Source organism: Chlorocebus sabaeus, chromosome 20 (assembly GCF_047675955.1).
Source record: "Chlorocebus sabaeus isolate Y175 chromosome 20, mChlSab1.0.hap1, whole genome shotgun sequence".
NCBI classification, from domain to species: Eukaryota; Metazoa; Chordata; class Mammalia; order Primates; family Cercopithecidae; genus Chlorocebus; species Chlorocebus sabaeus.
The window spans coordinates 35,843,716-35,915,804 of NC_132923.1; the positions used below are offsets into that span (position 1 = coordinate 35,843,716).

At 36.7% G+C, this 72,089-nt stretch overlaps 1 protein-coding gene across 1 annotated transcript; it reads right to left on the reverse strand.

Annotated features, from left to right (window-relative positions):
* Window positions 1-26,093: 26,093 nt before the first annotated feature.
* VCAM1 (vascular cell adhesion molecule 1) lies at window positions 26,094-45,464 on the reverse strand. Its single transcript, XM_007977812.3, has 9 exons — window positions 45,122-45,464; window positions 44,283-44,558; window positions 41,692-42,012; window positions 40,133-40,399; window positions 35,615-35,890; window positions 33,462-33,782; window positions 32,300-32,566; window positions 30,199-30,465; window positions 26,094-27,017 (listed from the first exon to the last, which is right to left on the reverse strand). Exons 1-9 carry the CDS (start codon window positions 45,183-45,185, stop codon window positions 26,857-26,859), a joined length of 2,220 nt encoding a protein of 739 aa, XP_007976003.1. The 5' UTR covers window positions 45,186-45,464; the 3' UTR covers window positions 26,094-26,856.
* Between the last annotated feature and the right edge of the window lie 26,625 nt (window positions 45,465-72,089).

Below are 72,089 nucleotides of genomic sequence, written 5' to 3' on the forward strand. Positions count from 1 at the left end.
ATGAGATTTTGTAATTTTCCTTTTAAATCTTATTGGCGAATTTATCCCTAATTATTTTGTAGTGTTTCTCATTATTGGGAAAAAGATACTTTTCTCATTTCCATTTCCTGGCACTTATTACTATCATAAAGAAAAGCTATTGATGTTTCAAGGTTTTACTTGTATCGAACTATTTTACTATTACTGCTTTTTGTTGTTGTTATCAGATTTGTTGGTTTTACAGATTTTCAGTCATACCAAGAAAGCAAAAGGAGATAACTTGATTCATCTTTTTTTCAAAAGTTTTTTCATGTTCTGTGTCCTTGTTGTTTTGCCTTCTCTAGAATTTCTAAGGAAATATTTACTAATAATGATGACAATGCATATGCTTGCTTAGTCATTTAATGTGACTTAAGGATGTTATTAAGTGCCTTTTCCACAACTATTTCATCATAATTTTTTTCTCCTTCAAAACATTTGTGTAATAGATTATATTGATAGATTTCCTGACTTTGAGCCACCGATCAATTCTCAAATTCTTGGGATACATCATATTTTGTTATGAAGTATTCCTTTCATTTTTTGCTGAATTCTACATGCCATTTTACTTAGACATTTTACATTTTAATAAATGAGATTAGTTTATAATTTTCTTTTCTGTAGTAATTATTAAGTTTTGTTATGAAACCACCTTTATTAGCTTTATAAAATGAATTAGAGGAGCCTTCTGTATTTTTTTTTTATAACCTGGAACAATTTAAATTGTGGTTCATGAACTTAGTTTTACACTAGAAAGACAGGAGAGATTTAACAACACACACGTATTTCTGAGTTTCTATTAGAGTTTAGCCTCGGTTAGAGCTTGGGAGTTGAGTCACTTAAACATTTCACAGGTGATTCTCACTTGCAGCCAACTTGAGAACAACTGATTTAAATAACATCAGAATTAACTGTTTTTTACAAGTCCTTTGAACTCAGCCAAGAGCCCACCTGATGCTAGTGGCTTTCAGTTTTAGATCTTGAATCACATATTTCACAGGTGATTCTCACTTGCAGCCAACTTGAGAACAACTGATTTAAATAACATCAGAATTAACTGTTTTTTACAAGTCCTTTGAACTCAGCCAAGAGCCCACCTGATGCTAGTGACTTTCAGTTTTAGATCTTGAATCACATTTTCAATCTTGTCTTCTTGAGTCAAATTTATAATTTATGTTTTGATACAAAATCATGTATTTCCTTCAGGTTTTAAGATTGTTTGCCTGCAATATTCTTTTTAAATGACTTTAACCTTTTCTATTATTATGCTGAAATCTTCATTCTTAATCTTTTATACTTTTGCAGTATCTCTTTTCTCCTTAATCAGGCTCACAAGGGACTTCTCTATTTTAATTGTTCTTTATAAATAAACAGCTTTCTACATTTTTGTTTGCTCTTGCATAAATTTAAGCTTTTAAAAATTAATTTCATCTTCTTAATTATTTTCCCTTAAATGTTTAACATGTATATTAAATTCTTGATTTTCTCTCTGGTTTCTTTAATAATAGAGACATTTAAGACATTTTCCCCTGACTACAGTGTTTGCTGTGCCCTATGGGTTTTGGTAGAATGTCTCTCTAGGTAGGTATTCTTTTCATTTTTGATTTCTCTTTGATCCAAGAATTAGCTAAGAGCAGCATCCTTAATTTGTGAGTAACTCCAAATTTTTGTTCATATTTTAATATTTATTTCTAATTCATTGGATTATGTTCAGAGATTGTGGCCTATAAATCTGAAATTAAGATTTTTCCTTGTGGCAAAATATACAGTCAATTTAGTAACTATTCTACTAAATACGTCCTCTCTGAGGTATTCTAAGTTTATTTCTTTTTCAACAAAATTATTCAATTTCTCTATTATGTTACAGATAACCAATTCTGAGAGTGGTATATTAATGTTTTCCACTCTAATTGTATTTTTATAGGGCTCATTTTGCATTTCTAGTTTAGCAGAGGTTGTAGTAGTAGCACAGGCCTGGAAACACGACAGAATGGAGCGAATTGAAGGGTTATCGTTGTGTCATGGTTGAAGATGATAAGAAAATAGAAGGACAGAGGGTTTGGTAGGTTATTGGGAAGAGTTGGGACTTTTTAAGTAACATGTATCCAACAAAGGTTTTGGTAGAAACACTTATAAATGTGAAGCCAGGCAAAACGTGTGGGACACACTCCAGTTAGCATGGAAGGAATGGGGAGAATAACCAAGGAGACTCAGCTGTTTGAAGTCACTCAAGTGTGAAGGATGAGGACCAGCAGAGACAGAGTGGGAAGGAAAGCTGCTCAGGAAGGCAGGAAGAGTAGGTAGTTCTGAGGGATAAACTAGATATTAGGGTGAGGAATAAAATGATTAGAGGAGGTATTTTTTTGCATTGTGAATCCTTAGAATTCTCTGAATTATATGTATTACATTAGTTTCCTATAGTTGCTTTAGCAAATTATCACAAACTGAGTGGCTTAAAATATATCTATTTATTATCTTTCAGTTCTGGAGGTAAGAAGTATAAAATGAGTTTTATGAGGCTTAGGTCAAGGGCTGCGTTGCTTCTGGGGATTCCAAAGGAGATTTCATTTTCCTGCTATTTTCAGCTTCCAGAGGCCACTTGCATTCCTTAACTCGCCTCCTGCCTCCACCTTTAAAACGTGTCACTTTGCTTCTGCTGTCAAATCTCCTTTTCTGACTATCCCTCCCAACTTCCTCTAATAAAGGACCTTTTTGATTACATTGAACCCACTTCAGTAATGCAATATAACCTCCTCATCTCAAGATTCTTAACTTGATCACATTTGCAAAGTCAGTTTTACCACATAAATTAACATAGCCCCAGGTTCCGGGGATAATTCTTTGAGGGGCCATTATTCAGCCTACCATGCCTAAAGTTTGAATGATCCTTCTCTTTTCTAAAGTGATCAGTTTCAGCTAAGTTTTCTTTACTATCCTATGGTCTTCTCTCTTTGTTTAGTGTTGATACCACTGATTTGGTGTCAGGCTGTGTCTATTTGGGCAGCTTTATTTTTTTTTTCTTTCTCTCACAAGTACGGAATACCACAAAACACTTGTTTTGCCTTTTAAGACAATCCCTTTTTTTTTTTTTTTTCCATTTTCGTTCTGACTTCGCTTTTTACCTCTTTCTTTCAAATTTTCCAAATTGAAAAAGTACAAATACACACAAAGATCAAACATGGGTTGTACTTTAGGTCCCAAACAATTTCCTCAAGAATTCACTCATGATGGCAGATGGCTGTTTAAACAAAGTAACTCATATGTTTCTTTTAATTCAACAGATACAAGATAAGTGTCCAGTGCACAGTCCTGGATGTTTAGCATAAGTACTCTGGGATTCGTATGCTCTTCAGGCAAACACGCAGCAAAAACTTATCTGAGCAATATTATCAGCCCTTTTTCCTTCCCATAACAAACTGAGGCCTTAAGATAAATTTCTTTTTTAGGACTACTTACCATCTGTCCTTCAAAGATGTCTAAGCCTGTGGAAGTCTATTTCATGTATATGAATTAAAGATAGCACAGCATAGAGAATAATAGTGCAGGCTTTGAAATCACACAAACTGTGGTCAGCCATAGCTCTATCATGTCCCAGTTTTGGAAAAATTACTTAAGAGCTCGAGTTTAGTTTTCCTATCAGTCAGATAAAAAAAAAAAAATTCATGCAAAGCACTTAATCCAGGATAACTATGTAGTAAATTCTTAATAAATACCAGCTAACAGTTCTTTGTATCAAAACCATTAAAACTGTTCCAGATACATCAAACAGAGATTTTCATTCCTCAGCTTTGGTCAGTCCAAAGAACAATTACAACAGAGACAACCCCGGAGCAATGGGATCACTGAACGAAAGACAACTTTCAAGGCCCTTATTCTCCCCACCTCTTTCATTACGTTGGTCTCAACCTCATCCGTTGATTAAAAAGAAACAAGTTGGCTTATGTTTTCATTATGCTAGCATGCTGAGGATATCTTTCTTCAAGAGGAAACAGGAAAAAGAAAGATCTAATTCTCTAGAATTCCCTTGCTGCTGTTAGTCACATTTCTCCTTTCTTTTTCTGGGAAAGCTCTAAAAATACCTGTAAAAGCCTTCTAAAGTTTCTTGACTTGGTTTGGAGAATTTGAAAAACTAGGACTCCAGTTGTCCAGCTAAGCCATAGAAGAGCCCACGTTCCCTTGGCATGGCAGAAAGAAGGGTCAAAAAGCAGACCTGGATTAGGAAGAGTAAATCTGGGAGAGACAGATAGGAGGACAATTTTCTCATGTCAAAGACATAGACAAAATTTCAGAGCTACTTGATTGAAAATTTCTGAGCAAATCAATGAATTAATAAATCTCATTTTTCACATATGATGATTTAGAATAATGATATGACACTTTTTCTCCTTTCCCTGGATTTCCATAAGTCTTCCTTAATCTGCTTGTGTCTAAGCAGATTCCCATAGTATAATAATATACTATACAAGACTGGAAAAGAGGGAACAAAAGATGCTTGAGGGATAAAAATCAAAATTTGCATAAGGTACCATTTCGAGGCTGGATAGCTGGTGAAATGATTGTGCCTGGCAGTTTCAACCTCCATATTTCCCTTCAGTGTAACATTTTTACCAAACAGTTATGGCTGGGTCTGCCCAACTGCAAGCCTTATGAGAGTGTGGAGTGATGGTGTGCAGGCTCCTCGTGTTATCTTCCCTCCACTCAAGGCTTTATTTAGAAATTCAGAGGCAGCTTGGTGGTGAAAGATTATTCAAGTACTTTCCTCTCCTTTCTATACTCTTTGGAGCAAACATTCAAATACTGCATCAGAGCAGCTGCCTCACCCCATGTCTGGATCTCAAAGCCCTGAATATTTATGGGTCTTTGAGGATTCCAATTCCCAAGTTCAGGTGTGATGCTATTTTTACCTGGTTTCTGTCTGAAGACTGACTTGCTGTGATTAACGCAAAAAAAAAAAAAAAAAAAAAGAAAGAAACCTTTTCTGACTATAACTGTAATATATTCTAATGTGGCAAATGGAGAATGATACAAATACAAAATTGATATACCCATAATGCCACTATCAATTTTAACACTTTGATTTCTTCTTCTCTATGTATGTACATGAAGTTTCTCGACTTCAGATTTTTATGATGCCTTCAAATTATATATATAATTTTATTCTACTTTTTTTTTTTTTTTTTTTCCTGAGCCTGAGTTTCGCTCTTGTTGCCCAGGCTGGAGTTCAATGGCACAATCTCGGCTCACTGGCAACCTCTGCCTTCCAAGTTCAAGCAATTCTCCTGCCTCAGCCTCCCGAGTAGCTGGGATTACAGGCATGCACCACCACGCCCGGCTAATTTGTTGCCTTTTTAGTAGAGACAGGGTCTCTCCACGCTGGTCAGGCTGGTCTCAAACTCCCGACCTCAGGTGATCCACCTGCCTCAGTCTCCCAAAGTGTTTGGATTATAGGCATGAGCCACCACACCAGGCCTTTTCTGCTTTTATTAATTTATTAACACAGGCATTTCCTGATGTCCATAAATAATTTTGGAGAATGTCATTTAATAGTTATATAATATCCTGTTGTATACATGTATAACATAAGAAAAGTGGTTCTCCTGTTTCTCCGTGATGAAGCAACCCTGGCATTAAATAACAAAAAGGTAATTAATTACCAGTAGAGGGAGGAACCTGGGAGGAGAGTCTGTGGGAACAGTCAGGGAGTAGAGGTATGGACAGAAAATACAAGCCCAACATGAGGCACCAGCCTCCTTAAGCCTTGTCCTGATCTTGTTAGTCCCGTTCAATGACTTTCACTGCTGAACAAAGCCCAACTCTGAAGTCTGCCATTCAAGGCCTTCTTCAGTTCTTTACAATTCAGTTTTCCAACCTTGGTTCTCACTGTACTCTTCTACACACCCTCATGTTTCTGCCAAATGGACCAATATGCGCTTCTCTACATAGACATCCGAGACTTTTACTACCTTCATACCTATGCTCAATCTTTCCCCTTTACTTTGAATGTCTCTGCCATTCCTCATATTAACTTGTCTAAATCTTATCCCTTGATTCATGACACAGATCAAATACCACCTCCTCCATGGACCCATGCTTGATCACTTCCGTACCTCCTGGCCAGAGCTAGTGTTTTCCCCCCTCTCAGTTTTTATCTCTACCTATTAATCAGTCTTTACTCAAATTGTGGCAATCTTATCACTCCACTTAGATTATGAATCAATAATGTTTTTGGACATTTTCATGTAACAGTACTCTTTTGAGTATTATAATTTGTATTAGCACACACCAAGGAATAAATAGCATCCACAATTATACTATTTACTTGTCACATTGTGTCTTTGTTTGAATAGAACTGCCCTGACTCATCTCTCTGACATTCATCAAAGAAATGTTTTTGTGGTACCTGGCCAAAAAACATGGTTCCCAATAATTCCTTTTCAATCTGTAGATGCATGCTCCCACACACACCAAGATGTGGAGCTACCTTCAGCCCCCAACACTCAGAATTCACTGGCCCTGTGAACTGGCTTTGACAAGTAGAATGCAGTGAAAATAATAATCTGGAACTCCTAAGCCTAGGCCATGTTGTGAGAAACCCACACCACAAAGAGAAGAATCTAGGCTTTCTGTTTGACAGCCAAGTAGAATACAGTGAAAATAATAGTCTGGAACTCCTAAGCCCAGGCCATGTTGTGAGAAACCCATACCACAAAGAGAAGAATCTAGGCTTTCTGTTTGATAGCCACAGCTGAGCTCTCAGCAGACAGCCAGCACTACTTATCAACCATATGGAGGAATTATCTTGAACATTCCAGTCCAGTCAAGCCCCTAGGCAACTGACCCTCAGGCAATGGTACCCAAGCAGAAGAACTCAAACCCATGCAACTGACCTTAGCCCAAGAATCGTTAGACATGGTAAACCATCTGTTGTTGAAGTCGCTGAATTTTGGGGTGGTTTGTTGCACAGCAGGTGACCCTAACACTAACATACAAGTCAAACTATGTGAATTACTGATATTGGACAGTTTCTGCCTGGCAATTTCATGTAGTTCCTCCCAATGCAAACAATGCCTTGATATTACTTTATCTTTCTAAGCTCTTATTCCAAGCAAGTTCTAACCTTCTTGTCTTAGAACCCACTCAGCAAAAAGTGGTTGAAAGTCATCACTGTAACAGTAAGTAATAATAACAAATAAAAATAAAGAAATGTTATGTGTCGATCAAAATTTAGCAGTCCAACAAAGGAGAACCACTCTTAAGTTCAGCTTTTCCAAACTTCACTTCTTTACATACACCCTCATGACTTGGGGCACATCTTTTTTTTTTTTTTTTTTTTTTTTTTTTGAGATGGAGTCTAGCTCTGTCGCCCAGGCTGGAGTGCAGTGGTGTGATCTCAGCTCACTGAAAGCTCCACTTCGACTCGGGGCACACCTTCATACACACTGCATGAGTATCTACATTGTTGTTTTTACTCAAACAAATTCATTCTAATAAAACACTTTATCTCTCTCCTAAATGGAAAGCCAGTGTACCTACCAAAAATATAAGGTAAAAGAAAATATCTAGCTATTGACATTAAAATTTTTTTTTCTATGTCCACATTTTGAATGCCAGTTTGGAGATCTTGACTTATGTTTTTAATTTCCTGAGTCCAGATCAGTCGAGATTCTATCCACTTTTAATTCTCCACTGCATCTACAAAGGTGCCTTAAATATAGAGGAATTACATAATTACAAATTATTAAACGCTAGAAGAGATGTCAACAGTCATCAGCAAGAACTTGAATCCAGGACTCTGACTTTTAGCATGGTGTATTTTCAACTACTCTATGCCATATCATTTTCTAGCTATGTGAGCTTGTGCCGGCTACTTGGCTTCTCTGTACTTTAATTCCTTATCTGTGAAATGGAAACAATAACGGTATGTACATAATAATGTTAGGAGAATTAAATTAGAAAATGCTTAGAACAGTCCTCAAATGTTGGTTATTATCAGAAGATATTGATTCATTATATTTACAGAATGACTCTTTATGAGAAACCTGATGTCAGTCTGATGTCTATATGATTTTTCTTTCCCCATATAGATAATTTTGGGTTTGTCTTTGGTAATAGTGAAGATTTTCCTCTCTATTAAGATATTCAAAATTTTGCTACAATATATCTAGATGTGGGATTTTATAATGTTTATCCTTATTGATACTGGTATTTCCTTCCATCTTCTGCAGCATCATTATAAACATTCTAGATTACAGAGTCATTGTGTTTTTCATCCTTCATAAGCCTCCCAGAATTCTTAACCTGTTAATTATTAACCTTTATGTTTTTTATTGAAACTACGCATGTATTTGCAAACTTAATGTTTTTAACATTTCTGGGGATTTGTAGCATGAGGGAAGATATAGTACCAAACAACTAAAAATGGATATTTACTCTATTTTTTTTGACCTATCCCGTATTAACATTTTAGAGAAAGAACCTATTTAAATTTTTAGTACAGTTCTGTTCAAAGTAAAAGAATGTTCTTGGCCCTCTTTGGAGTTTATATATTAAGCTAGACACATTTATATATGCTCATATTCTAGTTAGACTGTCAGACATAGAGGCATCATAGCATGTGTGATCCCACACAAAAGATCAGTGTTTTTTCTTGGCAACATTGTGAACTTGACAAAACTTGCCTTCAGCTCCAATTGCTCTTTTTTAGTATACTCAGCTCCCTCCAAACCCCAGTCTGAAGTGCCCAGACCCTCCCACTGGCACACATGATTTTGGTCTGCACTATGACATTTTATCTAGTCCTCTATTCATTGGACAGCACTTAGTCTCTAGAGATTTTTTGTTGTTCTTTTCAACCTCATTTATCTTATTCACCAACTCCCTGGGCCTTCTCTAAGATATAGCAGTGAGCTAATATAAAACTTCATCTAGACTATTTTATTTATGCTTGTATTTCCAAGGTACCATGTAAGTACCAAGTATTACATTTGTTGGTTTACTTCTTTGTATTCTGGCCTTTTCGTAAAATGTTTCAAGTAACTAATAAAAATGTTTTTAATAAAATATACACATAAAGAAAAAAACAAATTGAGACAAAAAATGCAAATTCAGACTTGTATACAAATGTAAACAAGGGAGAAATAGTAAACAAACAAAATAGGCCCTAAAATAGTACACAGATGCTACAGTTAAGTTTTAAATTTGGCTAACAATATTTTGGTGATCAATGCAATTCAAAAAACAGTGGAATATTTTCATAGGACTGAAAGGAAAAAAAACTGTCAATCTAGAATATATTTTGATACCAATAAAAGTACCATTCAAAATGAAACACACACACACAAGACTTTCTCATACATAAAACAGTGAAAGAATTAGTGATAAGCAAACATATACTGTAAGAAATGATAATGGAAGGTCTTCAAATGGAAAGAGATAGAAGAGGAAAATTTAAATCCACAGAAAAGAATAATGAGTACTGAAAATGGTAAATATGTGGTTAACTATAAAGTTTTTCTTAATTTTCAAATACCTTTAAGAGACAATTGATTGCCTGAAGTAAAAATGAAAACAATATATTGTTGGGTTGAATACATCCCCAGAATTAAAATGTCCTACAGCACAAAGGCTGAAAGGGAACAGGAAGTGTAAAAAAGTTCTGTTGTAAAGTTCTTCTATGTGAAGTAGCATAATATCCTTTGAAAGTAAATTGTGATAAGTTAAAGGCATGTACAATAACCCCTAAAGCAATTACTAAAAACCAAAACATAAAATAAGAACTATTAAGCTAACAAGATAAAATAGAATTGTAAAAAATATACACAATCTATCCAAACGAAGGCAGAAAAAAGAGGAAATACGGAGTAAAGAACAGATGGGAGTCATCCTACACTGTAAACAAAAATCAACTCAAAATGGATTAAAGACTTAAATGTAAGACTTGAAAGTATAAAACTCCTAGAAGAAAAGATTGGGGAAAAATTCATGGCATTGGTCCTCGCAAGGAATTTATAATTATAACACCAGAAACACAAGCAGAAATAGAAAATAGAAAAGTGGGACTATATCACATGAAAAGTTTTCCACACAGTAAAAGACACAAACAACAAAATGAAAAGGCACCTATGGAATTGGAGAAAATACTTGCAAACCAAATATCTGATAGGAGTTAATTTCCAAAAGATATTAGAAACTTTTATGACTCAATAGCAAAGGAAACTATCAACCCGGTTTAAAAACTAAGCTCTGGACTTGAACAGACATTTTTTCCAAAGAAGACATAGAAATGGACAATGCATATGTAAAAAGATGCTCAATGGCACTAATCATCAGGGAAATACAAATCAAAATCACAATGAGATATTTCCTCACTCCCGTTAGAATATATATGACAATAAGTGTTGGCAAGGATGTGGAGAAACTGGAATGTTTGCATACTGCTGATGAGAATGCAAAATGGTACAGTCATTATGGAAAACAGTATAGCACTTCCTCAAAAAATTAAAAATAGAATTCCCACATGATCCAGCAATTCTACTTCTGGATATTTATTTGGAAGAATTGAAATCAGAATCTCAAGGAAAATTAGCACTCCCATGTTCATTGCAGCACTATTCAAAATAGCCAAGATGTAGAAACAACCTAAATGCCCATTGATGGATGAACGAATAAAGAAAACGTGACACATATATGTAACAGAATATTAGCCTTAAAAAAGAAGAATATCCTGCAAAATGTGACAGCATGGAGGACATTATGCTAAGTGAAAGAAGTCAGTCACAGAGGTACAAATACCACATGACTCCACTTATATAAGTATCTAAAATAATCTGATAGAAGCAAAATAGAGTGGTGATTTTCAGGGGCTGGAGTAAAGGGGAAATGGAGAGTTGCTAATCAATAGTATGATGCTTCAAGAATGCAAAATAAATAAGCTGTAGAGATCTCCTGTACAACATTGTACCTATGGTTAACAATGTTGTATTGTACACTTAAAGATCAATTAAGAAGGTAGATTCATATTAAGCATTCTTGCCACAATCAAATAAGAATAAAACAACAAATGGACACATACAAAACAAATAACATAATGATAGATTTAAACTCAACTAACCATATCAATAACAATAAATACAAATGTCTAAAGATTTCAATTAAAAGGGAAAGATTGTAATGTTAGCAAGAAAAGCAAGATCCAATTATATTATGTCAGCAATAAATTCACTCTAAATATAAATACACCAGTAGGTTGACACTCAATGGATAGAAAATTGTAACATGCTAATACTAATTAAAAGACAGCTTGAGTGACTACATTCATATGACACAAATTAGATTTCAGAGCAAAAATTCTACAAGGAAATAAGAGGTTTATACATAATTATGAAAATCCATCAATTTTCACAATTCATCAAGAGGATATAGAAATCCTAAGCAACTATTTATCTAATAAGAGAACTAGAAGTACATGAAGCAAAATTGATAGAACAGAGAGGAGAAATAAATAAATCTAAAAATATAGTTTGAGATTTCAAGATCTCTCTCTAATTAATTGATATAAAAGTTGGACAGAACTATAAAGATTTCAACAATACTATCAACCAATTTAAGACACATTTATGGGACAATCCACCCAACAGGAGCAGACTACACATTCTTTTCATGCCCATGGAACATTTATTAAGATATGTCATATTCTGGCCATAGAACAAGTCTCAATAAATGTAAAATGATTAAATTCATACATTATATTTTCTCTGACAAAATTGAATTAAATTGGATATCATTAGTAAAAATATATATAGAAAACCACAAAATGCACAATCACTAAGTGATACTTCTAAATAACCCATGAATAAAAAAGCAATTCAAACGGAAATTAGAGAGTACATTGAATTGAATGAAATATCATATCAAAATGTCTGGAATGCAACTAAAATAGTGTTCAGGGAGAACTATTTAGTACTAACATCCTACATAAGAAAAGAAAGGTCTGAAACAAATGACCTCCACTTTAAATTTAAGAAATTTTTTAAAAAAGCAAATCCAAAGAAAACAGGAAAGTAATAAAAGAGCAGAAATCAATAAATGTGGCAACATATAAATAAAAGAGAAAATCAATGAAATCAAAGCTGATTCTTTGGGAGCACCAATAATATTTATAAGTCTCTAGCCAATCTGATCAGGAAAAAAGAAGAAACATCACTATAGACATTACAAACATTAAAATAGTAACAAGGGAATATCAGGAACAACTTAATACCAATAAATTTTTAAACTTAGATGGGATAGACAATTGTCTTGAAAGTCACAACTACCAAAGCTCACTGAAAAAGAAATTGATAGCCTAAATAGCCCTATATATGTTTTTAAAATTAAATTTTTGGTTAATAATCTTCCACCAAAAAACTTTAGACGAAGCTTGTTTACTGATAAATTCTACAAAGCATTTAAGGAGGAAATATTACTAATTCTCCATAAAAGGTTACAGAAAATTGAAAAGGAGAGAACACTTTCCAGCTCATTCTGTGAACAACCAGGGGAACAGTTGGAGACAGATGGAAATGGAGATGCTTATGAGATATCTATGGAGATGACCAATAGATCTCAGGAAGCAGAGAGGCTGAGTCTAGGAATGTGTATTTGAAATTATGACAATTGAAACCATAAGAAAAATGAGGTCATCAGGGGAGAGTATCTAAAATGAGAGGAGAACCAAGTATGGAATCTATGGTACAACATTCAAAGAATACATGAAAGAAGGTTGTGAGGGAAGTAAGAGCCAGAGAAGCAAGAGAAAAACTAGTATAATGTGATATAATAAAAATAGAGAGACTTAAGGATTAAGGAGTGGTCAACTATCAATGCTGAAAAGAGGATGAATAAGAACAGAAAATTGTCTATTGCATTTGGTGGTATGACAGGTTGAAATGTTCACACTACAATTCAGATGTACAAAAAAGACCTTTATTATCTAACATTGATTTGCTCTTGTCATGATTCATCATTTCTGCTGATACTAGAAAAAAGTACTTCAATTAATTAAAAGCAGTTCTTTCACTTTAAAAGCTTTTTTTTTTTTTTTCATATTTACTGATCCTTTCAACATTCCTTTCCTGCCCTCTTTTCCTCCTCCCGGGTGCCATAGGGCTTCTGGAGGCAGTGGGAGTCTTGTGCTCCCCAAGCTGTTGCTGGCCCATTCTGGCCTCTGCTGGATGACCCTTGTCCTGTGCAGTGTTGTCAGTGTAGTTGGTCCTGCCTAATCTTGGTATCACATTATTAACTACTGAGAACTGTAGACCTTGCCATTTTGTCTGGTTGTAATGTTCCCACACTTTATGATTTTCTAATTCCAGTTCCAGGTCACTTCTTGTCCACTAACCTCCTCAGTCCTCTTTTCCAATGCTTCTCTATTGCTCCCACGCTGCATTAGAAAATGCTGAACCCAAGTCTTCTTTGAGAAGCTTCCACTTGTGGGGAAGGGGAGTACTAACTCCAATCAATGCTTCTCCAGTTACCTTGAAAACATTTAAATGATTCTGCTCTCTCGCCCCTCCCATATTTGATCCCAAAGCAGAGAGTGGCAAGGACATTTATGTTTAATATCTTGTCACTTTTTGCTTTCTTGGCTTCTCTTCCCAGCAGTAGAAGAGCTTTCTCCCCATCTGTGTATCAGGGGCCTACTTTACAGTTTTCATCTTCTCTATATTATGGTTTATTACACTATATCTTGAAGCTCTTACTATACTGGAAGAATTTCTGGAATGTAGAAAAGTGTTTTACTTTCTATATAGTCTTCCTTATAAAGCCATTGTCTTCCTGTGGATTTAAATAAATCTGGTTGAAATCTCAAACTGAGAAATGATTCTTTCTCGCCTGGCTTCTCTCTGCCTCCATGAAACAATGAATGGCTGAGTGGAGAAACCGTGGGACAAACAGAAATTAGAGATTATCAGAAATGAAAATAGCTTTGTATTTCAAAATTATCCCCATTTTATTAGTTAAGAGAATATTACTAGTGAACTAGTCTTATAAGGACTGGTAGAGATAGGGGATTGAAGACAGGGAAAAGTGTTTGAATGAGAGACTGTTTCCAGAAAAAGTAAGAAGAGGCAGTTGTAGATTTGAAAGAAAATTTAGAGGCCAGGTGTGGTGGCTCAAGCCTGTAATCCCAGCACTTTGGGAGGCTGAGGTGGGTAGATTACCTGAGGTCAGGAGTTTGAGACCAGCCTGGCCAACACAGTGAAACCCTGTCTCTACAAAAGATGCAAAAAATAGCTGGGTGCGGTGGTGGGCACCTATAGTCCAGGCTACTCAGGAGGCTGAGACAGGAGAATTGCTTGAACCCAGGAGGTGGAGGTTGCAGTGAGCCAGGATCGTACCACTGAACTCCACCCTGGGCAACAGAGTGAGGCTCTGTCTCAAAAAAAAAAAAAAAAAAAAAAAAGTTTAGCCTTAGACAGGAAAGGACTTTTCAAAACTCAAGGTTCAATTAATACCTTCTAGGGTAAATACTTTCTTTTATTAGAACAGTGTTTCCCAAATATAGACATAAAAAATCACTGTGGATATTTTTAAAAATTTCATTTCCAGGCCCCACCTAACAGAGTCTATAACAGTAGGTTTGGAATAGTGCACAAGACTCTGTATTTTTAATGAGTACCCCATGAAATTCTCATGATGACAAGAGTTTGGGAAATACTTCCAGGATGCTAGTAAATGGCCCATAGAATATGCAAGTATGTAACATTAAGGTTTAACTCAAAAATGACTAGACCATTTAAATAAGAGGAACTCAAACAAATAAGAAACAAGGCTTTATGAGATTGTCACAAGGCAAAATAAACTGGCTTTTTCAGTTTTCTGCCTGGGAGCATGAAATTATTATTTTCACAAAAATGTAGAGTGTCCATAAAACTTGGCAAGACAACAACAGAAATCCCAGTGAAAAGCAACTCCTTGAGTCTGCTGCTTTTTAAGAGGGATTCATGTGAATATTTCTAAAGTTCTAAGTACCGAATATGACCCCAAGTCAAAGTAATAATGTTCATTTCTATCATGCATTCAAGGTTCTATATTTAAGAGTCCTTCTTGTTAGATTTAGCATAATAATATTCAATGTCCTGGTAATTGAGTGAATTGTAATTGCATGCAAGCTGGATTAAAGAAAAGTAGTCATAACAGTCTTAATTACAAATTCTTATGTTAAAAATCTTTTTACATAGACTAAAACTTTCATTTGAGAAAGTTAAAATTCGTCACAATACAATTCAATTTAGTGGTGATTCACCATGCCTGCCTTACCCACAAAATCAATGTCGTCTCCTTATTCTTCTTATTTTCTTTTTTTTTCCATTTATTTTATTTTATTTTATTTTTTATTATTATTATACTTTAAGTTCTAGGGTACATGTGCATAATGTGCAGGTTTGTTACATATGTATACTTGTGCCATGTTGCTGTGCTGCACCCGTCAACTCGTCAGCACCCATCAACTCGTCATTTACATCAGGTATAACTCCCAATGCAATCCCTCCCCCCTCCCCCCTCCCCCCTCCCCATGATAGGCCCCAGTGTGTGATGTTCCCCTTCCCGAGTCCAAATGATCTCATTGTTCAGTTCCCACCTATGAGTGAAAACATGTGGTGTTTGGTTTTCTGTTCTTGTGATAGTTTGCTAAGAATGGTGGTTTCCAGCTGCATCCATGTCTCTACAAAGGACACAAACTCATCCTTTTTTATGGCTGCATAGTATTCCATGGTGTATATGTGCCACATTTTCTTAATCCAGTCTGTCACTGATGGACATTTGGGTTGATTCCAAGTCTTTGCTATTGTGAATAGTGCCGCAATAAACATACGTGTGCATGTGTCTTTATAGCAGCATGATTTAAGCAGCAAGGCAAGAAATAACTAAGATCAGAGCAGAACTGAAGGAGATAGAAACACAAAAAACCCTCCAAAAAATCAATGAATCCAGGAATTGGTTTTTTGAAAAGATCAACAAAATTGACAGACCGCTAGCAAGACTAATAAAGAAGAAAAGAGAGAAGAATCAAATAGACACAATAAAAAATGATAAAGGGGATATCACCACCGACCCCACAGAAATACAAACTACCATCAGAGAATAGTATAAACACCTCTATGCAAATAAACTAGAAAATCTAGAAGAAATGGATAATTTCCTGGACACTTACACTCTTCCAAGACTAAACCAGGAAGAAGTTGAATCCCTGAATAGACCAATAGCAGGCTCTGAAATAGAGGCAATAATTAATAGCCTACCAACCAAAAAAAGTCCAGGACCAGATGGATTCACAGCCGAATTCTACCAGAGGTACAAGGAGGAGCTGGTACCATTCCTTCTGAAACTATTCCAATCAATAGAAAAAGAGGGAATCCTCCCTAACTCATTTTATGAGGCCAACATCATCCTGATACCAAAGCCTGGCAGAGACACAACAAAAAAAGAGAATTTTAGACCAATATCCCTGATGAACATCGATGCAAAAATCCTCAATAAAATACTGGCAAACCGGAGTCAGCAGCACATCAAAAAGCTTATCCACCATGATCAAGTGGGCTTCATCCCTGGGATGCAAGGCTGGTTCAACATTCGCAAATCAATAAACATAATCCAGCATAGAAACAGAACCAAAGACAAGAACCACATGATTATCTCAATAGATGCAGAAAAGGTTTTTGACAAAATTCAACAGCCCTTCATGCTAAAAACGCTCAATAAATTCGGTATTGATGGAACGTACCTCAAAATAATAAGAGCTATTTATGACAAACCCACAGCCAATATCATACTGAATGGGCAAAAACTGGAAAAATTCCCTTTGAAAACTGGCACAAGACAGGGATGCCCTCTCTCACCACTCCTATTCAACATAGTGTTGGAAGTTCTGGCTAGGGCAATCAGGCAAGAGAAAGAAATCAAGGGTATTCAGTTAGGAAAAGAAGAAGTCAAATTGTCCCTCTTTGCAGATGACATTATTGTATATTTAGAAAACCCCATTGTCTCAGCCCAAAATCTCCTTAAGCTGATAAGCAACTTCAGCAAAGTCTCAGGATACATAATTAATGTGCAAAAATCACAAGCATTCTTATACACCAGTAACAGACAAACAGAGAGCCAAATCAGGAATGAACTTCCATTCACAATTGCTTCAAAGAGAATAAAATACCTAGGAATCCAACTTACAAGGGATGTAAAGGACCTCTTCAAGGAGAACTACAAACCACTACTCAGTGAAATAAAAGAGGACACAAACAAATGGAAGAACATACCATGCTCTTCTTATTTTCAAGACCGAAACATTTCCTTTGCAATGTTTTACTGCTCCATAATGCCCCCAAAGTCCCTTTCAATGAAAAAAGAACTAAAAACAATAAAATGCTCTCTCCCAATAGCATTGTTCTTCACTAAAAAACGCAGACATTTGGTTCCATTCAATTTGTTTTATTCTTCTCAAGCAAGCCTTGCAGATTAGCCTCTTTTGAGAGAAACCATGCTCTTCAATAGCAGCAAAGCCTGAAAAGCCACGGCACACTTTTTTTTTTTTTTTCCAGAAGTGAAATTTTCACTATCATTGTGACTAAAACAAAAGCTTTTCCCAAAGGCATTACAAATGTCCCTTTTCTCTCTGTGGGGAAGCCTGGTCATTATGAATCCATAGCAGAAACTACTTGTTAGTGTTAAGATTAGTTGAAATATTTGATTTTTCTCCTCAAGACTTCATTGAAGTTGATTAAGCAAAGGATACAAAAAAGATTCCCTAGGCCTCTGTTTGGCTAAATATAAGAAAACATTATCTAAAATAAAGTGGGGGAAAAAGTTACCCAGTGGAAGGGATCTTAAAGTTTATCTGGCCAAAATTCTTAATTTTACACACAAGAAAACTGAAGCTTCTTAATATATAAGATGATTGACCCCAGTTATTACTTTCCCCAGTAATTTTAGTGGTCACTTTGATTGGTACTAGTATATTCCCCAAATCTGCAATTAGCACAGCAAAAGAGGCATTTCTTAGGATTCGATATGGGAATCAGACTTTTAAAAATTTCTTTGTTAGACCATTATTTGAACATGCATCTCCTCAAGAAATGTTCGTGAGCCTGTATAGCTTTTTCTTTATTTGTAAGCAATCTTGATTTCTATCTGATAATTTTCCCTACGTCATTCATCCAGAGCAGAAAAGGTGATGGTAATGGTTACATGATGTGGACGGCCATGAATTTTTTTCAACCTGTTATTTAGTCATGGTTTGACTATCACAAAATCAGAATAAGAGACTGCAAGTTTCCCAGTCTCATAAATTCGGAAAATATTCTAGCAGCTGAGAGCCAATACTACCAAAAGTCTATAGTGATATTTGAGTCCATTTCTAAGAAAACCAGACAATGAAACCTATGAGGGGACTAAAAGTTTACCGATACAATATTATGAAAGTTCTTATGTATCTCCACAAAAATCAACCATTTACTTCCTTCCCAGTAAAATATTGGATAAATAAATGAGATAGTTTCATATTCAGATTTATAGACAATATCAGGGATACCTGCTGCAGAGGGAAAGCCCTGGCAGGTATCTTCTATGCTTCACTTTAATGGCAGTCAGCCAGAGAAGGTTGAGAGTAGCATCCAACATCAATCGCTCCCACTTCAGAGACCAGGAGAGTCAGGGAAAAAAGTTTTCTTCTTCCCCAAAGTTGTCAGTTACCATCCAGGTCTAAGACTTGCCTGTCTTCCTTTAACCATCTCATTTCTGTCACGTCCCTTTAAAGACTTGCTTGCTTTCTTTCTCTTCCTTTCTTTCCTTTCTTTTTCTTGCTTTCTTGCTTTCTTTCTTCTTCCTTTCCTTTTTCTTTCTTTCTAGACAGGGTCTTACTCTGTCACCCAGGCTGAAGTACAGTGGCATGATCACAGCTTACTGCAGCCTCGACTTCCTGGGCTCATGTTGTTCTTCCACCTCCGTCTCTTGGGTAACTGTGACTGCAGGCATGAGCCACCACTCCTTGCTAATTTTTTGGTACTTTTTAGTAGAGATGGGGTTTCGTCACGTTGCCCAGGCTGGTCTCGAACTCCTGGACTCAAGTGATCTGCCTGCCTTGGCCTCCTAAAATGTTGCTGAGATTACAGGTGTGAGCCACTGCACGCAGCCTAAAGGCCCTCCTAACCCAAATCAGCAATAATAAAGAATCTAACCCTATCCTTAAGGGGACTTTATAGCGCACTGGGTGATTGACAAGGACTAGGATTCAGCAGAACTTCAGGTCATGTACAGGCATCTTACTCGAAAATGAAAAGGATTTATAGGCAGCTGTTTACTAAAAATCTGTCTCTAGGCTGGATGAGGACAGCTGACTCGCCTTCCTTGCAGAGGTGTGATGGTTTCTAGTGAAAGGCAAGTATGGTCTCTCTAAATGCCTTGGCTCAGCTTCCAGGAGGCTTCCTCGTGTTTGCCAGTCTCTCTGTGTTGAATTCTCTCTTTCATCTGAGGCCTCTCTATGCCACATTATTCCTCTGAACACAGGTTATACTGTTGCCTATTAAGTCTTATCACATCACTCTCCTTCTCATTACCCAGGATAGATGAAAGGTGGGAGGGAGGTGGGCAAGGTAATTTGCTTCTCTCTTTGCTGTCTTTCCAATGCATACACTCTATTCCCCCCATCCCTCTAGGCCCTTGACTTTCAACAATTTGCTCTATGAAATATAATTTTTTATTAAAAATTCCGCCACCCAGATCAAGCAACAGAACAAACACAGAACCCAAAAGGAGATCTTCTACTCCTTCTAGTCACTGTCACCAAAGGGGTAACTTATATCCTGACTTTTAACACCATGTATACTAATATACATGCCTGTCTTTGAGCTATATACATGTATAAATGAAATTATATAGTATGTTCTCTTTTACCAATTGTTTCTTTTACTTAATATTCTTTTTGTGAGATTCACCCATGTTGTTGTATGTAGTCATAGTTGAAGAAACTACCTTTGAAATCTAAAAAGAGTTCATTAACTGTTTATTTGCATTTTTTATACCAATCTGAAATCTTCCATAGCAATGTGGATATTTGCGGTAAAGAGAGGACAGATTGGAAACATCAAAGAAATAAAAGAACAAAAGTTAACATTTCCAGATCTTATTGTCAAAAATGTGCAATTTTTAAAATACTAGTTTAATGTATTTGGGGATATATCCACAGTATACCTAATTCTATTTTATGTATTAAATGTGTATATATGATGCCATAGATTTTTTTTTTTTTTTTTTTTTTTTTTTTTTTTTTTGAGATAGAGTCTTGCTCTTTCGCCCAGGTTGGAGTGCAGTGGCACGATCTCGGCTCACCGCAAGCTCTGCTTCCCACGTTCACGCCATTCTCCTGCCTCAGCCTCCCAAGTAGCTAGGACTATGAGTGCCAGCCAACATGCCCGGCTAATTTTGGTTTTGTATTTTTAGTAGAGACGGAGTTTCACCGTGTTAGCCAAGATGGTCTCGATCTTCTGACCTCGTGATCCGCCCGCCTTGGACTCCCAAGTGCTGGGATTATAGGCATGAGTCACCGAGCCCGGCGATTCTTTTTAAATATTTTATTTTTTACAGCTTTATAGGGATATGACTGACATGTAATAAACAGCACGTATTAAACTATACGATTTGATGTCTGACATACATGAAATCCATGAAACTATCACCACAATTAGTATTATAAAATATGCATCATTTGAAAATTTTCTTTGTGCTCTTTTGCAATTTATCCCTCCCTACCTCCCCCATCCTGCCCCAAAGCAACCACTGATCTGTGACCTTTTGTTACTCCGGATTAGTTTGTAGGTGGGCTTCATTTAATCAGTTGAAGCCCTGATTTAAAAAAAGGCCCTCGTTTTCCATTTTCAGGAAGAATTTACATAAGATTGGTAATATTTCTTCTTTAAATGTTTGGTAGAATTCACTAATGAAGTCATCTGGGCCTGGAGTTTTCTTTTGAGACCACACATTTAACTTCTTTAATAGATATAGAGCTATTCACATTGTCTATTCCATTTCAGTGAACTTTGGTAATTCGTTTCTTTCAAGGAATCTGTCCATTGTTGTCAAATTTATTGGCATAAACTTGTTTATAATTTTCTTATTTTCCTTCAAATGCCTGTAGGATCTGGAGTGATATGTCCTCTCTCATTCCCAATATCAGTCTGGCTAGAGGTTTATGAATTTTACTATTTTTCTCGAAGAACTAGTTTGGGGTTTTATTGAATCACTACTGTTTGCCTGTTTATTATTTTTAATTTTATCTTTAAATTTTCCTTTGCCATGATTACTTTGAGTTTTATCTCCTTTCTCTAGTTTCCTATGTAGAACTATAGATCATTGATTTGTGACCATATTTACAATGTAGACATTTAGTGCTATATAATACTCTCTAAGCATTGCTTTAGCTGTATAGCACAAATTTTTAATGGGATGTGTTCCCCCTTTCGTTTAGATCAAAATGCTTTGTAAAGATCTTTCAGTTATTAAAGGCATAATAATGTTTTATGTCATAAACAACTTAATGGCAGTAAACCCAACTGAAATGAGATGGATAAATTTCCTGAAAGACACCAGCTACTACAACCTGCTCAACAAGAATAGGAAGCGAAATAGTCAGTGGTCAATTTATTTAAAAATGGTGTTTTTTTTCTTTTTTTTTTTTTGAGACAAAGTCTTGCTCTGTCACCCAGGCTGGAGTGCAGTAGCCTGATCTCGGCTCACTGCAAGTTCCACCTCCTGGGTTCACACCATGCTCCTGCCTCAGCCTCCAGAGTAGCTGGGACTACAGGCGCTCACCACCTCGCCTGACTAAGTTTTTCAGTAGAGACAGGGTTTCACCGCGTTAGCCAGGATGGTCTCAGTCTCTTAATCTCATGATCCACTTGCCTTGGCCTCCCAAAGTGCTGAGATTACAGGTGTGAACCACTGTGCCCGGCCAAATAATTGAATTTATAGCTAAAATCTTCCCCAGGAAGAATACTCTGGGCCCAGATGGCTTCACCAGTGAATCCTAAAAAATGTTTAAGGAAGCAATAAGGCCAATTTTACAGAAATTCTCCCTAAAAATGAAATAGGAGGAACTATTTTCCAACTCATTCTATGAGGCTAGCATTACTTATACCAAAACCAGACAAAAGAAATTACAAGAAAACTGCAGATCAGCTTTCTTCATTAACACAGGCCCAATAATTCTTAATAAAATTTTAACAAATTCAATCCAGCAATATATAAAATGAATAGTACACTATGAGCAAATGAGCTAACCTCAGTAATGAAAAACAGTTCATTTAATATTTAACAGTTAATGCCATTTTCTATATTAACAGGCACAAAAAGAAACAAGAAAAACCACATGATCATCTCAATAGATGTATACAAAGTACCTGACAAAATTCAATATCTATTTATGATAAAATCTCTCAACAACAAAGAATAGATGGAAATTTTCAACCTGATATTGCATCTAAGGTAATTCACAGTTAACATCATAGTTAAAATACATTTTACATCATAACATTTACATAATACATGTAAATGACCTAATGCCTTTTTTTCTAAGGTTAGGACTAAAGCATGAATATCTGCTTTATCTACTTTTATTCAACATATTACTGGAAGTTCTAGCCAGTGCAATAAATAAAGGTAACAGAGTATAAGTTGAAAAGAAAGAAGTAAAACTATCTGTATTCTCAGAAGATACGATCATCTATGTAGAAAATCTTAAGGAATCCACAAAACAACCTACTAGAACTGGAGTAGGGAGTTTAGCAAGATTGAAGAATACCCAGTCAGTATACAAAATTGATTGTATATTCATATATTAGGAACAAACACCTGGAAATTGAAATTTAAAAACCAATATCATTTATAACCACATCAAAAACCAGGATATACTTAAAGATAAATTTCACCAAGAATGTATAAGACTCACACACTGAAAACAATAAAACATTGGTGAAAAAAACTAAAGAAGACCTAAGAAGATGAAATTATACATACATGTGTTGGAAAACTCAGTATTATTCTGATGATAATTCTTCCCAAATTAATGTATAGATTCAATGAATCCTAATCAAAATACCTGCAGGGTTTTTTACAGAAATTGACAAGCAGATTCTAAAATTCATATGGAAAGACAAAGGATCCAGCCAAAACTATTTGAAGAAATTTTCAATTGGAGATCTCACACTATCTGATTTCGAGGTTTGTAATAATGCTATGGTAATCATAACAGTGTCATATTGTGTATGAAGATACATATCAATCTATGGAACACAAAAGAAAGCTCAGAAATAGCCCCACACACATGTGCCTGTAGTCCCAGCTACTCAGGAGGTTGAGGCAGGAGAATTGCTTGAACCCAGGAGGCAGAGGTTGCAGTGAGCCAAGCCACTGCACTCCAGCCTGGTGACAGAGCAAGACTCAACTCCGTCTCAACAAGGAAAAAAAAAAAAAATAGCCCCACACAAATATGGCCAATCAATTCTTTGCAAAAATGTCAAGGTAATTCAGTGAGAGAAAAAGTCCTTTCAACAAATTGTGCTATAATGGTTGAATATATATATGCAAACATGAGTTTTCACTATGGCCTCACATCATACATAAAATTAATTTGGATTGGGTCATAGATATAAATGTAAAACTAAGAGTATGATGCTTCTAGAAAAAAATGAATGAGAAAATCTTTGTTGCCTTGGGATAGGAAAAGTCACGGTTAAAAACAAAATGAAAATGCAAGGCACTGCAATTACTGAAATAAAACATTTGCTAAATGTATATTTGATGAAGACTTTCTATTCAGAATATATAAAAGAACTCTTAGAATTCAATAAGAAGACAAACAACCTGATAAAAATTTGGGTGATGGTTTTTAATAGATACTTCCCCAAAATAAGATACATAAAAATGATAAATACATGAAAAGATACTCAATCTAATTAGTTATCGGGAAATTAAAACTACAGTAAGATACCATGACTCAACACTAGAATGGCAAAAATTTAAAATACAAATGCCAAGTGTTTATGTAGATGTGGAGTAACTGGGACCAAATCCTAGGTCTCTCTCTTTCTCTCTTTCTCTCCCTCTCTCCATATATATATATTCACATATCCACAAAAATATCTGTATTTAAATATTTATACCAGATTTATTAACAATAGCCAAAAATCATAAACAACCTAATTGTCTGCTGATGACTAGGTAAATAAGCTTTACCATAAGCATTCAGTGGTATGCTCTAACAATAAAGATAACAAACCTTGATATACATAATGACATAAATAAACCTCAGGAGAGTCGAGCTAAATGAAGGAAGACAGACATAAAAGACTATATACTGTATAATCTCATTTATATAAAATTCTAGAATAGGCAAGAGTATAGTGACAGAAAACAGATTGATTTTTGCCAAGGGCCAGAGGAGGTGGTGGGTGGGGAGATTCACTGCAATGGAGCCTGATGAAAATCTTAAAGTGATTAAAAAAAAAAAAAAGTTGTATTTCTTGATTGTGGTAGTAATGAGTTTTATTGTATGAAAGTTATACCTCAAATAAATAAATTTTAAAGATACTATGAATAATAGTATAAAAATACAAACTCCCTAGAAATAATTTTTTAAAGGAATAAGGCATTTATGAAATAAAAAAACATTTGTTTATTAAAGATAATCTAAAAATAGTAACTATACTCTGTTCATGGATTAGAAGACTCAATGCTTTAAAAATATCAATTCTATTCAAAGTGATCTAGATATATGTTCAATATAATTTGATTAAAATCTTAATTTTTTGTTCTATATCTTGACAAACTGACTTTAATGTTTAAACTGACTTTAATGTTTGTATAGAAGTTCAAACACTAGAATGATCAAGAGACATTTGTAAAAAGAAATATATATTAATTTATGAATATAAATATATATTCTTCATATATATAATGGGCTTTTCAATAAATGGTATACGGACAATTATTTCATCATCTAAAAATGATGAAATTGTATGCCCACCCTGCGTTCTGTAAATAATCCATTCCAACTATACAGCCATAAAAGAGAACGAGATCATGTTCTTTGCAGAGACATGGATGAAGCTGGAGGCCATTCTCCTTAGCAAACTAACACAGAAAACCAAATGCCGCATGTTCTCACTCATAAGTGGGAGCTAAATGATGAGAACACATGGACACATACAGAGGAACACACACAATGGAGCCTTTTGGAGGGAGGAGGGTGAGAAGTGGGAGAGGATCGAGAAAATCAACTAATGGAGACTAGGCTTAATACTTGGGTAATGAAATAATCTGTACAGTAGACCCCCAGGACACAACTTTACCCATGTAACAAACTAAACTTGTACCCCTTAACTTAAAAGTTTAAAAAAATCCATTCCAAGTGGAGAAAAATGAATGACTTATAACTACACAACAACATAAATGTATTATGAAAAACATAACTTTGAGTGAAAGAATAGTTACAAGGCAAATGTATAATTGGATTGTATTTATATAAATGCAAAATCTGGCAAAACTAAGTAATGTACTACTTAGGGATACATAGACAGGTATAAAACCTCCAAAGGAAGCATGGAAATGATCAATTCAGGGTATTTATGGGTTACTGCTCAGTGAGGGAAGAGCGTTGCCGTCACTATGTGGTATATAAAAGGCTCTGAAGAATAGTTATACCATCTCTTGCTCTTAATGTTCTGTACACAGGTGTTCATTTGTTGTCCATTAACATGTGCATGTTCATCTGCATTACATCTTTTTGTGTATATTTTTCTAAATTAAAAAATTGCAGATTCCAAGGACCAAAAACCAGACATTTCTATTCAATATCTTAGTCTGGCACCAAGAAATCTAAATTTTTATCAAGTTCCTACAGTAATTTTAATAAAAGTAGTCTGAGTGTCACATTTTGAGTATCTGTATTATTTCCATAGTTTGAATATTTTACTTTTATGACTTGGCATTTCAGAAAGAGCTGCAATGTGACTAAAGGAGGCAGTTTATAATAAATAAACATACAACCGTTCTAATTCCAGAAATTATCACTTTACTATTCAAAAAAACCTAAACATTTACAAAAGAAAATAAAAACAAAGTTGCATTTTTAGACCACATTGGGAAAGTTGCACAGGAGTCTGATGAACCAACTTCGTGAAACATCTCCGTACCATGCCAGTACCATACAGAGAAACCCAGTCAACCATTATACCATAGGTTGAGGTATTTAGTACCTGAAAGTCAACCCAGTGCTCTCTTTGCTTATTATTTGTCTATAAAAATATAAAACCCGGCATCTTTACGAAACCTGAAATTACTGTCAATAAACTTTATAGGAGTAAAATTTTGTTAAAGGGAATAAAATAGAAGAAAGATGACAAAGGTCAGCTGTCAGTCAATATTAATGTGAAATTTTCCTAACATGCATTAAATTATAATAGTCCAAGCAACACTAGTTATTTTAATGATCTAAATATAGAGTGTTGCTATTTTAAGCAATCTTGCTATGCTATAATTTTATTTTACATATGTACAAATTATGTTATTGTATATACAGATCAAGGAACTCCTCCAGTTCTCTCATCTTGATGGCAGTTACTGTTTTTCAGGCAGCAAGTTTTCCTTGGACTTCTTGCTCAGAGCAAGGGGCATAGGTGGGCATTTCTTTCCAAGTTCAATACATTCAGGGAAGTCTGCTTCTCAGCTCATTGCTTTTCTCGTGGAATGATGAGCAGTATCAAGGATTTGCATAGAAAAATAGTGTCTCAGGTTGAACATATCAAACATTAGCTACACTTTTGATTTCTGTGCTTCTACAAGACTATACGATCCCTTCATGTTGGCTTTTCTTGCAAAGTAAATTATCATTCCAATGGCGGGTATTATTAAGGAGGATGCACAATAGAGCATGAGAAGCTCAGGAGAAAAATAGTCTTTGTTGTTTTCTCTTCCTGGAAAATAACAAAATGGATGCAATTAACGTCTAGTACAAAAAGATAGCATTTAATAACAACAGTTACATGTTTTATTATAACAGTACAACTAGTTCTCCAAAGAGAAGGAAATCAAAGCAGTGATAAGGACCATCAGGACCCAAGATGCATATTTCTCTGAATTATCCAAATAATCGGTTGGTGGTTGCTATGGTCATGATGGATCTAAAGATGATAGTTGTTGGCTTCTACAAACTTGGATTCAAATAGATTCAGGTTCAGTTGTAAAATGGAAGGGAGGGTACAAGTTTTTAGGGCTCTTTTAACAAAAACAGGAATTGGCGACAGGCACTTGCTTTGGGAAATAAAAATATCTACTAAAGAACTGGGACTCTGATGGCCATGAATTGAAATGACTAACCAGTTCTCTAAGAAAATCCTTATAACATTCAGAGTGTGACCATTATAGCTAAATGCCACACATAAGATGGTAAGAGAAAAAAAAAATCTTGCCAATGGCTTTTTCAGAGATATATGAAAGTTTCTATGTTTTTATGTCAGAAGTAGGGCATATTAATATGTTTTTCCTCTTCAGCATTTATATCATCTTTTGATAAACTGGAGTTCTTTGGACAGCATTATGTTACAGCTTAAATGTCTCTTAGAGGCATTCTGTGATCTATATCTCCCTCATTCTAAATTCAGAACCTCAACATATTCTCAAAACCCACTCATTTTTCCTTCAAAACCTTATCACAGCTTTTAATGAAACATTTATCCACATAATTATTATTTATCCATATAACTTATTAAGTTTAGTTTCCTCCCCTAGGCTATAAATTACATCAAGACATGTATATCTATTTTCTTTTTGGTCTATCACCTGACTCACTGCTTGGCCTAGTTGGCACCAAAAAAGTATTTTTTAAACATTAATAACATTTTTTTCTCTCTACATTTTGCTTTTGCCATTTAGTTGTAAATGGAGCACAGTAGGTACCGCATACAAAAACTTTAAAATTAGTATTCTTTCTAATCTGCTAAAAAATCATCTGACAGCTGCTATACCATTTAACATCTTAACTTTATAAGAACATCTGAAGAAGACAGTCACTGGAGGTAAACCAAGTAAAAAGAATCACTAGCATCAGATGTTGTGTAGTCATTTTTTCAAATTATTGAAGAAAAACAGTTCACCCTAAGCATAATGATAATGGCCCCACTTTTTGACTTTCCCTTGCAAGAGCTGAGCTACTCAAATATAAGCGTAATATTTGAATGGGATGTCCATCAACATGATTATGATTAGACATCAATATTGATGACATGCTGAGAAATAGTATTTCCATTTCTATTGCTTTCTTTTCAATGTAATATATATTATCTTTTGCCTTTCAGTCTTCCCCACAGGCATCAGCAGAAAAACACAAATTTCCTGCCAAGGTAGTTGCCAGGGCAACCTTCAAATACAATTTTCTATTTGTTGTATAAACACTGAATATCTTTAAAAACTCCTGACGATTTCTATTAATGGAATACATTCAAGCCAAGACAAAAGGAAACAAATAAAAAATCCAGCCAAATACAAAAGAAATCTAGTTCAAAATACCCAGAAAAATGTCCTTTTTTTTTTTTTTGGTTTTCATTAAAATTTACCTATTTTAAACTATATTCAGTTTGGGGGCATAAGTTTCTAGCTGAGTGCTTAATATTCTTTGATTTCTCATTTAAATGATGAGTAAAAAGGAGCAATTATATAAGTGGCTAATTTGATAAAGCAATTAGAAAATAAAGCAATGTGTGTGAGAGAGTTAAAAAGTAGTGAAGCACGTTTGATGTGTCTTTAAAAGATAACAATTAATTAACAAAAGAATTACAGAAATGTTAGGGGACCAATTTCCTGGGGACAGGACTAATTAAAGGTGGTCCAGAGGCATTAAGGATTAAAGAAAATAGAGATAAATACATTTCAACTTGCTCATAACTGAGATTGCAATCTGTCCAGAATCATCCCCAACCTCATTGGAAGCACTGATTGCATATACCCCTGTATCATTTGGAGTGATGGGATACAAAGTAAATGTTCCCTACTTTAAACACATAGTAACTGCATTAGCTAGATCAACTCTTTTCAGGATAATCACTGCAGGTGGATGACTAGAAGTTTTACATAGAGTCTGGCTGTTTTTCCCTTCTTTAACATTTCTAGATGGATGTATAGCTATATAGCTATTGGCATGTTTTGAGGAGGTACTGTGAAGGTGGAAAACATATATATGGTAAGGCTTGCCATTTTGAGAAATTTGGGCAGATAAACAAAAACTTTACCTGTTTCTGACATAGGTTCAAATTTTCTCTGCATTGACAAGTGATTGCTCACTCCAATAGCCAAGTGCCAGACCTCTTAAGACTTGGCATTTGTTTGCAGTCCTGTTTGCACTCCACCGCCAAGTATGGCTTCCATTACACAATAGGAGCTAATTGGTGTGCAAGGGGTGTGAGACTGATCAGCCAAGGCTGATGTATTCTACTTCACCAATAAGATCAGCAGATCCTACCTACTGTGCATTCACAAGAAGGCTCAGGAGATTAAGGGGCCTCTGAAGTTTCTCCAGTGAGGATATTGCTCCTCTCTTTCTCTGTTCACCAGAATAGGGAGGGATGGCAAGTGGCTTGAATTTTAATGAGGCTTTTCGATAGTCTAGAGATTTTTTTATGTTGTTCAGGATCAAGTTTACTATTCCCAATTATTATCCTGAAAAGAGTCAATCCAGAAAAATTGCAGTTACTCTATGTTCAGAAAATAGTGTTTCCTTCTGGTAGAAAGGAAGAGGGTCTGGATAGAACCCTTCTTTTTCAACGTGCCAATCCTACTTCTTTCGTTTCCTTATAACCTCTAGGGAAAATGTTGGGAAATATGGTTAAACATTTAGCAACTGCAAAACCTCAGAGACAAATGATACATTGTAAACTGAAAAAAGCAAGCAGGAATTCCTCACTCACGAATGATTAATGTCAACTTCCTGGCTAAACTTTATAGGATAAAGCAGCTGTGCTTGATTATTCCAAGAACCATTAAGAAATAAACCACAGCTCCATTTTGCCAACTCATTCATCAAATATTAGAAACTCTTAGTAATCCATGGAACCTCTGAACTACTACCAACAAAACAAAAACAAAAACTCAAAACAAACTCACCTTGAACATCAAGTGTTAAACTTCTTAATTGTGAGCCAACTTTGTTTTTAGATTCACATTCGTATACCCCCGCATCCTTCAACTGGGCCTTTTGGATGGTATAGGCACCATCTATAGATTTTAGTACTGTGTCTCCTGTCTGTGCTTTTTTCTTCAGGATTATCCATGTTTCTGGAACATTTCCACATGTACAAGAGATGATGACAGTGTCTCCTTCTTTGACACTCTCAGAAGGAAAAGCTGTAAGTTTTATGTCTTTTGGAGTAGCTGTAAAGAGAATTTAAAAGGCATCTCTGATTGAGTGAAATATGAACCAATTCCATATTAATTCAGTGACATCAACGACAGCTTCCATGGAGCTATTTGTGCTAAGTGTTTGCATTAAATGTTAAGAAGAGCCAGTAAAGAAGTCGAGCATTGCTAGAATGTTGGAAATGATCATGTTTTAACTAAGAGAGTACATGGCTTATGCTTCTTTCACGTCCCTTAATATAATTATTTACCCAGCCTAGCACAAAGAATAGGTGTTTGATATGGTTTGGCTCTGTGTCCCCATCCAGGTCTCAACTTGAGTTGTAATCCCCAGGTTTTGAGGGAGGAACCCGGTGAGAGGTGATTGGATCATGGCGGCTGTTTCCCCCTTGCTGTTCTCATGATAGTGAGTGAGTTTTTACGAGAACTTTTGGTTTTAAAGTGTGGCAGTTCCTCACTCTCTCTGGCCTGCCACCATGCTAAGATGTGCCTTGCTTCCCTTTCTCCTCTGCCATGATTGCACATTTTGTGAGGTGTTCCCAGCCATGTGGAACTGTATTAAACCTCTCCTATAAATTGCCAATCTCAAGTAGTATCTTCATAGCAGTGTGAAAATCGACAAATACAGTGTTTAATAAAGAGCTATAGAATTAAGATGTGAAATAGAAAATTAGTTTTTGGTAATACTGTTTTGCAAAAATTTCCTTGAAGTACAAAGGCCTTTACAGGCTTCTGAGTTTTGAGTTGGATCCTTCAATCAAGAAGTTAAGCTGTACAGATGCGGCTTTTTCACTATCCTTAACAACACTACTGCCATTTATTAAGTTCCAGGCACTGAGCTAAGTATTTGACATATAACATGTCTATTAAAGCAACAACTGGTGGATGCAGGTACCATATCACCAATTTTTAATCCATATTAAGGTCTTCTATTTTGTAAGTTGATTTGAAATTCTTTCCCCATTTCCAAGGTCATGACAACCACCCAAAAGGTTTTTTTGTTTGTTTGGTTGGTTGGTTGGTTGTCTGTTTTTTAAGGATGTGCATTGCCTTTCCAAGATTCTTCTTCTAAAATACAAATCTTACTGAGTTGAGATAACAAGAAAGTCACTAATATCTTAGTGGGAATAATGCGAAGGTGTAAGAGAGGAAATGACAGCCCTGACAAAGACAAGAACCCTCATACCCAAAGGGGAAGGGATGGAGGAAATCCACATTGATCACTTGATGATTTTGCTCATAACTCCATATGGCTTCAACCTGAGAACTAGGAATTGTCTTTTTCTCAATCTTGGGTCTCCATCCTAAAGGGAAGGGGCCTAGATCTGTTGACTTAACCTACTTTAGTGGTTCCATGCTGTCAGGCTGATGAACCAGAGGACAGAGTCACGGCTACTAATAATCTCAGAATTTGCAAAAGACTTAAGTGCCAGTTTAGGCTTCTAAGCAAATACTACTGGCCGTCTTGTGAGATTGCCAGAGTTCAATTCAGCCAGATATGGTGGCTTTAATCCTACATAATTCCAAATGAAGATATTCCTCTTCCTATTCTTATCTCAACACCATAACCATTGCCTCATGAGTGTAACTGGAACTTCTGACACAGGTCCTGAAGGCTTGCATTTCACTTGAGTTTAAAAGAATCTCAGGATAAGAAACTTGTAACGATTCATGAGAAAGGATAATTTCAGGAAATTTCTCCATACATTGGAAACATCATAAGCTCTTCAAAACCCTCAACACACTTTTGTAGTAAAAATTTTTTTTTCAAAGAAGACTTTACTCATAATCAGTAACATAACCAAAAAAATTACTAGCAAGGATAACTCATCACTCACACTCTGCTCACCTTGGATAATTAATTCTACTTCTTTTCTGCTTCTTCCAGCCTGGTTAATTCCTTCACATACATAAACTCCAGAATCTTCCATTTTTGTAGAAATTAAGGTGAGAGTTGCATTCTCAGAAACAGGCTGTAGCTCCTCATTAAGTAGCTGCCTGCTCCATAGGATTTTCGGAGCAGGGAGGCCGTGGCTCAAGCATGTCATATTCACAGAACTACCTTCCTCCAGGATGGAGGAAGGGCTGACCAAGACAGTTGTATCTCTGGGGGCAACTGAAAAGGCAGAGAGGCTTGTTAGCTGGACCCCTTATGCCCTGAGTTCCGAAGAGTTTCAATAATGTTGCAAAACTGGGCTATGGGTTCAGCAGACTCAAACAGTTTATAAACCTTGATAATTTAACACAAGAGGTTTTGGTCCTTATTTACTTTAGTTGATATCAAATGATAGAGCAGAACATGGACACGTCATGGTGTTTTCTAATGGAAGTAAGTTCAGTATAACCTCCCTTGTAACCAAAGAATGATGAGGGTCAATGATAGTGTGTACTGCCATTTATGGTAGAGTCAACAAGACTATGAATTATTTGAATCTCCTTCTGTAAAAAGATGTGGTCTATTTTTCCACCCCTTGAAACTCTAGGCTGGCCTCATGACTCACTTTGACCAATAGAATGTGGAAGAAGTAACACTGTAGGACTTCCAAACCCAGGCCTTGAAGTGGCTGCTTTCATTTACACCTTCTTGAAAACTGAGCTCTGGTGAGTAAATCTAGGCTACTGTTCCTCAGGGTGACAATACATAAAGAAAGAGAAGCCAAGTCATCCCAGATATGGCTCCAGACATGTGGGTGAAGTCATCTGAGACCAGCCAGTCCTGCTAACCTTACAGAAAATGCATGAGCAAGCTCAGCTAATACCATATCGAGCAGAATAACTGCCTAGCTGGCCCCTTCCTAAATTGCCAACTCAAAGCATCATAAGTCAGTAAATAGTTACTCTTTTAACTTTAGGGAGGGTGATTTGTTACAATCATTATTATTTTGAAATTTCTTTTCAGTTATGTTTTTTCTCTACAGAGGTTTTAACTATTAACCTTATGTTAACTATTGCCTGGCAAACACGATAAAGAGACAGGTATTAAGCTGTAGATATCTTATATATGTACTTACCATTGACATAAAGTGTCTGTGTACTCTGCCTTTGTTTGGGTTCAAATTCCATTTCATCCATATGTAACTTAGCCTGACAAACAAGAGCTTTTCCAGTATCTTCAGTGGTAGGGATGAAGGTCGCTTCCAAACTTTTGTTCTCTAGAGATTTCATATCTGTATCCTCCAAAAACTCTTTATTCTCCAGAACAGTCTCCCCCTTAAGTAATTCAATCTCCAACCGGTCAAGGGGGTACACGCTAGAAACCTTGCAGCTTACAGTGATGGGGCTGTCACTCACAAGGACACCTCTCATCTCGATTTCTGGATCTCTAGGGAATGCTGCAAAACGCAAGCAAAAATGATTTTTATATGCGATATTCAAGGAAAAATTGAGCTAAGCTTTATTAAATGTAAAGGCCTAAAAATGACAGCTTTAATTGACCTGGGATAGAATGACTGTCAATATATAAGTAACGACAGTATTTATAAATGACATATTCATGATATTATATGTGAATAATGTTAGAAACAAAAACTACTTAGTATATCCAGTCCTTGAGTAATAAATGTTCACTTCCTATTTTTTTTTCTTCTTAATATGCAATCTTGCTGTGTGCCATGGCTTGATCTTTTCTAAGTACACATCAGCTTCCACTATCTTATTTAGTAAGTATATATTTTACGTGTTTTAAAATTTTCCATGTTATGTTGAATACTTAGTATCAACTAGTCCCCTAATATTCATTATCTCAGTCTTCAAAGCAGCTATGTAAAATGGGTATTAGTTATTTTACAGCCAGGAATACTGAAACATATAGAGGCTAAGAGACTTTCCTCATGCATTATACCTAGTTGAAGTCAATGAGATGGGCTGAGAATCCGTATTTCTCTGACCTCAGAGCCCAGCTTTGGTTTTACACAGCTGTGCAGTCTCTCAGTATCAAATAAGACAAACAAGGAAGTTCTCAACTTAGTTTAAATTTTAATGACCAAATTTAGGCAGCAAGTTTTAAATATTTCTCAGATAATACTTGTAATCAAGAAAAGAACTGCCTAACTCTAGTCTTTCTAATACAGCACAAATCAATAAAAATGAGACTAAAATAGCTATCAAGGGCAAGAATAATGCTTAAACATATTTTTCCTTAACAAAAATGTTGTTAAAGTGATACATGCTCAAATATTTCTATGTTGCAATAAGACTCCACTGCTGGTTCTCATTTCTGCTGGGAATGTGCCTATCTCAGCAGATCATGGACTCTGGGTAATATAATAATGCAAATAAAATGTATCCTCCTTTTGAGAGACTCAAATCCATTTACAGGCACACTGTAACCCATTCTGAACAAAATCTTGAAGGATAACACAAGTTTGGGCAGGCTTTCTGGTAGAAAATCTCTACAATATGTTCTCTTGAGTTCTACTGAAGTGAGAACTCAAGGCAGAGTGACGCTCTCAAAAAAATAACTTTATGGTCACTTTGCATATTTTGTTCTTCATTCAATATGGACTGAGGAACTCCAGCAATGTCAAGTTCACAGAGATTTGTGGTCGCAAAGAGTGTTTATTAAGACGACAAGAAGAGTAAGAGAAAGTGTAGTATATGTAGGTGGCATAAATCAACATTAAGATCTAACGCTGTTTCCTGATTCTGCTTTTCACCTCAGCCACTGCCACTGACCATCCCCATCTCCAACCTAATTCCTTATCTTTAATTTTGGCTTCCTTCTGCTTCCTATTCCCTTATTTTTTACCCCATCCTGCAGAGAGCTCTTCAAATGTGCTTTAAAGCAGTGCCTTAAAATAGTTTAAAACTACTCATTCCCAACTGGAGTAGCTGGAGTAGTCACCTCCACCCAGTCATCTGAATGGGCACTGACCCCAATGCACTCACCTCCAGCACGTAGTGTGTTCAAGTGCATGATGAGAGAGTATTGACAAGGCATAAACCAAGGATTGTGGGTGCTGTGTACATATGTAATACATACTTGAGATTTAGGCTAATAATGTTGTATCAAACCATTCTGATTCAGATTTAGGAACAAAATTCACAATGCTAAATTCCTTTTCTAAACATAAGGATCTCATTGCACATCACAGACGTGCATTCTTTTTCTTCCAATGGAATGGGAAAATAAAAATAAAAATAAACAATTCTGAAAACCACTTACAGTAGAGCTCCACCTGGATTCCCTTTTCCAGTTTCTTACGTCCACAAGTCACTGTGCACAGATAAGAGTGTTCGTTCTCAAAACTCACAGGGCTCAGGGTCAGCGTGGAATTGGTCCCCTCACTCCTCACCTTCCCGCTCAGAGGGCTGTCTATCTGGGTTCTCCAGGAGAAAGATGGGGACTCACAGCCCATAACACTACATGTCAACACAACTGAGTCTCCGATCTGAGCAGCAATCCGGGGTCCAGGTGAGATCTCAACAGTAAATGGTTTCTCTGGGACAGAAGTGGAAAACAAGATGAAAAGAACGTAAGATTATTTTCTTCTTTCATCACATTCTGACATATGATCTTTATTTTTCCAGATCTCCTTTCAGTTAATATCTATGCCAAGAAGAAATTACTCTTTTCCACCTTGGGACTATCAGAAATGAGACCACATCTTTTAGAATGAACCCATTATAGTTTGCTGATTCATTCATTTAACAAACTGAATGGATAAAAATTTGTCAAGAGAGGTTGGTATCTCTTCATAGCAATAATAGAGTCTCTGCTCAAATGTAGTTTATCAAATCACTGTAAGAGTGGACAATCACTCAAAGAATGTAAGTGGTTCTTGTGTGCCAAGCACTATCTAAATTACTATATATATACACACACATATATGTAGTATATATATACAATCAACAATTTCGTACACTAGCACTCTTCTTTCTTCTTCGCCTTCTCTTTTTGCTTCTACTTTTTCTCTTCCTCTTTTTACCCCTCTTTTTTCTTCTTGAGGAAATTTAGGCTCAGAAATGCTAAATAACTTTGCCCAGTTTGCAAGTAACAAAATTAGGACTTGATGCCAGGTGGGTCTGATTCAAGATCCCAGTTTTTCAGTTGCTACAACAACTAAATCCAGTCATCCTCATATGGAGATAAAATGATCTAAAAGAGGTACTGGAAAAAGCTACAAAAAATGTCTCTTAATTAGATATAATACCCACAGTGGACAAGCATTTAGAGCTTCTGTTCCAATAATACAGTTAGACCATTGAAAGTCACATAGAATCACCCTGAAATCAAAGTCAAAATCTAAGCATTAAAGTGATACATCAGTCACCTCCAAAATTTGCCTGATGCAATATAAAAATACTTTACAATTAATTCAGGGTCTGAAAGCTGAGATGTGAGGGCAAACTCCTAAGACTCAAATATGCAGGAATGTCCTTTGGCCATCAGCACTATCCCTGCTGGGTACATGGACTTCTTTTGGATGACTGCTATTTAGGGAGAAAGGGAACACCACACCTTGGCTCTGTTTCCCTGAAGAAACTGAGAGTGTCTGGGCAACTCTGAAAGCAACAGATGAGACCCCCATAAAAATCACTGAAATCTTACTTGTAAATTACAGGCTTGAGGTAAAAGAAAGAAATCTCAATATACAAATAATCCAAACATATTACATTTTGCATGGTTCTCATCTGTGTCATAAGTTATTTTTCTTAATAAGTTTCTCTCATTGTGACATCTTAGTATTTTCTGAAGAAGATTCTCCTCAAATTACCTCAATAAACTGATATACTATTACATTTTGAAAGAGAGCTCATTCACAAAAACAACCAGAGCTTCCGAATTTCTTATAGGCTAATGCGAGAATGAGGAACTTTAAAAACAGATCCACTGCCTGTCTGTGAACATTTCTAAGTCATTCTTTACAGCGGCCACATGTATTGCCATGTGAAGTTGGAACCACTGGAGGAGTAACTCTTTTAGGTAGCTGAAAGTTTCTTTGAAAGTACTTTCAGCACTTTAGGCCAGTAGTATCCCATGTGATGCAAAGTGCAAAACAACTCTCTCCAACCCCAAAATACATATCCTTTGTACACTGAAATAGGATACAGTTTATTATGGAGTGGCATTATTCCGGGTGAATGATTAGCTTTACATACTTTTATTAGTATAACATCTTCCCTGGTCACTTGAGAATGCTAACCTAACATCCAACTGAGATAATCTACTTATGGTGAGTTTTATTTTTATTTTAATCATCCAAGTTTAAATACCATGTTTTCACATTTTAAAAATTCATGTTGAGCTGGGTGTCACTACAGCTGGGTGGCGCGTGCCTATAGTCCCAGCTACTCAGGCAGCTAGCATGGGAGCATCAGTTGAGCCCAGGAGTTTGAGTTCACAGTGGGCAACATAGCAAGACCTCATTTCCTAAAACAAACAAACAAAAGACTATGCTACCCATGTTTATAATCTATTCATTAATTCAGCAAACATTTACTGAACATTTATTATGTGTTAGGTACTGTGCTAAGAATCCAAGCATTCACACACACACACACACACACACACACACAAACACACACACACAGAATTCCTGACTTTAAGGAGTTTACAGATTTTTTAAAAAATTAAATAGAAACAGAGGTCTCACTATGTTGCCCAGGCTGGTCTTGTACTCCTGGCCTCAAGCAATCCTTCCACCTAAGCTTCCCAAAGTGTTAGGATTATAGGCTTGCACCATCGTGCCCAGAGCAGGAATTTACAGTTTAGTGGAAAGGCACATTTAAAAAGATATACTGTTTTGGCTCTTACTAAGGAATATTTGAGTTATCTATTTATATGCCTGTCCTTCCTTCCTAGTTTGTATGCCTCCCTAGGGCAGTTGGCATATGTTTTTCATGTCTGTACCCCCAGTACCAAGTAGAATTCTTGGATTCTTGGACAAGGGCTCTTAATATGTGTTGAACTGAACAGAACTGCATACATGACTAAAAGGAGTGGTGAATGTACACGAAGGAAAGAATATGTAGTTTGGTCTGACACAATCTGGAACTGGGAGGCTGACATGAGCTTCGTATTGGAGAATGGCTAAGACTTTGCCGGATGAAGGAAGGAGAAAGGCCATTTTAGGCAAAAGGAACAGCATAAGCAGGGGCACCAAGTCATCAACAAAGCTGCAAAGGTAGTTTCTGGCCAGATCATAAAGAGTTCTGTGTGACAGTTTTAAGAAATGGATTGAAGTTATAGAAAATGAGCACCTTTTTGTTTAAGGTAATAAACCCTGGGAGCAGTGCAGAAGATTGATTATTTTAGGGACAGAATGTTAGCAGGTAGACTATTTAAAGATAATTAGCCACAAAATATGTGAAATATTATTCAGCCTTAAAAAACAAAAGAGGAAATTCTGTCATTTGCAACAAAAGGGATGAAACCAGAGGACATTATGCTAAGTGAAACAAGCCAGGCACAGAGAGACCAGTACCTCATGATCTCACTCACATGTGGGATCTACTTCCAAAGTCATAGAAGTAGAGAGTAGAATGGTGGTTACCAGAGGCTGGGGCAAGGAGAGGAAGGGAACGAGGAGATGTTGGTCAATGGGTACAAAGGTTCAGTTAGACAGGAGAGTAAGTTGTTGAGATCTATTGTACATCATGATGACTATAGTTAATGATAATATATTGTGTATTTTAAAATACCTAAGAAAGTGAATTTCAAATGTATCACCACAAAATAATAAGTGAGGCAATGAATATGTTGACCTGACTTAATCATTCTACATTGTATACCCATATCAAACATCACATTGTAATCTATAAATGTAAACAATCATGACTTATCAATTAAAAATATTTCTAAAGAGAAATATAAAGATAATTAGCTATAAAATTAAAAAGGCAAAGGGGTTTTCATTAAAATTAACCTGTATTAGAATTATAGTAAATGCAACTAAAGAGCTATTTAGCCCTAGGAAAAGTATGAACTATCCTGAGCCTGGGTTTTTAGTAGTGTTGTGGTAAAGATTAATGAGATAAAATATATAAAGCAGAATGTAGAATTCCTGGGAAACATTAGGTGTACAATCAATAGGTGGTGTCATTATTAATCTCTGGGAGATTCCACTCTCTCATCTGTAAAATGAATACAAAATACTTACTTTTTAGTTATTTCTTGAAGATGGCATATGTAAAGTACCAGAAACATATCTGGTGTTTAGTGAATGCTGTTAAGTAAGAATATCTTGCAAGAGTCCAAGTGAGAGATGATAAACTAAGGCAATGGCAAGTGGGGTGAAGAAGAGGTCATATTCTGGGGAGCATTTTGAGGTAGAACTGACAGGAATTAACAGCATGGAATTGGAACGTGAATTTGGGAGTAATCAACATATTGTAGTCCAAATCTTGGGAGTCTAGCGTGAGAAGAGAAGAGGACCCAGGGATGTAAACTTGAAAATACCAGTATCCCAGGGGCAAGAGGAAGACAAAAAGTGAGGGAATGAAGTAGAGAAAAAGTGATTTGAGATGAAAAAGAATCAGAAAAGCAGAGCCATGGAAACTCTGGGAGGGAAGACTTCCAAGAAGTACTAGTAAGATAAACATATATTTGTGCTAAAGGCTATGGCAACCAGATAGGTCATCAGTGAAACTAAGGGAAGCAATTTCAGCATTGAAACTGTGTGACTATTGCTCAAATCCCAGTGACAGCACCTTTGTTATTCCTTTTTCACATTCTACTCACCTTGAACAATTAATTCCACCTCTTTTCTGTTTTTCCCAATCAAATTAACTCCTTCACACACATAAATTCCAGAATCTTCCATCCTCATAGCAATTAAGGTGAGAGTTGCATTCCCAGAAAGGTGCTGTAGATTCCCATTATCTAATTTCTTACTCCAGAAAATCTCTGGAGGTGGTAGACCCTCACTGGAACAGGTCATGGTCACAGAGCCACCTTCTTGTAGCCTTGTGGATGGATTAACAGAAATAATGGTATTCTTGGGTGATACTGAAAAGGCAAAAAAATAATATTAGCAATTGCTAAGCATCATCCCAGTGCAACAGATGGAGTGTATTTCTCTTAGACAGTATTTACGTGCTTCCACCAATTTGATGAAATTACTCTGCCAAATTAGTATAAAGAACTGCTGAATCATTCAAAATAATCTATCCAGTTTCTGACTAAACTGATCAAGTTTAGTTGATGTTTCATGTTTTTCAGATGGTTATAGATAGTCAGAAATTAAGAAGAACTATGTGGCTTAACCTCCCACTAAAGGGTAGGAGTCCCATTTAAGCATTCTTGCCAAGTGCCCATTCAAGTCAACTTCAACATTTACTGAGAGAATCAACCCATTGCTTTCCAAAAGAGTCAATTTGATTTTTGGACAGTTCTATGTATTAGCACATTTCTCCCTATTGAGCTGAAATCTTCTCTCTATACTAATTTAAACATATTGGCCATAATTCAGCCCTGTGCTGTTACAGAAAAAGGTAAATCACTCTTTCGTATAACTGTCTTTCAAATGCTTAATTAGAGCTCTCTTTTCCAGGTTTTGTATTCTCTTAGGAAAAATATCCTCTATCTTGACTATTCTTCTCAAAATATTGTTAAAAGCCTGCCCAGCTCATTCTCTTTCAGCTAAACATGCCATAGTTGGCAATACTCCTTTTAAATGTGGTGCCCATTGCAGAACATAGCATTTTAGACTAGAACAGAGCACAGTGAGCCCACTCCTACACAACGCTGGGACTACAAGACTTCCGTAAATCCCCTGGCAGTATCAGGCGGATTGGAGGCAATCAAACCCCATCATTTTTCCCCTGTCCAATGCACATATGTATGTATGTGCATATGCATGCACACACACATACACACACAGAGAGAATAACTGCTCACCTTGTCAAGTTTCTGTACCTGTGCAACTAATATTTCAAGGCATACTATAAGAGTTTACAAAACAATATTAAAATGTTTTATCATTTGAGCCTATTTCCCACTACCCAATCTGATGGTATGACTATTCCCCTTTTATACCCTGGGAAATACAGAAATTAAGTAACCCAAACTTACACAGTTAATAGAGCCAGAAATTAAGCTCAAGCCTCTCAATCCAAATCCAGTGTTCTTTTCATTGAATTGTACTATTGGCAAACATTATGTTCTTAACGAATACAAATGGAATACAAACTATATACAAGGTTTTTGTTTTTTTTTTTTACTTTGCTGCTAAGTTTATTGCTATACACAAGCGAGGTGGGATTCCCACAAACACTGGAACACATCGCACAAGTACTTACTGTAGACTTGCAATTCTTTTACAGCCTCCCTTTCTGTGGGCACAGAATCCATTTCATCAATGTGTAATTTAGCTCGGCAAACAAGAACTTTCCCAATATCTTCAATGACAGGAGTAAAGGTTACTTCCAAACTCTTGGTTTCCAGGGACTTCCTGTCTGCATCCTCCAGAAATTCCTGACTCTTCATGAGACGATCTCCTTTCGTTAAGTCTATCTCCAGCCTGTCAAATGGGTATACATCAGCAACCAAACACTTGACTGTGATCGGCTTCCCAGCCTCCAGAGGACCACTCAGATGAATCTCTGGATCCCTAGGAAAAGCTGAAAAGGCCAAACAAATACATGGATGGGCTTTTTGCTCATGGGATATAAGGTCTCTTACTGCTTTAACACAATACAAATCAAGTCTAGTGTTTCTGTTAATACAGTCTTAACACAGAAGAATTGTTTAAATAGCCCTTCATGATTTGGGGTGAGTTCAAGGCACAAGAAATGGAAGCAAACATTTTTTAGAACATTATTCTATTCTGATCCTGTATATATTAAGGTTTGCATGTTATTATAGTAAAAGAAGGAAGAAAAAAATAATGTTTATATTGAACCTTACATGTGGCTGTCACTGCACTATAGATTTAACATTAATTATTTTATTTTATCCTCACAACAACTCTAGGAGATAGAGATCACATTTCACAGAAAAGAAGACTTAGACTTAGTACATTTACATAACTTGTCTAAGGTCACACACCTAGTAAATGGTAAAGCTGGGATTTAAATTCAGGATTTCTATTACTTGGTTTTGCTACTACAGATTTACATTATGTTACATTACATTTTCTTATTATAGTCAGGGCAGATATATTTCCATTTTACAGATAATGACTGTAAGGCTTGGAATGTCATTGCAAAGAATAGTTATTGTCAAGATATTCTAAGATATGAAAAGACCAACTTTAAGTAATTAGCTTCTGAAAACAGTGCCTCTGATAGGAATTCATCCACCAGAAAGATACATTTGTGCAATCTTTACGTTCTGGAACACATATTTGCCTCCTGAAATGCCTAACTCAGTATCCCACTAAGTGTTCCACTGAAGCTTCTAGTACAAGGAAATGCATTACTTCTCGTAGCCATTGCCTCCTTTGCAAGAGTTACCTTTTTCATTACACATTGTCATGAAGTAACATATTGGTGGATTCAAAACTCTGTGTAACAAAAAGAATACAAAGGTCTCAACTCTAACCACTATTATAATCAAATGTGGAAAGGAGACAGAACTGTTATACATAATGAAAAACAGATACTCTTGGAGAAAAACCTCAGGCAAGATAATTAAAGCCAGAAGTGTCTTCATTTCTCTTTTTTAAATCTTCAACTATTTGGTACTAGTGGGCAAAAGACAAAGGAGCTGGAAATTCTTTGCTATGTGAAGAAACATGGTATTTTTCATTTTTCCAGCAATAATTTCTGTCCCTCATATTCTGTAAGAAACGTTCCTCTAATCCACACAGTTTGATGTCAGGTAACATAAGAACTTGCTACTTTTCCCTGTATTTACATAAGGGAAGCTTTTAAGGAGCTCAGGAGGCTGCACAGACATAAATTATGCATGTACAACCAGCATAATTGAAAGCAGCCGGCCAAGCACAGTTTCTTGGGAAGCTTGAGCAACACATGGGGCTTGTTGCAGAATCAATTAAGGTTACTGGGAAAAGTTGGGCTCTGGTACAACAGAATGGAACCAAGGTAATTGTAATCAAATGAGGTCTTCGTGAAGACACGACTATAAATGGGTTCAGTTTTTTAGAAAGAGAGGCCATCGGTAACAAAACGCAAATGATTTATGTCTGGTTAGTTTTTTACTCCTCTTGCTAACTTGTTTGCTGAATGGAGAATGGAGTGGGATGCATTTTGGCAGGCTGGTAAACTAGGGACATCCACTCACGTTCATGAGGCAAATCTAATTCATTATATAAATATCTTTGAAGTTGAGCGGTTGAGCACCAAGGCTTCATGGCACCAAAAAAAAAAAAAAAAAATTCCTAAATGTGTCAACACCAAAGTCAAATGAGTGAAACGTTTGCAGATATTAACAATTATGTCTAAAGAGAACACTTTTATACTAATACCTATTACTAATTATAGATCTACTTAATATTTAAACTAATTTTAAGCATCAAATTGCATAAGAATAAATTTATAGAAAATCCCTGAAGGATGGAATTCATAAATCAATCAGAGACATAAGCAAGTAAACATGTAAGGATGTAATCAAGTGGAAAGATTTTTTAATAAAACAAAAATAACCTTAGAAATGATCATTTTACAGCTAAGGAAACCGGAGCCCAGAGAAATTGAGTCTTATACATGGTCACTGCGTTTGCGGCAGAGGAGGAAATAGAAGCCAAGATTTGGATTCCTGCTCTGTCTCATGCTGGCCTTAGCTGTCCCTAGCTTTCCTGATGTTGTGTGTTCTTCAGCCAAGAATCTGTACAGGAATATCCATTTTAAAACTTTTTTTAAATATCATTTTTAAAAGGCGATTTTAAAGTAAAATTGAGAGAAAAACGAAGATTTTCTAAAGTACTCACAGTAGATCTCCACCTGGATTCCTTTTTCCAGTTTCCTAGATCCACAAGTTGCTGTGCACAGGTAAGAGTGTTCGTTCCCGAAACTAACAGGATTCATGGTCAGCGTAGACGTGGTCCCCTCATTCCTCACCTTCCCATTCAGCGGACTGTCTATCTGGGTTCTCCAAGAGAAAGATGGGGACTCGCAGCCTGTGGTGCTGCAAGTCAATGAGACGGAGTCACCAATCTGAGCGAGAGATTTAGATTCTGGGGTGGTCTCGATCTTAAAAGCTTGAGCTGCAAAAGCAAAAAAAAAAAAAGACAGAAGCAAATTTATCACCAATTTGTCTAGTATTCTACTCCTTCTTCTGTGTATAATGTCTAAAATATGATCAGACGGATCTCTTTCCTAAGCCGCTTCAAACTAACTACAAGGTAGCCAAAAAGCACCGAAGTCACTTTCAAAAAAGTTTATGGAATCATCTTCACTAAAGAGAATTCTCAGTTCCAACCTTGATGCCCGTTTATCAAAGCCGTTTTATTTGCTAAGTTTGACCTCATTGTCAAGTATAGGAAACTAAGGAGACAGACCAACTAGAGACTAGAAGCCGAATTACTCACTTGCCTTTGGAAAAAGAGATACAAAAAACATCAATTTTCAGCTCTAACTATGACAGTACAATATTATATAGCAAAACTCAATTGCATATTAAAAGTTAGGTTAAATTAACTTTTCCTACTGTTTAAAATCACAGTGTCTTTACTTCACTACTTCACTACTCTCGCAAAACTGACTGAAGCCAAAATCAGGGCTAAAATGGAATGCTAACATTTGAAACAGATAAAGGAAAATAACTTACAAGCTGCAAACATTATCCAAAGTATATTTGAGGCTCCAAAGATCACGACCATCTTCCCAGGCATTTTAAGTTGCTGTTGTGATGAGAAAATAGTGGTTCCAAAACTCTAATTTGTGTCCCACGTGTATGTGCCTGGAAAGGGTATTCAGCTCCTGAAGCCAGTGAGGCCCGATGCTGCGGAGTGAAATAGAAAGTCTGTGCTTTATAAAGGGTCTTGTTGCAGAGGCGGAGGGAAATCCCTTCAAGGGGAAACCCGGGGCAGAGCCAGGGAAAAAAGTTTAACGGACACCCTGCCAAGTTCCAGTATTAACCCCTTCAGTTGCTCTCACTGCTGAAGCTCCTCTCTCTGTCCTGGCAAAAGAAGACACTTCCAAAACTATAAAATACAGGCTTTTCCTCATCTTCGACTCCAAAAGGCTGTCTTTACTGGAAAGATAAAGGACAATGCTGATTACAGAATAAAACTTTCTGAATCCAATGTGGTTAAAGAAAGAGGGTGGGGTGAGCAAAAAAGAAGACAGAGTAGTAAATTTTACTCTGTTTTTTGAACTGGATACATAACTACTATGTCATGCGAACTGATTTTCTCCATCAAGAAAATATGTTTGCAATTCTAAAAGACATTATTTTTTTTCTCTTACAAGAGAAAGGAAAAAGTTATTTCTTTTGATGAGTCATTTTTTAAAAAGGAGACACCATAACTTCTTAGTTTTATATTTGTTCATAAAAACAGTTCTTTTGGCAACAAACGTCAACTTTTTGAAACTATTTTCTTCAGTAGAAAGTAAAGGAATATGACTGAAATTGCTGCCAAAACAAGGGAAATAATTTTTTTCTTTTGTTTTAGAAAAGTTATCAATACTTTGGTTAAATTGCTGGATAATTGGAACTTTTTTTGCAGACTTACATGCAAGTGTATGGAATCCATCTGAAGTGGCAGATTGCTTGGGCTGTGAGATTTAACCACAAACCCAGTTAAAACATTAAAAATAATATGTTTTTATTATAGGGAAGGGGACAATAACCAAGTTTATGTACCTTTTCCTGCAGTGAAGTGCCTTTTAAAAAAAATCCCAATTAACTAACTGGCTTAGCCTTGCACACACATAGCCCAAGACCTTGCAAAATGCTTGCCCACCAAAAAGAAACCGGAATAGCCACTTCCTTATATTAAACACGTGCTGGTCTACCTCCCCCATTGGATCATCAGTTCCTCTCATGGCCAGGACCAGTTCTTGTTCATTGTTGTATCTACTTCTACAATATCTAATGCATGATTTTCCACTTAGTGGATGCAAAAAAAAAATGCAATAATAAATATTTGGAAAAGAAAATTCTAAATACTAGCAATAATAGGTAAATATGGCATGAAAAAACTGTTAAATTATACAAGAAAATTCTAAAGCTCAGAGGCTCACTGAGATGTGTACAATAAACTTGTACTATATAACTTTTGTACTCTGTAACAAAGGCCATAGCTGAGGTCTGGAATCTATAACTGTCCCTACCTGGTTGGAGAGGCTTCTGGACCTCCTCTTGGATACTGATGTGGCTCCCACTAAAAGACAAGGAGGGAAAAATAAGTGGGAGATGCTGTTCTAGGGTGTGGGGATATAGGACTTCACCTACCAAATATCTAGGGATCAGAAAAAATTGATTCAGGAAATATTAGCTTGTAAACAAGTAACCCAGAGGTCCTTTACAGTGTTTGTGTCATCATCAGGTAAGTTCACTATTTAACTTCAGAATAGATCAAAAGGGTGTTATGGAGTTTTAATATGTTCCTTTGAGGCTCAAAGACAAATGGCCAATAGGATCCCTGGGATCATTATGACCAAGCTATGTTGTATTACTTCGGTTTTGAGTTTGGATGTGATTCTAAGCTTGCAACATTGGAGAAATGCCTAATCTATTCACTTAACTCATAGTGGTCTTGGCAAATGTTTGATCAAGTCCCTCACTATATCTTTGAGTTCGATGACATCTGAAGTCCTACCTGCTCCTGCCAGGTTGAGTGGATTGCACCCTTCTCTGTGGCCTCACTACAACAAATGCATATTGATGGAGCATTTATCATTCTGCATTTACCTGTTAATATGCCTATCTTTCCTACTTTGCTAACGTATATGGTTTCATTTTTTCATCTCAGCATTTAGCTTAAAATAAGGCATTTATTAAAATTTGTGGAATGAATGAATGATCAGAGTTACAAGTGTAAGGTTAACAGATTGAGACTAACCTGTCTGAATAAAGTATTACTGAGTTTTGTCTTTGAACTTGTTCAGTTTAACCTTTTTATTGGTAGCATAGCGCACACAATATGATTTGGACATGTCTCCACCCAAATATCATTTTGAATTCCCATGTGTTGTGGGAGGGACCCTGTGGGCGGTAATTGAATCATGGGGGCAAGTCTTTCCCGTGCTGTTCTCATGATAGTAAATAAGTCTCACAAGAGCTGATGGTTTTAAAAAGAGGAGTTCCCCATGCACAAGCTCTCTCTCATTGCCTGCCACCATCCATGTAAGACGTGACTTGCTCCTCTTTGCCTTCCACCATGATTGTGAGTCTTCCCCAGCCAGGGGGAACTATAAGCTCATTAAACCTCTTTTTCTTCCTGGTTTTGGGTATATCTTTATCAGCACTGTGAAAACAAACTAATACAGCACATGATTATCTAACCTATTAATAATGCAAAACTGGGAAAGACAACCTTAGAGATGACAGAAGCAAGATAAAGAAGATCTCAAGGTATGCAATAATATTCCAGATGATGAAGTAAAATTTAATAGGAATGCATTAAAGGTCAGCATTTAAATGTTTCAAATGTTTGAGTACAGTATGGGAGATATCTGACTTGATCACAGTTCATAGAAAGAAGGCCTTGTGATTTTAAGAACTATAAAAATGAATATCGCCATGAGAAATCAAAATAGCTATGATGAGCCCAGGTTGCACTCCTAGTAATTCAACCTTCAAGTCTTCTGAGGCCACAGTCTCTGAGCACTACACATCCACCAGACCACACTGGGAGCCTGGGTGTCTAATTCAGAGTACCACTCCTTAAGAAAGATGCTGATGAAATAGAGGGTGTCCAGAGAAAAGCAATAGCTCCTATTAGGAGCTGTTGAAGGAAAAGGACATATTTTGTCTGGAGAAGAGGTACCTATGAAACAATGTGATAACTGAATGACTAATGCACAGGGAAAGGAATTTACTTGTTACTCTGTACTATACCAAAAGCTAAAAGTACAACTCATAAGTAGGCAGTTACCAGATTATTAGCTCTAGAAGAACCAAGAATGTCTATGTCTTGTTCACCATTAGTGCTTCAGCACTTTTAACATAGAAACCAGTAGATACTACGGGCTCAGTAAATCCCTACTGAATGAACATATAACAATTTAAAGGAGAGCTTGACTCAGAGTCTAACAGTCTTGTGTTCAAGTCCAGGTATTCTACCTAGGAATTGTGAAACCTTGTACAACTATATGTAGCCTCTCAGAGCAGGTTTACAAATGCTCAGATAGTATTATTTCAAGTGATTCATATCATTTGATGACTATCAATCAATACTGATCATATGAAATCTCTTAAAATAAATATAGTAAAATGCCATATAAATGGTATATAGTAATAATAAGAGTGGGAGGCTGGGGGAGGGATAGCATTAGGAGAAATATCTAATGTAAATGACAAGTTGATGGGTGCAAACCAACATGGCACATGTATACCTATGTAACAAACCTGCACGTTGTGCACATGTACCCTAGAACTTAAAGTATAATAATAATAATAATAAAGATACAACCATATTAAGTTGATTGTAAAAAGGACTTTCTAGTTAAGTCTTTTCAATAACGCAATAGATCACCTTCTGAATTCACTAGCTATTAATCACTGGAAGTATTCAAGCAAAGGTTGGATGATATCTGTGAACAATATGGTAGAAGTCAAGTTTTGCCTTATATGAGACATAGAACTGGATGGCCATTAAGGTGCCCTCCAATGCTAATATTCTGTTATTAGGGTCAGCGCTATCCATTGTTTCTAATCCCTTCATTATCCACATCAAAATTATAATCATCTTCTGATGCTGCTGCATCAGTTGGTATCTCAGTCAAGCTCTGAGATACTTCAGGCATACTTCTTTCCACTTATTTCATAACTACTGAATGCATAGTAACTCCAAAACTTTCAGGACTTCCAATTACTCAATTTATTATGAGCCTCCCTGAAGCAGAGATAATTCTTAACCTTTTTTCTTGGGTGGCCTAACACATCTTAGGGAAGTGACATTTTTAACAGTAACTGTGGCTCACTATGGAAGCAATTCTTTCTTTTATTTTTTTATTTTTTATTTTTTATTTTTATGCTTGCAAGAATATGGCAGCAATTCTTACCCAGATGAGAGGAGTAATTTTTTTTTGCAGCGCATTATTAGAATGAGGTAGAAAAAGTGAAAGACCATTTCAGTAGATTTTATGATGTCAACTACTTCCCCACTAAGCTAGACATAGTCAAAGGATCTGTCTATGACTCCATTTGCCTTTATGTAACAGAAACCTTTCACAGTGGCTTAATTAAATATAGGTCTAAGGGTTACACAGTTCAAGGCTGGACCAACTACCAGAGAGAAACATCAAGGACCAAGATTGATTTCAGATCCAGTTTTATCATCCTTTATATGTAACGAACTCTCATGATTCGAAGACGGCTTTGTCGTCAAACAGTACATCTGCACTTCAGTCGGCAAAGCAAGGAAAAAGGTGAAGTGCAAGAAGTCAAAGTCAGCAGAGTTTGTCTCCTTTTAAATAACTTTCTAAGAAGTCACAGGTAGTGATTTCCACTCATATCTCATTGAAAAAGTGGGAGATTAAGTATTTTAGCTGAATACATGGTGGCCTCCATATAAATTAGGATTCCGTTTATAACAAAAAAGGAAGAGTGGATGATGAGTAGGCAGGCAGTTAGCAGCATCTGTCACAATTTCCTAATTCAGTTCAATTCATAGAATGTTTATTGAGAGTCTATTATGCTGACACCTTTCTAGTACTGAAATATGCAGATGAAGACATGGACACAGTTCCTATATCAGAATGGAAAAGATCTGTATGGTATTAGTAAAGAACTTTCACATAGTTCAACTCAGAAGAATTGAACTTTGTGACTCAGAAGTGTCACTTTATTTCCTGATTGCAGAAAAATAAATGGCACCTATTCTGGTGATTCAGAATGGTCATTTATTTATCTGCAATCAGGAAATAAAATATATTTGAGTAAGCTGATAGAAGTGTGAGATTTTCTGGAAAGTAAACTACAGGAAAGATCATTATCTGGCAAGAATCTTGCTTAACCATGAATTTACTGTGATCTTTTGGAATTTTGAAAAAAAATGCTGCCTTATTAAGAGTAAAACTTCTATTTAGTAAAACATACAAACAAGATACGAGAGATTTATTGAATTTTAATATCACACTAAATGATTACATAAAATAATAATAGGAAAAAGACTGCCAATATGAAAATTATTACTCCCTTCCCTTTTCTAAATTTATTTAATGGAATTCAGAATTTGATTATTTAACCTTTTACTATCCCAGGTGCTTAAATTTGGCATTTCAGGTGGACAGAGGTGCCTTTGTATATTCCAGTTCTCCTGTTTGGGATGAACTTCCCTCTTTGCAAATCTGTCTCTGGCCTTCTTAAAAAGCATTTTGCCTTGTATTTGTTTTATCACTTACTATGTCCAGCTAGGGCTTTATTTTCTTGACATATTTAACCTCTTTAAGTAGAGAAGCCTTGTTCATTTTTACATATTACCTGATCTGATGCTCTGTCTGCCCCAAGTGCCTATGAAGTTATATGAAATAAATAAACATGTTTTTGAGGCAATAATTCAGTACATTTCTTTCAGTTACTAATAACACTTCTCTGTTGTTTTTTGTTTGCTTGCTTTTTGTTTTGAGACAAAGTCTTGCCCTGTCACCCAGGCTGGAATGCGGTGGCACGATCATGGCTCACTGCAGCCTTGATCTTCTGGGCGTTAGCAATCCTCCCACCTCAGCCTCCTAAGACGCTTTAGGACTACAGTCACAGGCCACCCTGCCCAGCTAATTTTTATGTGTGCATGTAAAGACAGAGTCTTGCCATGTTACCCAGACTGGTCTCAAACTCCCACCCCAAGAGATCCTCCCACATCAGTCTCTCAAAGCCCTGGGATTACAGGCATGAGCCACCGTGCCCAGCCTCACATTTGTGTAACTGTTTGTCTAAAGCAAGCTTGTCAATCTGTGGCCCAGAACAGCTTGGAATGTGGCCCAACACAAATTTGTAAACTTTCTAAAAACATTTTGACATGTTTTGGCAATTTTTTTAAGCTCAGCTATCATTAGTGCTAGTGTATTTTATGTGTGGCTTAAGACAATTCTTCTTCTTCCAATGTGGCCCAGGGAAGCCAAAAGATTGGACACCCTTGATCTAAAGAGTTGTCCAAATGTGTCCAGAATTGGTTCCTTCCAGTAGATTCTTGGTCTCCCTGACTTCAAGAATGAAGCCATGGACTCTCACAGCGAATGTTACAGTTGTTAAAGATGGTGTGTCCGGAGTTTCTTCTTTCTGGTGGGTTCATGGTCTTGCTGACTTCAGGAGTGAAGCTGCAGACCTTCGCGGTGAGTGTTACAGTTCTTAAAGGTGGCTTGTCTGGAGTTGTTTTTTCCTCCCGGTGGCTTTGTGGTCTTGTTGGCTTCAGGAGTGAAGCTGCAGACCTTTGTGGTGAGTGTTACAGCTCATAAAGGTAACGCGGACCCAAAGAGTAACCAGCAGCAAGATTTATTGCAAAGAGCAAAAGAACAAAGTATCCACAGGTGGAAGGAGACCCCAGCAGGTTGCTGCTGCTGGCTAGGGGGACCAGCTTTTATTCCCTTATTTGGCCCCACCCATGTCCTGCTGATTGGTCCATTTTACAGAGTGCTGATTGGCCTGTTTTTACAGAGTGCTGATTGGCACATTTACAAACCTTTAGCTAGACACAGAACACTGATTGTTGTGTTTTTACAGAGTGCTGATTGGTGCATTTACAAACCTTTACCTAGACACAGAGCACTGATTGGGGTGTTTACAATCCTTTAGTTAGACAGAAAAGTTCTCCAAGTCCCCACCACATCCGGAAGCCCAGCTGGCTTCACCTCTCACAAAGTGCCTCAGGATTATGGCCTGTGAACCTCACAGCAACCCTATGTGAGAGGTAATGTGGGTGTTTTTATCTTCACAGTGTTGATCAGGACACAGAGGCCCAGAGAAATGTGGTTACTTGAGCAAGCTCACGCAGATAGTAGCAAGAATTGGATCTTTACCCAGCTCGTCTCATTCTCACTTCTCTACTTGGGGCACTATGCCAAGTCACCTCAGTGTTTGTGGGAGAGATGCACCCTCCCTTCAAGTATTAATGCTGTCACTCAGAGAACCCAGATGCCCATGAGGTCTCATTCCAATCTGACACTTTGAATATGACAATGACCCAGGAGACTGCATCCACTTCTCCTCAACTTGATGACTATAAGCTTCTTATCACAACTTTCAGGGCCATTTCTGAATATTAAATATTGGGACATCTTACGATGAGCATTCAGAATCTGCTGTAGGAGTCCAAGAAGGAAAGGGATGAGTAGATAATATGGAAACACCTTGTCCAAATTCACTCTAGGGACCTGACTAAGACGGTAACTCCAAAAAGGGAATTCCCTGTGCCCCTTGTTGGTGCTTAGAAGGAACATTAATGGAGCCTGATATGATCTGGCTCTGTGTCCCCACCCAAATCTCGTCTTAAATTGTAATCGTAATTGTACTCCCCACGTGTTGGGGGAGGGAACTTGTGGGAGGTGATTAGATCATGGGGGTGGTCCCCCCATGCTGTTCTCATTATACTGAGTTCTTACAAGATCTGATGGTTTTATAAGGAGCTTTTACCCTCTTCACTCTGCTCTTCTCCTTCCTGCCATGATGCGAAGAAGGACATGTTTGCTTCCCCTTCTGACATGATTATGTTTCCTGAGGTCTCCCCAGCCCTGCGGAACTGTGAGTCAATTAAACCTCTTTTCTTTACAAATTACCCAGTTTCAGGTATTTCTTCATAGAGGTGTGAAGATGGACTAATACAGAGCCCCCGAGTACCAAAATATTCCTCCTCTTCATGTTCTTGTGGCTGCCTTCAGTCAGTCTAAGTGGAATATCCTTGGAAAACAGCCCCATACGCCCATCCTACCATACTTCCTAGCCCCAAATGGATTCAACTCTGTAACTCATTTGCAACACAAAAAAGCTGAGGAGGTAAACAGTATTCAGGGCCCTCCCATTCTAAAAGGATTGCAAAACATCTGTTTACATTTTTGAGAGAAGACTTGGACATTTCATGAGCTTTTGGTAGATAAGGAACAAGTAAATACATGAAGAAGAAAAGGAGCAAATAACACGATAGAAAATTACTCTAAACAAATGTATTATATTCATTTATAAATGACTCATGTAATTTGGGAATTATTTCATAATGTACAATGCTCAGACTTTGGTATGTCAAACAAATAAATACTTTTCCCATTTGACTATAACACAAACATGATTATTTTTTAGTTATATGTTAAATTAAAGTTACAATTTTCATAAGCAACACATAAGATTTCCTTTTGGAACCTAGAAGCCTTTCAAGAATTGTAGGTCAGCATTGTGCTATTAAACTGTTTAAGACATTTTGACATTTGTAGGGTACCTTTCAGAAAGCAGAAGTAGGCCGGACACGGTGGCTCATGCCTGTAATCCTAGTACTTTGGGGGGCTGAAGCAGGCAGATCACTTGAGATCAGGAGTTCAAGACCAGCCTGGTGAAACCCTGTCTCTAATATACACACAGACACACAGACACACACACAATTAGCTGAGCATGGTGGTGTGCACCTGTAGTACCAGTTAGTCAGGTGACTGAGTCACGAGAATCACTTGAACCTGAGAGGCGGAGGGTGCAGTGAGCTGAATTCATGCCACTGCACTCCAGCCTGAGTGACAGAGTAAGGCTCTGTCTCAAAAAAAAAAGAAAACAAAAGTAGTCAGAAGTAAAGAAACCTAGGTTCTTATCTCTATTCTGTAAATAAAAGGGTAATCTGAGGTAAAACTCTTTACTTTTAGGGTCTAAGTTTTCTCACCTGCAAAGCAGAAGAAGGCAGGCTAGATGGTCACTAAAGTCCTTCCCTTGCATCAGTATGATTTCTGGGCTAATAATGAGTACCTGAAGAACCATCGACAAATTGGCCAAATATCTGTGAATCCAGGTATTATGACTCCAAGAAAACTAACACAGGTCTTCTAACAAAACACCTGTTCTTAGCAGGAGCTTCATGGAAATCTTATTTCATGTCTTCAGGTCATTGCTATTTGCTTTTTTATGCTTTAGACAGACCTTCTGCTGTTGGCTGCAGGCTCTAGCCTCTTGAGTTGAACAAAAAGATGACAAGCCTCTTTCAGAACCTCCCCCTCCTCACTCTATTAAAAGAAAGGGGGGGCGGTGTTGTTAGGAGCCTACAATAAAGAATATGGATGGTGTGAAATAAATAGTCATTAAAGAATGATGTAGTGTCACCAGAAAATACCAGGAGGCTAACAGAGATAAGATTTGGACTGCAGTGGAGCGGGAAAATGTTTTGGAAGTGGCCACAAGAAGAAGGATTCTAATCTGACTTTCAAGCTCTGTGGCATGTAGGGTCACCATTTGACAAGTCTCAGATACAAGATTATTTGCCAATCCAGCCTTCCATTAGGATAAAAAGATAAGGGCTTAATGAAGGTAGACAGTACCAGGGATTTTGCAGATGATTCTAGAGGGCACAATGAAAGTCTTGAGAGACACAGGATTAGCTCAGAATAAGGAATGTATAGAGATATATTGATAATGAGTCCAGAAGTTTAGACTTACTGAGAGAGATGTGAAGAAAGATGGGATTAGTCCTGATCATCTGTTAGAGAATGATCTGAGACCAGATCACCATCTTCTGGGTATGGCTTCATAGGCAAATTCATAGGCAATTTACAGTGGTAAGACCAGCAGTGGAGGGGTGATCTTTCCAGGAGCTCACTGAGCTTTGGAAGAAGAGCAGAAGAAGGTGGGGTAGTCTTAACAGAAATAATAGGAACTCAGTAAGCTCCTCTTACATCCTGTAGCAGAATCTGCTCCAAAAAGCCAGTAAGACTTATTAGGGTACAAACAAATTGTTATGATATAAACACCATGTCCTGACAAAGAAAAATGTCCCAGTTAATCTTGCCATTATATCCAATTTAAACATTGGGTGTTCAAAGATTAACTGAATTATAGAAAGATGTTACAAAGATATCTCACATTAGTAATGTGCTTCATAATTTTAAAAATTATGTAATATAGTTTATCTTATGTGAGCCTTTTAACAATCCTACGAAATATGCCAGGTGAGTATTTTTTTTAGTCGTCATTAAAAGGATGAGGAAACTGAGGGTCAGAAAGGTTAATTGACCTACTTGAAGGCACACAGCTAGGTAATAAGAACACTAGGACTAGAAGTTAAGTTTCCTGATTCTATGTCGAGTGTTCTTTCCATTCTAGCACACTGACTACTTTCAAAACAGTCTCAACTCAGCTCAACCCCAGACCTTTTTGAGTCTTCCTGTACTGGTGGTTGTCCAGGAAAGCTTTGTACTTAACTTAGGCATCGTTATTTCCTTTGATATGGTATCATCAATGTAAACTATTTTTACCAGTTTTTCCTCTGAATTTATAAAAACCAAGTTTCCATTCCCAAATCATACTTAAAATTCATTGCCCTGTTAAGCAAATATATCTGCAGAAAAAGTAATGTTGTGAAGTAAGCCAACTAGATTCAAAAATTCCCTGCTTTCTATCTCCGTATATTTTTGTTGGCTCAGAATATAAGCTGTGGAAATTCCAAGACTTCCATATAAAAAATTCTAAAAGCTTGCTTGCAATTTGCCACATTACAGTTAAAATGGGATTTAAGGAAAATATCCTGTTTTTGAAGCCTTTGTGCCAGGATAAATAGGATAAATACTAAGTGATTAAAATGCTCAAAAAGGAAATTGTAACAGAAGTATTGCGTTGTATTTATGGACATTACAAATATTTTCTAAAGTTTCCCCAGGCAGGCTTTTTAAAATCCCAAAGGAAAAAAAATAAATAAGAAGTGCTGAATGTTAACATGTAAAGTAGACAGTTTAACTTAAAAGATTTCCCCATTTGACAGATTCAGACATCTACCATTCACGGGGTTCTATTGTCTTCTTCATCCCAGGGCTGAGGTTATCTTTGTTTGAGATGACAATGATCTTCACAAGTCAGCAGGTACCACACAGCCTGACATTTTCCATGTCTCTTGAGATTCTGCAGGAGAAATGACGGAGTCTAGTCATTTGGTTTTCTTCTCAGTGCTGCTCTCAAGTGTTTTCAAAGAATAACCACTGCACCTTTTTTACAGATTAGCAAACTGGACAAAAGCTGAGAAATGATTGCACCATGTAACTCATCTTCCAAGCAGTGAATCCAGAAAGACTATCGTGAAGTCTACTGGGTAAAAGTCCAAGGCTGTAATTGAGATGTTGGGGTAGGAAGGGATCTGAAAAATCACCGTCTTGTAATTTCAACCACAGAGTGGTAATCAGGTGTGAGTACTATCGTCAATAACTTCTGGTGAATAATAGTGTGCTGCCTTTTGGAAATGTTCTTGATCCAAAGAATTAGAAAATGAGGGCAATCGGGGTGTCATATTCTAGGGTCTCATTGTAGTTTGTTTATTTCCTCTAGGTTTAATAGGCTAATAGTTTTTGAACTGGGCAATATCTTGGCCTTTGTCTAGTCCATCTAAACCCAGGGTAGTTATCATGTTCCCAAATATGTGAAGCTGTTGCAGCTTTAGCCCAGGCCTCTGGCCTACAATTAGCTCACTGTTTTTCCAGTAAACTAATATACTCTCCTACTTTTTGAAAAATAAAAATATCATGGCAATTGAGGGAACCCACAAGAATTTTTTTTTCTAAAATCCTAATCTGTCCTCTCAGTTAAGTCAGTTTCCTAATACTTGTTTTACAAAATCTGTAAAGATATTTGCTCAAGTAGCTGGTGACATTGCCATTGTCTATAAGGCTGATTGTCCTGAAAGTCACAGGATGAAGTGGAGGGCAGATGTATCAAAAATCAATGGGGGAAGGGATCAGCATCTTTTAGGTAAAAGCTTACAGTTTTGAAAATCTCCCACTTCCCAAACACACGTACTTTAAGAAGAGTTTTCTTCTCCCTTTTCCTAAGTTAAGATCAATCATTGCTCTTTATAAAACTAGTTTCCATCCTAATTAACAGGACACATTCTCCTTTGTAAGCAAATTCTTTGATTCAGCATCAAAGTTCAAGGCTCTTGTAAAAGACAGAAACGTCTGTATGAGAATGTCTGGAATGACTGTATCAGGTTTTCTCAAGGACCGAGAACCTTGTGTTGATAAGAGAGATATCACAATGTGGCCCTGAGGCTGCTGTGTGACAGTATCAGAAGAATGTAGGGGTTTTATCTGGAGTACATTAAAAACAAACAAAACAAAGCTTATATGATGATTGTGTGAACTACAAAATATGATTGTTTTAGTACTCATATTGGTTATCATTGAGTGTTTCTCAAATATTTTTGAGGAATCATCATAAAGTGCCTTTACCTCATTTTCCTCTCCCAGCAGATTTAAACCTAGTCTCTCTCCCCTTTCACAAGCCCATAGCCATTTATTCAGGCCTCCATATGTCAGACATACAAGAGATATGAATTAAAAAGCTTTATTGCCCTTGCTGTAGTGGACCTGCAGGAGCCAGTCATCTTGGAAATTTACCTCTATGACCTGTGCCAGTAGGTTGCAGGCATTTGCTTGTCCTTGATTTCAATGTAGAGGTACTATTGCTAGTTCACCAGAAAACAGTTAAAGGAGGCAACCAGAGTTGCTGTCAGCCAACAGGGAACTTGCATCTCCCACATCATTAGCTTAGCTCTGTAAGTAGCTACTTACACCATATTCCCAAAGGTAAATGTTAGCCCCCGGGAAATACAATGCAATTAATCTAATCTCAATATTTTTCAATTTCAGGGTAAGACAAGTTTGTGGAGACAATGTGATGTGGTACAAAGAACAGTGAAGAATGCTGTAGTCAGAAAAGTAAAGTATATACCTAGGATCCACTCTGTATTCACTGAGTGACTGTAGGTATCTCACTTAATGTGTGACCCTTCCGTTCATTCACTTGCAAAATGTGATAATAATAATAATGCCAACCTCACATATATTTCACCTATAAGAAAAAGTGGAACAAAAACTAGAATAGTTTAAGTGTATTTTAACCTTATTACCAGCAATTTTGCTCTTGCACATAGAGTTCAAAGTGATTCTCACACAGTTCCTTAAGGGTCATGTACATGTATATTGGTTTCCGCATCATTTGGAGTGCAATAACTAGAGGTAATATTGGTCAACATCACTAGGAGAGTATGTAGGTAAAATGCATACAATGTGTAGTGGTTAGAGGCAAGGGATTATAAGCACACACAGCAACATGAATGGTTCTTAAAATATGGTCCAGAGGAAAGTAAAACCTAAAATGGATTGAATTTATGGTCCAGAGGAAAGTGAAACCTAAAATGGATTGAATTTTATGATGTGATATTATTTATGTAAATTTGATGTACACACAAATATGCATTTTGCAAGAACCCATGCAAACAAAAGGTATACATTTAATACATTAGAAGGGTTACCTGTGGGAAGGTGGAATGGGAATGAGGAATGGAAATAAAATGGAAAATTTTTTAAAAAATAAAGTCTTGCTGTGGCCAGTGATGATAATGACCCATGAATTGAATCATGAACTCAATTATCTGCACCTCATGTCCAGAGGGAAAAAGAATTATAATATAAAAAATATTTGTTAAGATAATTGTTTCCTCTCACTCCAAATTCTTCAGCTCTTTCTTTCAATGTTTCATTGAAGGATTTGCCTTCCTCTGATCCTTAATCAACTATTGTATTTCTTCTAGTAGAGAAACTGATATGAATAATTAATTTGCGTTACGTTATTTTGAATCCCACTATCTTATTTACTCTATCTTTTATTATTAGATAAAAAGAAATGCTTAAAATAAAAGACTCCCCCTTCATGGTGGAATTTAAGGCCAAAGCAAATGGGTGGACTATTTGGAAGAATGGAGGGTACTCCACTGGAGCCAGGTCAAAGGCATCAAAGATCCTCAGAGGTCAGTGACAGTGGATTGAAAATTTGGATAGGGTCTCACATAATTAAACAAAGAAGATCACAAGTGGTTGATTATTTTCTTATCTTCTTGAAAATTGGCTCCCGTTAGAGGGTTTCGGGCCAAGGTGATCCCCCTATCGCTCTTCCTCAGTACATATGAGGAATATGTCTGCCCTAATCAGTAAATATGTCTAATCTATTAACTCCTATCAGATTTTATGAGTGGGACAATAAAAGGAGAGATGAGGTAGAGTCGGAAGACTTCAATAACCAGGATTAAGGGGGTACAAATAAAAGACTGATGAAGGTGAAATACAGCTTGTTGGATGTATTGCCCAGTTGAGTCTTTCACGCCAGGCACCATCACACTTTCGAGCTATCTGATTTCCCTCCACCAAGGAAGTTCAGGAGTTACAGTGAGAGGCCCTCTTTTAGCTATTAACAAAAGGGCAGGTGTTTGTAGGTGTACTGTGGAGGAGGCTTCTGACGTTTCTTATTCCATGGATTATGTTTAACTTGTCACCCTGTCATCTTTCTTTTGTGTTTCGTGTATTCCCCCTTTAACATTTTCACCTTGCCCTACTGACTTCTTTGTTCTATGAGATGTTAAGGGTCATCAAGACTTCATAGCCGTTGTCAAGACACTGTCATTTTGTCAGGAAAATCAGTCACTGCAATTGTCCCCTTCTGCCTGGTAACTTCTTTGTGAAGTTTAAAGTGTTGCAGACACTCTTCTTGTTCTTTGCTCCATCTTGATTACTCAGTCTCTTGGATCATCTAAGGCAATGAAGGAGTATAGTACCGGGCCTTCCCACAAGAGGTTTATCTTCCAAAAAGTAGTTTACAATAAGAGCATTAACAAAAAACAGCATTATCAGCTCCTGTTCTTTTCCTTGTTTATTTGATTTAGGAGCATTTTTGCAGTAATTCTTTGGCCAGTGTGCTCTGTTACTTCCAAGAAGGATCCACATACTGAATTGTCAGGTGCTGAAAAAATAAATACTTTTAAAACATCATTATTTCTTGCATACTGAATTAGTGACTGAACTGCAGTTATTTATAGGAGTTTAAGTTCTATTGTGATATCCAAATAAGAATAAAATTTAGTCTATATCATTTGCCGGGATTTCCTGTGTCTTAGTATTGCAGTATTGCAGGGCCCTGGAATATTTATCTCAGAGACACAGAAAAGTGTTGGCCAGGCTGGATGCTACCAGTTGCTCTAACTAGGCGCAAGTCAGCATTACAAGATGGATGTTTTTTCCTTTGAGTTTCTAAGGATTGCTGCAATTTATAGAGTCAAAGGAAGAAATGGGCAGACAAATTACATTCCAAAATAATAAGAGCAGCTGTTAGTCATCGTATAGCCTTCCCTTCTCACCTTTAGAAACAATTGAGACAACCAGCTTTCCCTAAATGCATTCCTATTCTGGTATATGGGCCAAAAATAAACAATTCTTCAGAATCCTGTGTTTCAAAGTATAATCTTGCTTGACCCTTACCCCTCAGACAGATTTGTCAGAAAAGAACTGTGCCAAACAAATCTCCGGAAAAGCGAAGCGACATAATCGAAAATGTCATTCATTTCTTTTATTATTTTCTTTATATCACTTTCATAATTTCTTACAATGAAACACAAAATCTACGTTTACAATGTTATTACAACTGCCATGACAGCAAGTGTGTGGGCTGCTAGCTTTCTCCCACCAACTTTTAATATCACCACGCACATGATGGTGAAGAAGATGGAGTCGAAACATCAGCAAAAGAATTAGAGGCCCCAATTGAAAGGCGGTTGTGTGGCAGCTAATGGAGATGACTGGGGTAGGGTAAGAGTGGGAAAGCACCAATAAAAGATTAAAGAAAGCTGGAAAATATGGCTGAGAAATAAGCAGAGGAAGAAATTTGGAGTTATTTTCTTTTCCTCTTTATTGTGTTAGAAGAGCTTTCCCTATTTGCCATGTTGCCATGGCAGGGCAAAAAAACCAGACCAAGGCAGTGCTGTCCAGAAGCAACAGGATAACAACATGCTAGTGCCAGAACACAGCTGGGGGAGAAGCAGGTAACAACAGATACAGGCAGAACAGCAGCTCCCTAAGAGTTCTTTCTTCCCCTTCCCCCTCCTCTCCTTTTATATGCTGTGGTTGTGGTGGCTTTGCAATGTGTCAACTTGGCTAGGCTGAACTAAATTTCCAAGAATTCTTTTCCTTGTATTTCCAGTTAGGGTTACAGACTTTTTTTGTGTGCAGTATTGGAAAGTGAAAGTGAAGCAGCACTCAGGTTTGTTTGTTTGTTTGTTTGTTCGTTTGTTTTTTGAGACAGAGTCTCGCTCTGTCACCCAGGCTGGAGTGCAGTGGCATGATCTCGGCTCACTGCAACCTCTGCCTCCTGGATTCATGCAATTCTCCTGCCTCGGCCTCCTGGGTAGCTGGGATTAAAGGCGTGCACCACTATACCCAGCTAATTTTTGTATTTGTAGTAGAGACAGGGCTTCACCATGTTGGCTAGGCTGGTCTCAAACTCCTGACCTTATGATCCGTCTGCCTCAGCCTCCCAAAGTGCGAGGATTAAAGGCATGAGACACCGTGCCCGGCCCAGATTGGTTTCTTTTTGTTCTGTCTTTGTGTGTGTGTATTTTATCCCCAGTAACACAGGGCATGACAAACGGGAACTTCTGAAACTCATGCACATTGTCATTTTGCTGACTTATTTCATGGAGATGCAAAAGGTCCAACTTGACCTGCACCCTCCTTCACCTTCTCTGACTTATGGACCAAATGCATTTAGCTCCATGATGAAGGTTTCAGCTTCTTCCTACTTCGAGGTTGAAGGCAGTGAGAACTGGTGTGAGTTCTAGTCCATCACTGTGGGTTACAACTCATGCTCATGTGGTCTAGTTTGCAGTCACTGTCCCTAACTTTACATCCATTTTTCCTTTCTGAGTGCCTCCCCTGCAAACTTCAAACTCTGGCATCAGACATGAACACAGCTGCCCTACAGAGGCTATTTAACCAGCTCATTCAACATGTAGGTTTGAATCCCCTAAAAAATCTCTTAATATAAAGAAACAGATGGATTTTTCTTCTAGTGATTCTTCTTAAACTGATACAGAGATCTAACATTTCACTAAGCGAAAGAAAAAGCTTTTAGAGAGAGCAGTCCCCTAGAGGAAGGCAGGACAACATTTGCTGGAGACAAAATAAACTGTTTTGGGGGAAAGAGGGATAGCAAAGAAGTAATAGAAACATCTCAATTCCCCTCTTGTTCTGACTTCCCCACCCTACCCCTATTCCTTAAACTTACCAAAAAGGTCAAGTTATAGCCTGGAATTTAACCGATACACGTAGGTGAATATGAGCTCATAGATAAACTAATAAGACATCTGACTTCCATACCAACATTAAAAAACAAACTGGAAAAGCTATACTTGGAAAATCTGGCCTAATAAACCAGAGAGAAAGTGATTTAAAATGATGAAAACTGGGCAAAATATAATGAACAATGATTTTCAAGACATTGGAATCAGACAATGAGTGGCAGTGACTACTGAGATATGGAAAACAAATTTAGTAAACCCTGAGATTTATAATCATCAAAAAGATGAGGGAGATATTGATGACATAAAGGGAGAACAAGCAATTCCATGCATAACCAAGTAGTAATACTGTAGTGGAAACATAAAATTTGAAATAAAGAACCCAGTACATTCTATGACAGAAGAATAGATTAATAGCTAAAGAACAATTAGTGAGCTGGAAGATGAGAGTAAAATCTCTCTGTGAAGGCACCAGAAAGATAAAGTTGTGGAAAATGTAAAATGTAAGAGATGTGAAGGATAAAATTAGAAGAAAAACATTCACATGGGAGTCACAATAAAAAATACAAAGTAAAGAAAATTTTGATGGAATAAAAGACCAAGAAGTTCCAAGAATTAGAAAAAGATGTATGACCTTGGAATTAACAGGCTCATAAAGTACAAAATGGTACAAATAAGAAAAATCCTTTACTTATATATCCTATGATAAAATATTTTTAAAACTAAAATGCAAAAAAAAAAAAAAAAAAAAACCAGCATTTAATGTTATCAGGATAAACTGCAGATCACCTCTAAAGAAACAGGTATTAAACCAACATCAAATTTTACAACAGCAACCTGGACACAAGAAAACAACAGATATTGATTTGAAGGAAAATATATTTTACTGCCAACTAAGCTGTAATTTAAATGTGATAGAAAAATAAATGCATTTTAGATGTAAAATGTCTCAGAAGTTGGCTTTACAAGAATCTCTTCAAAAACTTCTTGGAGAAAGTGCTCTACCAAGAAGACCAAGAAATCCAGAGGATTTCTAAATCTGTCTAATGACAGATTAGACACTGCAGAAGAAAAGGTTAGTAGACTTGAAGACAAATAAGTAGAAGCTTTCCAAAGTGAAACAGGGGGCAGAGGGGACTAAAAAATGAGAATGAGGAACTAGTAGGTAGTAAGGGCAACTTCAAGCAGCCTAGTACACATGTTAATGGAATACGTCTCCTTTGGAAAAGGAGACAGAATGATGCAACATAAAAACATTCGGAAAAAAATGGTTAATTTTTTCCAAATTTGATCAAAACTGTAAAATCACAGATCCAAAGTTAATTTCTTAATTTTAATAAATGATGTACAGTTATATAACATGTTAACATATGGGAAACTGGTGAAGGGTATATTAAAACTCTCTGTATTATTTTTGCAACTCTTGTAGAATTGCTGTAGAAAAAAAAGAAAAATTGTTGTAGAATATAAAAAAAAGACCCAAACATATGCCACCATCAAGAAATCTATTTTAAATATAAACCCAAAAATAAGTGAAGAGTAAAATAATACAAAAAAAATTGCAGCAAAAATAAACATTCATGAGTCAGACTTTAATAAACTAAAGATCTTTTTTGTTTGCTTGTTTGCTTTTTGTTTTTTAAGATGGGGTTTCACCACGTTGTCCAGGCTGGTCTCGAACTCCTGGGGTCAAATGATGCCCCTGCCTGTGCCTCCACCTCCCAAAGTGCTGGAATTACAGGCGTGAGATACCACACCCAGCATGAATTAAATTAAAGATCTTTTGTGCAGTGAAATAAACTATCAATAGACTAAACAAACAATCTATAGGATGGGAGAAAATATTCACAAACTATATATCCAACGAAAGTCTAATATCCAGAATCTACAAGAAACTTATTTCAACAAGCAAAAAACAAAAAATTCCATTAAAAGTGGGCAAAGGACATGAACAGACACCTCAAAAGAAGACATACAAGTGGCCAAAAAAACATGAAAAAAAATGCCCATCATCACTGATCGTCAGAGAAATGCATATGAAAAGCACAATGAAATATCATTTTACAGCTGGGTGGCTCATGCCTGTAATCCCAGCACTTTGGGAGGGCGAGGTGGGCGGATCACGAGGTCAGGAGATTGAGATCATCCTGACTAACACAGTGAAATGCCTTCTCTACTACAAATACAAAAAATTAGCCGGGCATGGTGGTGGACACCTGTAGTCCCAGTTACTTGGGAGGCTGAGGCAGGAGAATGGCATGAACCCAGGAGGCGGAGTTTGCAGTGAGCGGAGATTGTGCCACTGCACTCCAGCCTGGGTGACAGAGCGAGACTCTGTCTCAAAAAAAAAAAAAAAAAAAAAAAAAAAAAAAGAAATATCATCTTACACCAGTCAGAACGGCTATTATTAAAAAGTCAAAAAATAACTGACGCTGATGAGGCTGTGGAGGAAAAAGAATACTTGTACACTGTTGATGGGAATGTAAATTAGTTCAGCCACTGTGGAAAGCAGTTTGGAGATTACTCAAGGAACTGAAAAAACAACTACCATTTGACCCAGCAATCCCATTACTGGGTATATATCCAAAATAAATCATTCTACCATAAAGACACATGCACTCATATGTTCATCACAGCACGATACACCATAGCAAAGACATGGAACCAACCTAGGTGCCCATCAATGGTAGATTGATTCTTTTTTAAATGTGATATGTAGACACTAAGGCATATTACACAGCCATAAAAAAGAATGAAATCATATCCTTTGCAACTACATGGATACTGCTGGAGGACATTATCCTAAGGGAGTTAATGAAGGAACAGAAAACCGAATAACACATGTTGTCACCTGTAAGTGGGAGCTAAACATTGGGTACTTGTGAACATTAAGATGGCAATAATAGACACCGAGGACTACTAGAGTGAGGAGGGAAGAAGGATGGCAAGGGTTGAAAAACTAACTGTTGGGTACTATGCTTACTACCTGGTTGATGGAATCATTTGTATCTCAAACCTCTACATCATGCAATATGCTGCACATGTAACCCCTGAATCTAAAATAAAAGTTGAAATTATGTTATAAAAAGGATATAGAAATGATAGTATGTTAGCATAAATAGAAATTAAGAGTAGCTATACTAAATTAGTCAAAGTAGGTTTCAGAGAAAAGAATATTACAATGAGTAAAGAAATTCATTCCATAATGATAAAAGAGCAATTTATGAAAAGAACATAACATTCCTAAGTGTCTATGCACATAATAACAGAGCTTTAAAATTACATGTAGCAAAATCTGTTAGAACTGCAAGGCAGAAACTATATCCAAGCATTTGATAACATTCAATATCCCTTCGTGATTAAAAAAAAATCCTCAAAAAACTGGGTATAGAAGGAACACACTTCAAAACAATAAATGCCATACACACCAGACCCACAGCTAGTATCATACTGAATGGGGAACAACTGATATCCTTCCTGTAGGGAGACCCCCTGATACTATTGCTATGGAGTAAAAGATGAAATGCTCCTGAATATTGTAAACACAAAATTGCATTCAGGATTGTGTAAAGACAATGCCAGGTTGGACTGCCAGAATGAGCCAACAGTGGGTGATGTGCTCCCCCCTGCAAAGAGCCTATGAATGGACATGCAGTCAGGGAGGTTTCACATCAACAAGATTTCTATCCCAGAAAAGAAGATGTTCATAGCTCTTTGAATGGAATGCGACCCTCATGGAGAGCCTATAAACAGACGCATGGGGGGCACCTGTCCATATGGATAAAATAGGGTTATAAATGCCCTCATCTTGCCACAGCTCTTCTAGGCCTCTTTAGGGTTAAAGCATACTCCCTTCTGAGAATTTCTGGTCTAACTGGTTGTCTAACTTCACGTCCTGTTTCTATGGATTGTTTGTAACCACTTTTTGCTGCAACTGTTACTGCTGATTAATATCTTGCTAATCATAGGTCATGGAGAGACTGTGTTTCTGTTTTAAGGTTCCGTTAGAAATTACTGAGGCACACACTATATTGTAAATTCTTATCTCTGTATACTGTACTTCTGCATACAGATGTTATGATAAAGAATTACTTCATCCCCATGTGAGCATCTCACCTCATAATCAAATTGCCCTAAATCCCTCACTAACCTACCCCCACCCTCACTAAACTTAATAATAAATGCTGGCATATCCAGTGCATTGTTGGCAACACGGGACCAGAAGGCAGTGACCCCCCTGGACCCAGCCTTCACTATCTTGTGTGTGTCTATTATTTCTCAAAGTGCCAATCTGTGTGGGAACAGAGAGAGAGCCCCGTTGCATTGCAGGCTGCTGGCCAGATCCCACAATACCTTCCCTCTGAGATCTGGAACATGACAGGAATACTCACTTTCACCACTGTTATTCAACATAGTGCTGGAAGTCCTAGCTAAAGCAATTAGACAAGAGAAAAAAATAAAGGGCATCTGAATTGGAAAGGAAAAAAAGTTATCCTTGTTTGAAGATGATATGATCTTATATTTGGAAAAACCTAAACTTAAAGACTCCACCAAGAAAACTATGAGAACTGATAAATTGGTAAAGTTGCAGCATACAAAATCAACACGTAAAAATCAGTAGCATGTCTATATGCCAACAGTGAATAATCTGAAAAAGAAATTAAGAAAGTAATCTCATTTACAATAGCTAGAACTATAATAAAATACCTAGGAATCGACTTAACCAAAGTAGTAAAATATCTTTACAGTGAAAACTATAATACACTGCTGAAAGAAATTTAAGAGGACACAAAAAAACGGAAAGATATTCCATGTTCAGGAATTGGAAGAATAAATATTGTTAAAATGTTCATACTACCTAAAGCCATCTACAGATTCAATTCAATCCCTATCAAAATACCAATGACATTCTTCACAGAAATAGAAAAAAAAAAAAAAAAAAAAAACTAAAATTTATATGGAAGCAAAAAATGCTCACAATAGCCAAATCTGTCCTAAACACAAACAACAAAACTGGAGGCATCACATTACCTGACTTCAAATTATACTACAAACCTACAGTAACCAAACTAGCATGGTAGTGGCATAAAAACAGACAAATACACCAATGGAAAAGAATAGACAACCCAGAAACAAATCCATACATGTACAGTGAACTCATTTTTGACAAAGGTACCAAAAACATATTTTGGGGAAAGGGTAGTGTCTTCAATAAATGGTGCTGGGAAAACTGAATGTATATCCATATGCAGAAGAATGAAATTACACCCTTATCTTTCACCATATATAAAAATCAAATAAAAATAGACAAAGTATTAAATCTAAGACCTCAAACTATGAAACTACTAAAAGAAAACACTAGGAAAACTCTTTAGGACATTGGAGTGGGCAAAGATTTCTTGAGTAATACCCCACAAGCACAGACAATGAAAGCAAAAATGGACAAATGGAATCACATCAAGTTAAAAAACTTCTGTATAGGAAAGGAAACAATTAACAAAGTGAAGAGACAACCCACAGAATAGAAGAAAATATTTGCAAACTACCCATCTGACAAGGGACTAATAACCACAATATATAAGGAGCTCAAACAACTCTATAGGGAAATAAATCTAATAATCTGATTTAAAAATGGACAAAATATCTGAATAGACATTTCTCAAAAGAAGACATACGAATGGCAAACATACATATGAAAAGGTGCTCAACGTCACTGATAATCAGATAAATGCAAATCAAAACTACAGTGAGATATCATTTCACCTTCATTAAAATGGCTTTTATCCAAAAGACAGGCAGTAACAAATGCTGAAGAGGATATGAAGAAAGGAGAACCCTGTTACATTGTTTGTGTGTTGAAGGTCCTAGCTACTAAATTTGGCAATAAAAAAAAGAGAAGAAGGATTCCCATCTAAGACGGCAGGTAGGAGGCAGGGCTACCATGCATCTTCCACTTACACAGACAGAACAGCATGAGTAGATTCACACTGTGAACTTTTGTTCCAAGAACAATTGCAGAAATTTACCAGGAAAATGAAAGAATTCACAGATCCTTTGAAAGAAGTGGCATGCCACTGCAAACTCCATGAGACAGATGAAAAACTGTGAGTTCAGAGTGTGAGGTGGGGGAGAACCTGCCTCAGAACACACATCCCCACTAGGGAATGTGAAAATCCAGTTCCAGGGAGAAGGTTTTACCCTTACCTAGAGCTTGAATGGATTTGGGGGCGGCTGTGAAATATAAAAGTAAAAGCAGCAGCAGGAAGAGGCTCTGTAATTGAGAGTTCCCCCAGTTACCCTCATCAAGGCTAGGAACTTGGCCCACCATTGGATATTACATCTACCCACCTGCCTTAGCCACGACCAATGTCTACCCAGGGATACCTCCCCTATTGGCCTGAAGCCTGAATCATCAACTTTGTAAACAAAATACTGGGAGAGAATTGCATAAATAAAGTGTACACCACAAGAGAATGAGGTAAGCTTCAAGAGATCTCTGCCATTCCAACTCCATAGGAGGCAATGAACTCACACTCATATCAAAAAAATAACTACTACAACCAGCATCAGGGAAAGCCAGTGCACAAAGACTGTCTATAACTAAGAAACTCATACAAAGTCTTCACCCCTACAAGCACTAAGAATCAAATTAGGCTAAAATAAACACTAAAGTCCAGTTTAAGGGGGGTGGGGGGAAGAAACTTAAACTTAAAAAATCACAGTCAAATTAAAAGCAAATTCAAGAACAATTTGAAGAAATAGTCTACCCAAATGAGAAGGAACCAGAAAACTAATTCTGGTAATATGACAAAACAGGATTCTATAACACCTGTAAAAGATCACACTAACTCCCCAGTAAAAGATCCAACCAAAGGAGAAATCTCTGATTTGCCAGACAAAGAATTCAGAAGGTTGATCATTAAGTTACTCAAGAAGCTACCAGAAAAAGACGAAAACCAACTTAAGAAATTACAAAAACAATACAGGATATGGATGAAAAATTTCCAGAGAAATAGATATTATTTTAAAAAACAACTTTTGGAAATGAAAGACACACTAAGGAAATAAAAATGCAGTGAAAAATTTCAACAATAGACTAGAACAAGTAGAAAAAAGAACTTCAGAGCTCAAAGACAAGGCTTTTGAATTAACCTAAGCAGAGAAAGGCAAAGAACAAAGAATTTTTAAAAATGAACAAAGTATCCAAAAAATTGGGGATTATGTTACATGGCCAAACCTAGTGTTTCTTAGGAAGAAGAGAAATCTAAAAGTTTGGAAAATTTATCTGAGAGAATGATTGAGATGAACTTTCCTGGCCTTGCTAGAGATCTAGACATCCAAATACAAGAAGCTCAAAAAACCCCTGAGAAATCCATCATAAAAAAGGTTATTTCCTAGGCACATAGTTATCAGGTTAGCTAAAGTCAAGATGAAGAAAATAATCTTAAGAGCTGTGAAACAAAAGCATCAAGTAACCTATAAAAGAAAACCTATCAGATTAACAGCTGATTTCTCAGCAGAGACTTTACCAGCCAGAGGAGTCAGAGTCCTATCTTTAGCCTCCTTAAACAAAATAATTGTCAGCTAAGAATTTTATATTCAGCAAAACTAAGCTTCATAAATGAAGGAGAGATAAAGTCTTTGTTAGACAAATAAATGCTGAGAAAATTTGCCACTACCAAACCAATGTTACAAGAAATGCTACTATGAGTTCTAAGTCTTGGAGCAAAACCTCAAAATACACCAAAATAGAACCTCCTTAAGCATAAATCTCACAGGGCCTACAAAACAGTAATATAATGAAAAAAATGAGGTATTTAGTCAGCAACTAACATGATGAATAAAACAATACCTCAAATCTCAATACTAACCTAAATGCTCCACTTAAAAGATACAGAATGGCAGAATGAATAAAAATCCACCAACCAAGTATCTGCTGTCTTCAAGAAACTTACCTAATACATGACTCACATAAACTTAAGGTAAAGGGGTGGACAAATACTCCATGCAAATGGAAACCAAAAGCAAGTAGGAGTAGCTATTCTATTATATCAAACAAAACAGACTTCAAAGCAACAGCAGAAAAAAAAAAAAAAAAAAGACAAAGAAGGACATTATACAATGATAAACGGAGTAGTCCCACAGGTAGATATCACAATCCTAAATATATATGTACCTAACACTGGAGCTCCCAAATTTATAAAACTAGACCTAAGAAATTAGATAGACATCAACACGATAATAGTGGGAGAATTCAATACTTCACTGACAACACTAAATAGGTCATCAAGATAGAAAGTCAACAAAGAAACAGTGGACTTAAACTATACTGCAGAACAAATGGACTCCACAGATATTTACAGAGCATTCCAGTCAACAACTCCAGAATACACATTCTTCTCATCAGCACATGGAACATTCTTCTCCAAGATAAAAAATGTAATAGGTCACAAGACAAGTCTCAATACATTTAAGAAAATCAAAATTATATCAAATATCTTCTCAAATCACAGTAGAATAAAACTAGAAATTAACTCCAAAGGGAACCGTCAAAACTATACAAATACATGGAAATTAAATAATCTGCTCTTGAATGATCTTTTGGATTAACAGTGGAATCAAGATTGAAATTTTAAAATTCTTTGAATGGAACAATAATAGTGACACCAACTAATCAAAGCCTCTGGGATACAGCAAAAGCAGTGCTAAGAGGAAAGTTCATAGCATTAAATGCACACATCAAAAAGTCTGAAAGAACACAAACAGTAAACCAAATGTCACACCTCAAGGAACTAGAGAAACAAGAACAAACCAAACCAAAATCCAGCAGAAGGAAAGACATAACAAAGATCAGAGCAGTAAAGATAATTGGGATCATGGAGGATAGGAAACAGAACTAGCTTGTAGTTCTGACTTGGATGGACAGAGCAGCATGTGAAGGTTTGCATCATGAATTTTAGCTCCAGATCAACTGCAAGAACAAGCCAGGAACCCCAAGAGGACTCACAGACCCTCTTAAGGAAGTAGACTGCTCCTGCAGGAACTGGGAGATACCCCAAATACTATGAGTGCCCCACCTGCGGAAGTGGAAAAGGAAGATCCTCCTCCCAAACACACACCTTCACTGGGGAAACTGAAAATCTGTTTGCAGGACAAGTTTCCGACCTTACCTGGAACTGAGTCAATTTAGAGAGCTGAGTGAAATACAGGGATAGAGGAAGCAGCAGAAAAGGCCCTGGGAGCTCATTGGGTCCCCAAGCAGGCCATTCCTGCCTGGCACCACAGGGATTCATCAGGAGGGTGGTCAGAGGAGCAGGGGAAAATGTCACAGGGAGAAGG

Bases quoted from the DNA above. Each gene is read 5' to 3' on its own strand.
- VCAM1 (XM_007977812.3), bottom strand. From the start codon at position 45,185: ATGCCTGGGAAGATGGTCGTGATCTTTGGAGCCTCAAATATACTTTGG. The intron at 44,559-45,121 runs GTAAGTTATTTT...TTGCTTTTGCAG, and splicing joins TTGGATAATGTTTGCAGCTT to CTCAAGCTTTTAAGATCGAG. The intron at 33,783-35,614 runs GTAAGTGGTTTT...TGCGTTTTGCAG, and splicing joins AATCCAGGTGGAGCTCTACT to CATTCCCTAGAGATCCAGAA.